At 37.9% G+C, this 72,089-nt stretch overlaps 1 protein-coding gene across 2 annotated transcripts; it reads right to left on the bottom strand.

Moving 5' to 3' along the window:
• Window positions 1-13,005: 13,005 nt before the first annotated feature.
• OLFM1 (olfactomedin 1) lies at window positions 13,006-69,745 on the bottom strand. Of its 2 annotated transcripts, none has more exons than XM_074294072.1 (6): window positions 69,303-69,745; window positions 50,747-50,896; window positions 41,422-41,577; window positions 39,166-39,385; window positions 26,134-26,240; window positions 13,006-14,682 (listed from the first exon to the last, which is right to left on the bottom strand). In XM_074294072.1, exons 1-6 carry the CDS (start codon window positions 69,396-69,398, stop codon window positions 14,008-14,010), a joined length of 1,404 nt encoding a protein of 467 aa, XP_074150173.1. In that variant the 5' UTR covers window positions 69,399-69,745; the 3' UTR covers window positions 13,006-14,007. The 2 variants fall into 2 exon arrangements, with proteins under 2 accessions (XP_074150173.1, XP_074150172.1); XM_074294071.1 differs by lacking the exon at window positions 69,303-69,745 and adding an exon at window positions 53,487-54,517.
• Window positions 69,746-72,089: the final 2,344 nt, after the last annotated feature.

The following is a 72,089-nucleotide window of genomic DNA, read 5'->3' as shown; positions in this document are numbered from 1 at the left end:
AAAAGTAATATTTCCAAGGAACTGGTGTTACCATATTGTCCCATTTTCTAAGAAACTTCAGAAGCTCCATGTGGAATCTGAGATAAAATACAACCTAACCCCACTTCCACCTCCTGCCCCAATTCAATACTTAAGGTTCTTTACAATCTGATTCCAATCAATGTTTCTGGATTGATTTCCTATTGCTTCCTACTCACCCTGACCAAATTGGGTTATTCTGCATCGCAGAACTCCTAACTCTCTTCACAGATTGGTTCGAGGGCTACATCATACAGAAGCAGGCCTTTCTTGATTCTCCTGATTCCCCTCACTGCCTCTTCTCCTCATTTTCCTCAGTTACTTGTTTTTCTTGTGAGTGTATTTTATATTTTCTCATTTGTGTCCATGTAGGTTTCCCCAATAATATATAAGTTCCTTAAGGGCAGAGTCGATTTTGGTTTTACATCTTCAATACCTACTATTATAGTACCTGGCATGTAGTAGGAACATTATAAATGTTTTTTGCATTGTACTGAAGTAGGTACTCTCAGATGAGTGGGCATGGTGTACTTGGCATCTTTGTACCCAGAGAGATTACAGACCTCGGTTTCACTTCTCTGGGGAGGGAGTCTCTTCTGGATCTTATTCTACTTGGAGAGAGGGATTTTCAGATATACCACAAAAAGATCTGCTCTGAAAAGAGAGTATTTTAGGGCCCTCCAGTGATGGAAAATGAAGTTACTCTGAAAGAGGGAAAACTTTAATAGTTAAAGGAGTTTCCACTGAGAGGGAGACCCTCAGGGATTTCTCTGTATGTTTTACCTGAAGCAGGAGGAACTTCAAGGCTCAGAGATTCTACAGACATGGCACACATAATGTTCTTCTCTACACCCTATGGAATCCAGGTAAAGGGGCAGTTTATCTTCCAGATGATCCCAGGCATCAGGCAGCTGGTAATTGGGTCTTTGGACAGTGATCCATCTGTTCCTTCTCATCCCCTTAACAATCAATGTGACCTAAGTAGTAGAATCCCAAGGAATTGCTTTGATTCTATTGTCAAAAAGTGGGTTATTCTAAACACCAACCCAGAAGCCTAGACTTTTCCTGCTTTTATTTGTTTCCTATAGGCTGAGATGATCTAAAGACACTCTTAGTTTTCCTGTCCTTGCCCTGACTCCCTGACTTTAGTACCACATAGGTCTCACAGGTTGTGAAACTGGAAGAAATATTTGGTTTGATCCAATTTTTGTTTAATTTATTTTACCGATAAGGAAACTAATGCTCATAAAAGGTGAATTATTTCCCCAAGGACACACCCATTTTAAAACAGGAGAACCAGCCTTTGAATCCAGTTCCCCTGACTATACCCATAGTGCTCTTTTCATTATTCTATGCTGACATCTTGAATTTATATTTTTAAAACCTCATCTGGAATCCTCCAGCAAATGTATTTTTGGAAATGAGGCTTCCCAGAATAAGCACAGATAGAACCCCTTCTCCAGAGTCAGAACCCTGCAAAAATGATGAGTTCCACTGCAATTTTAAAACCTCAGCGCAGCTATTGAGATTCACACGCATGGCCTCAAGTTGCTGAGCTGCAATAAAGTTTAATTGAATGCCTCCTTTCAGAGAGGACCTTCCCGAGTTAATGTCAGTTCCTCTGAATGACCCGATGAAGCCGTAGTTTTTCTCTTTTATTATGGCATGCCACAGCCAATTTAGGGGGGAAAGGAGATGGCTCTAAGTGAGGGAAATGGGCTCCCATGCTGATAAGAAAGCCTTTAACGTTTAATTAAAGGAGACAGTGCCCAAGTAAAAAGGTAATTGGTAAATGGTAAATTTCAGAACTTGGCACATAGACAGCCCCCTTTTTGCAGTGTCTCTTTTGTCTGGGGGGTAGTCATAAGGTCTACAAACACAGATTTGGGCAGAGAACAAAAGAAAATTGTTTTTAGTCTATCTTGATACTGAACACTAATGTCCTTGAAGTAAGGGGACTCTGGAGAAAGAGATAGAAACAAAAGGAGAGGAGGAATAACCTGTGAATTCAATGAACAGAATTGGAGCACTGAGCCACATACAGCCACAACATCATTCTTATTTTCAAGCCGTTAGCAGGAGGAAAGCGATCAATAAGGAAATTGCTATTTCTTTTCACAGCCTCGGTGACTAGCAGCTGTTGCTGTGGACCTTCCTTTGGGGTTTGGCACAGGAAGGAAGAATAAGGCCCAGGAGAGGTGAAGCTTTAGGCTGCCTGTCTTTAGGGAAATCCTTAGAGAAGTTGCTGAGATACCTTACAGTAAACTTCAAAGAATCATAAAGTTTCCAGTTGAAAGGAATCTAGAAGGGAAACCAGGTAGTCCAACTCATTTATTTTGGAGAGGAAAAAAATGAGTACCTAAATCTTTCTAGTGATAGGGAATAAAGTAAGCAACAGAAGAACTGAGATATGAACCCTTTCTTTCTGATTTCCATTGTAGTTCTTTTCCTACTATCTTACATATTACCCATCAAATTGCTGTCTCTGTTAAGAAAGAATAATCAAATCATGGTTATACTTTACTTTATACCATGTTTTTTCTTTCTTTTTATTTTTTTACAAGATAAATTGGGGAGGCAGTAAGTACTAACAATGGAATCAAGAAAGACTTCATAGAGGGGATTTCATATGAACTGAGCCTTGAAGATAGCTAGGAAGACTAAAAGGTAAAGGCATGGAGGAAGTACATTTCAAGCACAAGGAACAGTGTATTAAAGCAAAGAAGATAGAGACAAAGTAAGGAATTCATTAAATAGCAAATAGGCCAATTTGGCTTTAATACAAAATAATATGAAATAGATATGGGATTAAAGTTCAATCTTGAAGAGCTTTGAAGATGAGGAATGTATATTTTATCCTAAAAGCAATAGGGAACTATTTGTCTGGAGCTGTGGTGATAAGGGGAAAAATTATATAGTCAGATCCATGCTTTAGGAAAATTACTTTGGTGGCTATATGGAAGATGGAGAAAAAGAAAAAGAGAGAGAAACTAGAATTGACAAGTCTAGTTGGAAGGTTTTAAAACTATCCAGGCAAAAGGAGATTAGAATCTAAATTAGAGGGGAGGGGGTGATCATATGAGTGAAGAAAAGGGGATGGAGGTAGTATCAAGATTCTTCTTAGCTGAATGGACCTGAAAGGGTAAAGGGAAATGGAACTTCAAGGATGACTCTAGAACACTATAGAACCTTCTCAGTGAGACCTATAGTCATTAAGAAGTTATCAACCTAGTAATCTACATAGGAACAAACAAGTCGATGAAGAATAAATATTGTCTAGCTTGTGACAGGCAGTTGTATTGGCAGGATGTTGAATTAATCCATCACTACACTTCTCTTGGACAAGCATGGCAGACAATGAATTGAATAGTAGGTGGAGACAACCTGGATTGTTTTGGGAAAATTGAGCAGTGTTCTCACTGATCCCAGTTGCTTCCTATTGCCAAAGCTCAACACAAGTGCTCTTTCTGTAGTCCTATTTTGTCACAAATCAAGGAGCATCACAATTTCAGAAGAATAAAAATTTAGATGTCTTAAAGAACAATGAAATGTCTGTAGAGTTTACCAGCAATGACATGTACAGGAAGTGCCATAAAAGCTCTCATTATATATATATATATATATATATCCAGATAAAGAGGAGATCCAGTCAAGAATGAATGAAAATAAACGAACAACAGAGTTTTGCACTGGTATTAACAAAATATTAAAAATGCAGAGTAAAACCTCTACTACAGTGGATAGATTCTGTATGGAATACTTAGGAAAAGATATGGATCTTTTCCAATGGTATAGGAGATAACAGTGGTATAGGAGAAAGAATGGGTGGATTGCTTGTCTTCTGCAAGAAGTGGAAGAAATATTTACACCAATGAGATCATAGAGCAATTGAAGTACAGAATCATTATTATGGAATAAGATGTAAAAAAATTATGAAATGAACTTTTTTCCATTTGGAATTCTGCCTTCAAAAAGTGACAAAAATATTTGTGTCTGGGTGAAAGTGATCTAAGAGATTCCATTTCTAGGAACACATTGGAAGGAAGTTAAAAGACAGAAAGAAAGCTACTATATATAAACAAATAATACTACCATTTTAAAGTGCTATAGCGAAAAACTGGAAGTAAACAGATGCTTATTAGTTGAGGAATCATCAAACAAATTGTGGTGTGAAGGTAATAGAGTAACTGTAAGAAATGATGAATGTAAAAAATTCATAAAAGGCATAGGAAGACATAAGATGATATTGGGTAAAGTAAGAATAATATAAGCAATAACTATAACATTGGAATTGTATAGGAAAAAAATTTAACACCATGTGATTATTATGACTAAATATTGATGCTGTTTGAGCGGTCTAGATTAGTGGCTAGAGTTTCGGGGTCCCTTCTTCAATCTGACCACAGAGAAAAATTAGAAAACACAACTTCCCTTTTCTCTTTGTAAAGAAGTGAAATACTACACAGATTCTTTAAAAGTTGATTGAGTTTACTGAAATGCTTTTCTTTCTTTTCTTAATCTTTGTTACAATGGATTTTTCTTTTTGGTTAAAGGTGAGGGATATGTTTAGAAATGAGGGTGATGTACAAATATATATATATATATATATAAAATCAGTAAAAATAAGATTTCAAAAATTAAATGCCCACTTTCTTCTCTGGGTCAGCATAATAGTATTTTAAATCACTAACCTAAGTTAGGTCCTACATTAAAGAATGTCACCTCACAAAATCTTAGAATATGCTTAGGACCTCAAGATAAAAATTTATTTAATAACTTCTCTGCAACATGCATACAGTTTTTAATTCCACAGCTTTCAGATCCATAGTAAAATATCTTGCTTATTCATGTATCTTTGGGGTTTGTTGTTATTTAGTTATTCAATTTTGTATGATTCTTTTTGACTCCATGGGCCATAGGGTTTTCTTGGTAAGAGTAATAGTTTGAGCAACTCAACATAAACTGACTCTCTTTTCAAAAGGGAAGATTTAATTTAAGACACTCAAGAAGACAAACAGGTGAACCTGTTCTACTGCTCCTAAAGAAGAATATCATATTATATTCCTTCCCCAAATTAGTATCATAAAGCAACACAATTCAGTTTAAATAAGCAGTATTTTTAAGGCTGCAAGAAGTAACAACTGCCCTGTTGGGAATTGGGATCTGAGGAAAACCTAAGGCTCTGGATCATGGCATTGCCTCATGCCACCAGCCAGAACAACAAGTGAGGCAACTTGAGAGATCTTTGTAGACAAGAGCTCAGAATGAGATTTTGTAAAGTCTACTGGTCCTCAAGGGTTGTTTCAGACCAAAGAAATACCTAGTATGACCCAAGGTCTCTTTGAGCACAGTAGCAGGGCAGTAAGCTGATGCCAAAGAACCTCAAAGCAGTTTGTGAGCAGGCAGCTGAATATAATGATCATAGTTCCACATGAGTCAAACCCCAGCTCTCCATGGACAGGGTTTTAAAATATATATTAATCTTTTTGTATCTAACATGAATCCAAAGGAAAACCATCTGAGAACAAGAGAAGCAACATTAATCCTTATTTAAACATTTCCCACAAATCATGGAAATGTGAACAAAAGGACCAAAGAGTAAGCAAAATGGCGGTGGGGATGCTCTGCTCTCTACCACTCATCCTTACATATTTGGAAGGGAAGTGAGCTGTAGCAGGATATGAGGGAACCTAGCTCATTGGATCAAACTTCAGAGCACCATGGATTCCAGGTAAGGTACCATATGCATCCATCTGATGCCATAGGTCAATTGTTGTATGGATGCTGGCTATAAGGATCTGGCATAATTACAAGGGTAGCATTTAGAAGACCTAAGATATGAACTCATTTCCTCTGACTCCAAATCCAGAGGTTCATCTATTTCACCAGCCTACCTCTTCTTTTACCAAAGTGATACATAAATACAAGATTGTGGCTAGCAATGGAAGTCTTAGGTTTGTGGCCAAATCTAAGACCACAATTAAAAGGGTCTTGGTCAGGATTGGGAGGGTCTTAGGGTCAGAAATGAAGAAGGTCTTGGTAAAAATTAGCATGTCTGTAGTCAGGGTTATTATCATGCTTGCAAAGAGCCCTTGGGCAGGACTGGGAGCTATGTACCATCAGGATTGGGAGTTCTTGACCAATTAAATTAAACAAGCATTTATTAAATACCTACTCTGTGCCACATATTGCAGGTGTAAAGAATATAAAGACAAAAGACAAAGTAATTCTTCTCTTCAAGGAAATTACTTTCATGGGTACTGACAACAAAATGTATGCACAGATAAGGATGTAAAAGGTATATATGAATTAATATGCAAAAATTAAGCAGTTAGGTTATCTAGGTAGAAAAGGTGTCTGTGGCTTGGGTTGGGGAGGTCTTTGTTGTCAGTAAAAGTATTAATGGGTTGAACTGGGGAATTTCCATTAAGGTGAGGTATTTGTGTTCAGAGTTGGGGAATGTTTCGGTGAAGGTTGCAGATTAGTGGGAATGGGATTGCAGGTATTTGCCCTAAAGTTGGGGGGGGGGTAATTTTTACTAGGTTTAGGAGTAAGTACGGAGTAGGGAGAGAGTTATATACAAAATCTATGTTAGGGATTGAAGCAACTAGGTAAAATAATAGGTAGAGTGCTGGCTCTGATGTCAGGAGGACATGTGTTCAAATGTGGCTTCAGACACTTACTATATGACCTTGGACAAGTCACTTAACCCTATTTGCCTCAGTTTCCTCATCTGTAAAATGAGCTGGATAAGGAAATGGCAAATCATTCCAGTTTCTTTGCCAAGAAAACCCCAAATGGGGTCACAGAGTTAGAAACAACTTAAAAAATGATTAAACAACAAAAAAATACAAGGATCAAAAGGAATCATTAGTTCCTTTTTTTCCTACTTCAAGCTACAGAATTAATTTCTCACATCAGACTCCTTTTCCTGTCCTGTTCCCAGAGATTTAAAAGACAATCTTAGGCAAGGATATTATCCTGATAAGAGTATGTAGACAAGTGACCTGAGCTCAAATGAGGTAACATACGTAAAAAGCTTTGCAAACTTTAAAACACTAGATAAATGCTAGATATTAGTAGTAGATTCAACATATACTAGCTATGAGACAGGTAAATTTTTTAACCTCTTTAAGGCTCAGTCTTAACATCTATGAAATAGGTATAACAATATCTTCACAGCTAACATGAAAGTTATTTAGAGGGAAATGCTTTGTAAATCTGAATGTACTAGAGAGAAGGGAGTTATTATTCCATACTAAATCAGTATTAGTTTTGTAATCTATTTGCTATGATTTGGTTTCCCAATGATGAGAAGATTCTGAGCCACTTGAGAATGAGATACATTTCCCACCCAGCAAGGTATGACCCAGCAACACTGACTCATCAGTATCTTATTGTTGGAAGAACAGTTTTTGACACCAGCAGCTCTGACATACTATTCTAATGGCCTTGTTCTCTTTGCTCATCTGGGAAAGAAAAGGCAGATGATTCACTAGTCTGTACACAGAAATATAAAGGACACACTTCATCCAGAGTTCTACAATTCACAGAACAGGAAAGGCAGAGGAGACTTTATATAATACCTTTCATCCCTTTGGCCTCATTTGTGAGCTGGAGACAGAAGATGGCTAGAACTGTGTTTTTTTTTTTTTTTTTTTTTGTTTTGTTTTTTTTTTCTAAGTATAGATATCTAGTAAAAAAAAGCAATAATAAAAACAGTTAACATTTCCATAACACTTTAAAGTTTGTGAAGCACTTTATAAATATTATCTCATTTTATCTTCACAAGAACCTTGGAAGATAAGTACTATTATCAATCCCATTTTACAGATGAGGAAACTGAGGCAAGCAGATTAATGATTTGGTCAGGGCTACCCTGATGGTGTCTGAAGCTGAAATTAAACTTGTGACTGTAGGTCCAGCACTCTCCACAGCAAAATGAAAGATACACACACACACACACACACACACACACACACACACACACACACACACAGAAAGAGACAAAAAAAGAAATAGAAAGAAAGATAGAAACATAGAAAAAGATAAGAGACAGAAACAGACACAGAGGGGAGAAAAGAGGGAGGAGAAAAGAAAAAGAGAGCTTCAGGAGTGGTTGCAACTCAGTACTACTGATTGGGTTATCCTGGGACAGAATTTAAACACTCAGTATCCCAAGAAATTCCCTAAGACTACATTGCAGAACATTTCTTGATTTGTTTAGGGAGAAGGAATTTTCCTCACTGGGATTCCTTATACATCAGCGCAAAAAAGAAATGATGCATTAGATAAAAGGTTTGTTCTTGCTATGGCAAAATCTTTTTTGTTCTACATTGATTTTGCAGAAGAGGAGGCATAAAAAGTTATTTAGTGTCTTTTAAATTTTATAAGTTTCCTCATTGTTCAAATTCTCAAAGATTTTGTGAATAAATTTCTTTTTATCTTATCACATATTGGATGATTTCATAAATCTTGCTAGCCTTTTTAGACTAGAGTCCTCCTTATTTGGGTTTCTCTTCACATGGAAATCAATCAACAAACATTTACTAAGCACTTATTACATCAAGCACTGTGAAGACACTCCTCTGTCCTTTGATCATCTTTGCATTTATCTTTCTTCTGGAGCCTTTCTACTTTGATAATTGTCCTAAGTTGTCTTCTGCACCCTTTTTACTAGAAGATATTTGCATGCATTAAAATCATATCCTAATGACAGGAAAAACATTTCTGAAATCCAAATGGAGGCTTTCATTGTGTGTTCTAGACTTAAAATTCTGGCTTTAGACAGTCTAGAAAGTTGAACTTTGATTTGGGGGCAAATTTTTAAACAAGATAATTAATTGACTCAACTTTTCTATTTGATCAGCCAGTCTCTTGGCTCTTGAAATCTTGGAGACATAGGAGTAGGCAAATTTCTTCATGTAATTTCTCCAATATATTCTCCAACAACATAATGGATTTTTTGCCCCTAAAAATCCTTACACAAATTTCCATCCTGTACTTATCACACCATTATTTAGTCTTTTCGGTTTAACAGTTTCTTATTTATTGGTTTTGACTGTGTAAAGGAAAAAAATTCTTTCAGAATCAGCATATAATTACTCACATACAATGCTTGCCTCCTGGTGTCTCCTTAGACTGTTCCCTATCATGCTGGGTTCCAAATGAGAGGCCTTAGAGACATGCCTTATGACTTCTTAAAACTCAGGATTTGATTTTAATAACCAGAGTCCACAGCAGGTCTTTCTGGTAAAGGAAGCTTATGTGCTGGTCTCCTTTTGGAATAATTTGTAAACAGAAACATATAGAAATGTCCATGGAGCACCAAAGTTTTAATTGGAGCTTCAGCACACAGTGCAGCAGCATTGTTATTCTCTAATGTGGAGCTTTTCACTAATGAGGCACTAATTAAGGGGTTAGGAGACTTTTTCCTTTTGGTTCCCCCTCCTCCCCCCTCTTCCTCTTAATATCATCTGCTTTAGACTCTCTGAGTTCACTGCTGGAAGCATTAATGTAGGTCAGGCTAGGAATTGAGCGAAAGTGCAAGGCATCTTTGAAGCTTTTGTCTAATGAGCTTGGATGGGCATCCATTTTGTGCTACCAAGAAAAACACAAAAGTAAAAGCAAGAGAGTGATATGGAAATAAGCATTGGAGAAAGGAAATTTGGAAAGGAGGTCCAAAAAAGAGAGAAATATTGATACACAAATAAAAGAGAAAAAACAGTCTAGACAGGCAGCAAAGTTGAGGAAATTGTCCAGGATATGAAGAAATGGTGGTGTAAGAGTTTTGGGATTTCCAAGGGAAGAATGTTTTTGAAAGTTAATTATTTGTTTTTAAATTTTAATTTTTTTCATTTTTTCTGTCTCTTTCCCAAAAAAGTCATTTTCACCAGTCTTATTCAGGAAAATATAATAGCCACAAATCAATTAATGAATCAGCAAACTTTACTAAATTCCTATTACACTGGATGTGTGTGGGGGGAGGGTACAAATAAAAGTGTCTTTATTCTCAAGGATCCCAAGTAGTTCTCAGCAATAAGGCTATATGCCTCTCTCTGTGAATAACCTTTCTTTTCTCTAGGGGAAAGGCTTGCTCAGCCATTTTGTCCAAACCATATTTCAGAAATTCACAGGTTTCTCTTTAGTTTCTAACCCTTTCTTCATATTTTCCACAGGATGAGCAGCTAATGCCTCCTTTCTTTGTAGAAGCTCTCAAACACATTATGAGAGTCTCTGCCATGGAATCAGATGAGGCAATCCATCTGCTTTCAATGATTCCTAGTCCTGATTGGTTTGGATATTTAGCAGCAGTAATTCATGCTGCCAGAGCTAAATAAGTGTCCTCAGAATTCATCTTACTGAAGTGGGATCAACTGGAGTTGGCATGGATCTCTCTAGTTTCTCTGTTCCATCCTCATGACCATCACTTCAGCTTAAATTCTTGTCACTGCTTACCAGTACATGTTAACTGGTTTCCCAGCCTCCAATCGATCAATTCTCTAATCTATCCTTTAGCTTTAAATTCAAACAGAAATGGGGGTCCCTACCATATATAAGGATCCCCACAAGCTGTACATTTACTTAATTTTAAAATGTATTATTATGTTTTATTTTATTTAATTTATTTCATTAATTACTTCCCAGTTGCATTTTAATCTGGTTTGGGCCACATTCAGACCTGTTGTGGGGCCACATGTGGTCTGTGGCCTATATGTTTAACCTTTCTACTTTACACAACTGCCTCATCTCATCATTCTAGTCAAAACCCTTTTATGACATCCTACTGTCTATGAAATAATATATAAACTTCCTGAAAATTGGACCCTATTGTTTAATTCTGATCTACCTTTTTAGACTTATCCCACACCACCCATTCCATTCCCTTATGTTGACCTTCCTTTTCTGTCTCATTGTCTTTGCTCACATTTTCTCTTATGCCTGGATGAACTCTACTATCTCATCTATAAAACCTTTTATGACTTCTTCTTCCTTCTATAAGTGATCTCTCATCTTCCTCAATTTTTCTTTCACATACTTATCTGTAACATTTGTCTTGTGTTATGAATGTCTGTCTATATGTTCAAGTTAAATTGCAAGCTCTCTGAAAGAAAGGTCTATGTGTATTTATGTTTTTGTCAGAAACACCTAGCACAAGTCTTCATACATACTTAATAAATGTTTATTTGAATTTGGACTGTAATTCTTTTGCTACAGACTTTTTTGTTACTTTAAAAAACTCTGTCAAACAAAGATAACCATATGGTGAATCTAACTACAGAAATCCCTGGATATAGGTTAGCACGGTTCTTTTTGGTGCTTAAGGACAGAACTAGGAATAGTGAAATCAGGCAACTGTTTAAAGTAAATGAATCAAACAAGGGCCACATGTGGTTCACAATTCTCCTAAGTGTGGTTCAAACCATATTAAAACGTAATTGAGAAATAATTAACAAAATAAAACAAAACATAATATTACATTTTAAAACCATTTGTAGATTGCAGGGATCGTTATGTATGGCTGTGGTCTACATTTCTATTTGAATTTGATGCTATAAATATTAAGGATGGGTCAGAGAGATGGCAAACTGGAGGCAGGGAATCTAGTTACAACACATACTGGTGAGCAAAGGCAACAAGCTGAAGTGGTGATCATGGTGATGAAAAGGAGAAGAGAAACTAGGAATTAGTGAAAGTTAGAGTGAGGTGGATTTCAGCTAAATATAAAGAAAACCTTCCAAATGAGACCTGTCCACAAAGAGGGAGTTCTCTACCTTTCTGAGTAACATCACTGGAAGCTGGAGGAGGAATACTTTTCCCAGATGTTCTAAAAAATTTGTGTTTTTGGTTGGATTATGTGATTTTGGAGGGTCCCTAGATTCTCTGATTGTAGATGATGAGAGAGGAATATAAATTGCTCAGGTTGACATAATATGATCCATTGGCACAGACTTCAGGTGGATTCAGGTGGCATTGAGCAGTAGGGAACTTTCGCCAAATCTTCTGATGCTTGTAGCTGCTGAGCCATTCTTTTCTAAGTGATTGATTAGGGGAAGTATAGACAAAACTACCTTCTGGCAGATCAGTAATTATATAAAAAAAGAAAAAGACTTAGAAATGCTTTAAAAGTCATGGCAGCATCAAAAAAGGAGAAAGACACTTACAGCCTAGCTTCAGTAAGCCCAGATGTGAGGAGTTAAGGGTGGAGAGGAAGAGGCAGAGGGTCAATTGACTTTTCTAAGATCACAGAATCTGAGAGTGATGTCATCAAGTCTGGATTCCTACTGTAGTCCATATAATATAGTCATGACATTTGGTAAGAGTTGGCATGAATGCATTTGGCTCATTGAAAAGCTCTAAATGGTCCTCAAGTATCTTAAATAGTGACAAGGGAGAAGTTCCCAAAATGATATTTCCTCGGTTGCCTGGAAAGAATTAAAAAATGCTTGTTGATTGATTGAATGAATGGAGGATTATTCAAAAACAATTTTTCCCTAAGAGGGGGCAAGGAAGAGCAATGATAGTGATGATCAAAGCTCACATTTATATTGCCTCAAGGTTAACAAAACACTTTTCTAACAATGTCTGAGGGATGGGTAATACAGTGCCAGTATTATTGCTCTCATTTTTGAGATGAACGAAGCCTAGGCTCAGAGAGGCCAAATAATTTGCCCATGGTAACATAGCAAGCAAATGACATAAACAAAATTTGAACCAAAGGCTCCTGACTTTAAGCTCAGATAATGGTCTGAGCCTTTGTACTCTTTCCTGAGAAGAGAGGATAAAAGTCTCAGGATTCAATGTTGCAATCTACTGTAGATGGGACAGCTAGTCTAGCCTCCTTCCTTGGGACTGGGGTCAGCTTTTCCCCAAAGTCCCACATAACCTTTTTGGTAGGAAAACGGTGACAACCGGTTTCATATAGATTCTGGAAGATGGCTTACTTTCGAATCCCTCCCCTCAGTAATTACAACAAGGAAAACCAGAACATCTCCTAATATTTTATTGTTTCTTAGTTAACTATGGGTAGTACAAAGCTTTCCTCTTTTAGAAAAAAAATGTAGCTTCCTTCACAATGTTGCACTCTCAAAACTTCTTCCTAGAAACTCCAGGTTCCTGAAAGCCTCTCATCAATGGCTATACTTTTTAGATACTGTAACAAGGAGAGAATCATTTCTTTCAATTATTAGCAACATGAACTCAGTTAATTGTGTATAAGGGTAAACACTGATTTTTTTTCTTTTTAGAAACAAAACCATCATTTATTAACCCAAACTACAGCATTGCATTTACAACATTCATTGCATAAACTGAACAGACAAAGTTGCCACCTCTGGTAAGTAACAGACATACATTATACAATATATTTGCTGAATACATAATTTCAAACAATATGGGTACAACAACTGTTCAGAATACATACTCCAACCATTGGGTTTAATAAGTACTAAGACAAAGATCCAGTAGCTACCTTGGGTCTCAGCACAGTTAATCTAAGAGACAAAAACACAGTCGAGAGACAGTAGCTGCAATGGAATGCAAGGAAAACTAACCCATGTTAGTCTCACCAGACACCTGTTTTGGCCCCTGGGGTTCTCTCTCACTTAGACACAAAAATCACATCCATCAAAGTTGACCATGATCTAAGAAAAAGTCCATGCAATCCAGACAGAGGGACTGTTCTCTAAAGAGAATTATCCAACAGTCATTGCCTTCCAACAGTATAAGAGTTGGCTAGAAGGGCACGAGGGAGACGGGGAAACATTTTGAGCGCAGTTCCAGCTGCAAATGTGTGGTTTTCTTCTGAAGTCTATGGCGGGCCCGTATTCTAGAAACACAGAGGTAACGTCTCTAACGTCATATCAATCCACATTGCTGATGATTCTTTAAAATTATTATTACTTATTAGTTATAATTATTTTGGCAGTTGTTTGATAGGAGTTTTCTTGTGGGTTAGAACTTTGCCCTGAAACTAATGATCTGAGGGCCCTATAACTCATCAGACCGGATGACATGGAAGAGGGTGACATTGTAAAGGGTCTGATGCCCGTTGTTCCAGGCATAGAGGGCCCGGTCTTTGGGGTTGTAATCCAACATGGAAATGTGGGAGTATTTGTTCTGGAAGGGGATATCAATGTACTCATAGGTGGAGGCATTGGTCTGGTAGGCGTAGTGGACCTTGGTGCCCCCTGAGTAGCCATTGGTGACGTAGAGGGTGCCACAGATGATGAAGGCCTCGCCAGCACTGCGCTTGGGGTAGCTGGTGTTCCAGGTCTGCAGGATCTGCAGGGTGTTGGGGTCCAACTTGCTTATCACTATGTTCCCCGCGTTCTGGTTGGTGGCGTAGACAGCCCACAGTCCATTCTCATCCACCATGAGGTCAATGTCTGAATGTCCTCCCCAGGCATAATGGTACATGTTGTTGTAGCCAGCATAATCCAGGCTTCGGGTCTTGAGGATTAATTCTGTTTTCAGGTCAAACCTGATGATGATGTGACTTTGGAATTTATTGAAATAAATAGACCCATTGTAGACCACCTGCCCTGTCCCTGACCAAGGGTGAGGGAGGCGATGGGAGGTGAAATTGTCTGTATTCATAAAATCAATCATGGATTTGTACTCTCGGACAAACCGATTGTTGTGATAGCCATCCATGTACCAAACCTGGGTGAATAATAGACACCATTAGCATGACAAGAGACAAAGAGGACACACGAACACAAACACTGAGCACAGATTTCCTCCCCAAGCAGGAGCCAGAGAAATTGATTTATAAATCAGACAACCAAATATTATCAAAAAATAGGACAGGGAGAAAATAATTGGGACTAAGTGACTTGCTTGTACTTCCTTCAATCTCATGTCAGTCTTCTCAGATGAAATAGGAGTGACAACCCAAAGCTCTCCATGATATGGTACCCAAATCGCTTTCTCGATTTATTTCATGTTATTCCCTTACATATCCTTTCTGTTTTAATCAAATTGGTCTGCTCATCATTTCCCATCTCTCACATTCCATCTTTTGTCTCTCTGCCTTTTTAAAGATGGTTCTTCATGTCTGGGGTATATTCCCTTCTCAAACCCACCTACTAGGATCCTTAGTTTCCTTCAAACAACAGCTCTGGTAACACTTTCTACACAAGGCTTTTCTTGATCCCTCGATCCCAGTTAGTATGCCTTTCTTCTTGAAATTATCTTCTATAACTCAGTATGAACCTTGTATTAATTTTCCCCATATAGGTTCTATCTCCCCACTCTTAACCCTGGTAGAATATTAGCTCCTCAGGGGCATGGATTATTTCATTCTGACTCTAATACTTTCTCTTGGCCAAAATGGATAATTGAGTGTAATTCAATCTTTCTAAGTTAACTCGAAGTGAACCTTATGGCTTAGAAAAACCAGGAAGTCTAGATAATAGTTTACTGGCCAGTAGTCAGATTTTGGCGCATTTTTATATAGACAATCTGTGTAATTCATATAGTCAAAGAGTTAAAAAGAAATTCAAAGTAGTTCAAAAAAGCTGACTTGTGAGATTTCATATATGTGTATGTATACATATATATGCATTTGCAATATATGTTCATATTCATATATACTGCTAGTAGGCAAAGATCCAATACATTTGGGACTTGAAACCTAAAACCCATTTGACAATGAAGAAAATTAAAAACACAGCTCGAGCTCAGGCTAATCACCTCCTGACAGCTGCATAGTTATGTGGTAACCTGTTATCAATGTCATTGGGAAGGACAATTCTGCCCATTCCAACAGGGCTTTTTGTGTGGTGTCCTCTGCTTACTGCCAGCCCTATCACAGCACTTTTATTAAATTATACCGTCTGCTGTGTGGAACTTCATTAATTTGGCATTTAGTATTATATGAATGCAATCATTCATTGTCACACCCAAGCCATGGGAAAGTTCACATCAGTAGAAAACTAAAGCTTCTTCAAAACCTTTCAAGCTGATGGGAACTGACTGGGATGGTAAAATTCTTGATACCATTTGGATTGTTGTGGAAGAGAGTTCAGATTATGGCTTTAATACAAGTTGACTGGGAAAATGTCTAGACTTTTCACAAAATGCTTAAGTCATTTTCAACCAATATGGGAGTAAATTACAAAGCAATGCAGTTAGGGGAGAAAAATCTGCCAGGCTAATGGCATTCTGTATGCATCTGTCTAGCAATAAGACAGCTGCTTTATCCATTAGGAGCTATGTTAGCTGCAGGAGAGATTAGGAATGCAGCAACTTTCAAGTTCAACACTGTATATATGTTAACTATTAAAAAATAAACAGGAAAACCCCTCAACAACTCCTAACCTTGTACTAAGGACATTCATTCAGGTGCTTATGGATAGATTTGCTTTAAAATTTTTTAATAAACATTTTCCCGAGTTTGAATCAACTGCTTTGATCATCACTGTAATAGCAAGATAGGGAGAGCAAGAGAGACCAATCTGAGGCCCCTTAAGCATTTGCAATAATGGGTAATGCTCTGAAGATTGTATCCAGCAAAATCTGCAAAGTGCAAATTTCATTTTTGTCCCCTGTGACCTTGCAAAATGTGGTTCCAAGTCTTGGCATTTCTTTTGCTTATACCATTTAACCCATGCCTATAGACTTAAGTACCATCCTGGACCCAATGTTTGCCTCTAATCCTTGCCATTAGACTCCTCTGATTTACTGCTAGGACCCACTTCTCGTATCCGCCTAGATCACTAGCCATTTCTGCATGCTGTCTAGTTTCTAGGTTCCATTAGTTTGGCCCACCTATTAGCAAGCAAGCTCTGGTAATGATACAAGGAAAATAGAGTGTGTCAGAACCCTCCCTACAATATTTGCTGTGTAGTGTGATTTAGTATACAATGGATTTTCTTGGATTCCATCCAAAGTGATTAGTTACTAAAATATCCCAAATCTGGCTCTAAGGCAGTTTCATTTATAAAGATATGCTTATCCTGGTCTCTGTCTTCACTCTGGGCAACTGTATCTCCTCTATATATACAAATTCTGTTCATCCTTCAAGGCTCAGCTCAAATCCTATTTTCTCCATGGAACTTTTGATTAATCAATGAGCAATCATCTATTAAGGACCTATGCATGGCAGCTGCTTTGCTGACCTTGAGGATACTAATATCTAGGGAAAAAAGTCCCTGTCTTCAAAGAGCTTATTCCTTCAGCCTTTATTGAGCTGATTCCTACTTGAGCTCTGATCTCCTACAGTACATGCAATCAATATCACAACTACACTATGGTATTCCATTATAGATTCCTTTGGATTGTTCATTGTCATGTTATATTGTACACCTTGGGTTCTGCTGGCACCTTCTCTGTATAAAACACTAGCCAAACTAGAAAAGACATTCATTCCAGCAGGAATCTGCCAAAATAGATGGCTATTCAGGTTTTCAGTTTTAAGGTATGTTGGGTTTGTTTTGTTTTTAATTTTCATAAAGACTTTACAACCTTACTAAAGAAACCATTTCTGTTTTCTGCCTAGACCTTATAGAAGAATGAGCACATGGAAAGTGTCCAGTAAAACACTGATTAGTTTTATTTAAATTATTTACTTAAACTGCAGGAAGGACTGCAGAACAGGCCAAAAGACCAAGATACTGATGAACGCATTTTGAGTTTCCCTATGGGCAGCTAGGTAGCGCTGTGGATACAACATTAGAGCTGAAGTTAGGAAATCTTGAGTTCAAATCCAGTCTCAGACACTTACTAAACTGTATGACTCTGGATAAGTCATTTTACCTGTGCCTCCTTTAGTTTTCTTAACTGTAAAATGGAAATCATAGTAGAACCTCACTTACAGGGCATTGTGAGGATAAAATGAGTTAATATTCATAAAGCACTTAGAACAGTGTCCTAGAACATAGTAGGTGTTTAATGGATGCGTATTCCCTTTTCCCCTTCTTATACAGTAGTAGATCTGTGATAGCGATATCCTTGTAAAGCACACTTACAGAAGGATCCCATAGGGTTCTAGGAAGGGGAACTGGAAGGGTCTTTAAAAACTCCTCTTTTCTATATATTTAGGAACTAAAGGTTGTAGAGGCAAGGGTCTTACCCAAGGTCATCCAGTGCATTATTGGGAACTTGAAGACTGAAAGCCAAGTCTCAGCTCCATAGTACATCTAGGCTGGCATGAATAGTGTGAGTTTTTACCATGGCCAGAAAGGACAAATGCACAGATACAGCTGAGATGACACAAGATGTGATTAGAGTATTTAGGAGGCTGGTGTTTTTGTGCTAGGCTCAGGGGAATCACCATGTTTCAGAGAATGGTTTCAATTTTACATGTTTTTCAGTCACTGATGGGTGATTGAAATTCACTGAATAATCATGCTCCTGGAGCCTCACAATCAAGGATACCAATCTCTTCCATATAGATTGATCTTATTAATTCTCACATTTTCTCAATGGAATGGAATAAAATAAGTTTTCCTAGATCAAGTGATTTATCCAAGGTCACTCAGTTAACAGGTAAAATGGGACTTAAATTCAGTGGTCTGATATCCATTCCCAGACTCCTGGGTAGACATTCAGTTACTACCAGATAGATATATGGACTCCACTTAAGAAATGAATGTCACTTGTTCAGACTTACCCCATAATGATCTAAAACTCCTTTAAATACAATATAGCAATCAATGTAATATCTTCATGGGTTTATATGGCACCTTGGATGATGGAGGTGCTATATCTGGCCTTGTTAGTACCTTCAACCAATTACTCCCTTTTCACTCATAGTCTCAAAAGGCACAGAAGGCAGTCTAATTTTTTTTGGGGGGGGAGAAGGAATGTAAACAAGGCATTTTGTTCATGAATATCAAGCATATGGATAGTATATTCATAGTCATATTCATCAGAACACATCTGTACCGAATACGAGTAAAATGACTCAAGCCTCGGATTAGTCATCATTACACAGAACACTGATGGATTTTGTTTCTTTTTTTAAAGAAAAGCCAGGATTTGGAAAGAAGAGCAGGCTTGACCTTCTCTGGTCCAAAAATCCCAAGGAAAGCTATTATCTTTGTGTTCAAGGCAATACACAAAAAGCTGGCCCAAATACAGAAATATGCTAATCCTCACAAAGGCATGCCTGCTTAAGTTGGGCAGGATGGTTCCTCCTTAAACTCAGGAGAACCATTAGAAGGCCAATGAGTATAAAAATATTTGAAAGAGGACAATTAATAGTTCGAATGTCAATCTGAGTTGCAGTAAGTGGAACAAACAAAATAATGAATCTATGGGTGGATGATCCAAACAGATAGAGAAAGGTCTTGAGATCAGTTGGTTTAGAAGGGATGGGGGGGTAGGTAGAGGAAGGTTATGTATATGATTCATTCAAATGAGAACTATAAATTACCTTAGGGGTTCTAAGTATCCTTAAAGGCTTCTTGGATCTGAGCAGGAGCCATATGATTATTCCTAGGGAATGGCAGCTAGATGATATAGTGGATAGGATGCCAGAGTTGGAGTCAGAAAGATCTGAGTCTGAATCCAGCTTCAGACACTAACTAGTTGTGTGACACTGGGTAAGCTACTTACCCTGTCTTAGTCCCAGTTTCCCCATCATAAAATGGGATAATAATAGCATCTATTTCATACGGTCCTTGTAAGGATCCAATGAGGTCTCATATGTAAAGAGTTTTACAAATCTTAAAGTGCTAACTACTAGTGTACATGAAAATAGTAAATGGAGTGTTGGTCATAGAATCAGGAAGTTCAAATGTGGCTTCAGATACTTTCTAGCTATGTGATTCTGAGCAAATCACTTTAACTTTTGTCCACCTCAATTTCCTCATATGTAAAATGAGAAACCTCTGAGGGTTTTTATGAGGATAAAACAATACGATATTTATAAAACATTTTGCAAACTTTAGAGTTTAGTTAAATACTAACTCTTATTGTTGTGGTTATTATTAATTGTCAGATTTCCAAGTGAGATCATAAGACTGATCAGGAGAATGAATCAGAGGAAGGTAAACAGTGACAGTGACAGCCTTGAAAAGCACACCCAAAAATTCATGCAGAGGGATAACACAGGGTTCATGGAGTATGAACCAAAAAGGCCTTGATGGTCATTTAATTCAACCCTTCCATTTGACAGGTGCTTAAAGAGACTTACCCAAGCTGGTGACAACTTTAGCACTAACAGCCAGCTCTTTCCCCTCTACAGTAGGTGTTTTTTTTAACTATCCCACAAACATTCAGGTGCATCACACTATATAAAGTTTATCCTCATTTTCACTGTCACATTTGTGACATACCACAAGCATAAAAATCCATGTTATTCACATGGACAACCAAGGATTTTCAGCACTTTTGTTATTGTTCCCAGGCAGTCTGGGAATAGTGGTGCATAGGTTACTTGTTTCTCCTTACAGACCAAAGATGTTCACTAACCAAGTAGCTCAATGGAGCTACCTTTTGTTTTAGTCAAAAACAAAAACTCCAAATATATCAACCCCAGAAAAAAAGACTTTTTTCACACATCCCTTGAGTGCCATGGTAGCAGAAATTCTACTCCCTACTGCTTTCTTATTTCGGACTCAATATTTCTATATGCATTATTATCCAAGTATATTTAATTATAATTTCATTTAGCCTCATATCAGTCAGTTACTCTGTGGCAATATTCACCATCCTTGTGATTTCCTTGACCAAAACATCCCTCTGTGAACACCCACTTCCTTAAATCTGTTGTCTTCCCCTACCAGAATAAACTCATTGAGGTCAGGGATTGTTATCCTTGTGCATTTGTATCTCCAGTGCTTAGCATACTACCTGGTACAACAGCAAGAGCTTAATAAATGTCTTTCACTCACATTTCTTCACAACTATGATGTTTTCCTTTGGATAAAAGGATATTCTATCACTCATGTTGAAAGAGGAAGCCAAAAGAGAAGGAAATCTATATTCCTATTCTCTCCATTCAAATAAGAATTTCCTCTTTTTCATTTCATTATTTCAAAGGAAGACTCAATAAAGACTCCATTAAAATCAAAGGGCACCTTCTTTCCATATAGGAAACTAGACTTTATATATTTCAAATTTTACTCAAGTTCCATATGGTCTGGCTGATTGAGAACACAGTTTCCCCCTTTTAATTATCACTATTATCTTCATCTGTTTTTCAATTGGAAGAGTATATTTTAAAGGTCAGAAAGAGAAGATATAGGCATCTGTTGCCATTTGATTCTGACATCACCAGATAAAGCCACATTTTATAAACTTCACCCAAGATGCAGAAAAAGATGCTATTTAAGGGACTTTTCTAAGTAACAAGTCGGGTTTGATTTTATTTTTGTTTAAGCAAACACTTGTCCTACATTGTCTTTGGAGTTTAATAGTTAACATCAAAGAAGCTCTGCTGTTTGGAAAAAAAATGTCTTCATAACATAATCATAAATCTAGAGCTAGAAATGACCTTAAAGATCATTTTGTCTAACCCACTTATTTTGGAAGTGAGGAAACAGGCTCAGAGAGGTTATGTGCTTTACCAAAGATTATACTAGTAAGCGGAAAAATGATATTTTAATTTAGGTCCTTCAAAATTCAAGTTTGGGACTTTCTCTATGGTACCATTCAATTGAACTGGGGTGGAAAGCAAAATTCTCACAGTCTTCCCCACAGGTTAAGTTGGAATAGTTTAACAGTTAAATAGCCTCATTATCCTGCTTGTTAAAGGAAGGGAAGAAAAACATGGCACAATGGGGCAGCTAGGTGGCGCAGTGGATAGAGCACCAGCCTTGAATTCAGGAGGACCAGAGTTCAAATCTGGTCTCAGACACTTAACACTTCCTAGCTGTGTGACACTGGGCAAGTCACTTACCCCAGCCTCAGGGAAAAAAAAAATGGCACAAGAAGATCCCTATAATTGTAGATTGAGATTGTAAGGGAATAGCCTATTAGAAAAAGATGTGGTTGTTACATGGTCCTTATAAAAGTTCAAGTAATTCAGATAAGTCTAAGGAACACTTTTTAGTTTTAAAATGAGATATTATATCCCTTATTTGCTGTAAGGTGTTAGTAATCTCATCTCTTTCTTCAAAAATAAACATCCTGGTTTCATCACTTTCTATAGACAATCAGAATTCTGAACTCCACAGTATCTGGTGGTGGGAAAGACTGAAACAATTTTTGGGAATCTATGATGAATGCTCAGGAATCTATTAACAGTGCTGAGAGTCAAATCAGAAAAGATAAGAAAGATAATTTGAAGAACTGGGAAAATGGAGAGATAAAGTAAGAAGGCAGATTTATTTTTAACAGGAGGAAGAATTCACCCCCAAATTAGAATTGTCCTGCAATGTAACAAGTTTACTTTAGTAAGTCAGGAGCTTCTCTGTTTCTGAAAGAATTCAAGAAGATAAACTATCAAGAATGCTCCAGTGGGTGAGGATCTGTGTTCTGGGATAGAAAGTTGGACTGGCTGGTCTCTAAAGTCCCTTCCCACTATAAACTTCTATGATCTAGTCTCCAAAGGACTCTAGCATGAAAAGTTGTTCTAATGATTAAAGACTAAAGCACTCTTATGAAGCTAGTTGAATACTTAGAAATGCTTTTAGGATTCAAACACTTCCAGTTGCAAGTTTTTCTGCCACAAGGCCAAATCAGAGGTAAGAAATGAACAAGTTCCTCTGGAGGATAGGCCTATTCAATCTCTGCATGCATACCATTTTGCTCAGCTCCCTTTCCCCTTGGACAAAAGCCTTAGCAAATTATCAGCTGGTTCCACTTAGTCAGTCCCCCACCCCCTTTCATCTATTTGTTTCTGACAAAGTCTCAGCAAATGAACAAAGTTGTGTTTCATTCCATCACACCCCAGAACCTAGATTGATTTTCATCTAGTTATTGGCTTCCTGTATCTTCATGATCAAAATTGGATGGGGAAAACAGAAAAGATTAAAGCAAAACAGAATAGGAACAAACATATCTCTCTAGGCAGTAGGTGATTGTTCCAGATCGATAGAGGGGTACTGTTGGTTTTGTCAAATGACAAAATATGAGATACTCATGTGACTGCTGGGTAAATCAAGAATAATTACCACAAAGTCAGTACTATCTTTTGTTCAACAAAAAGTAAGACAGTAGAGAATGATTAATTCACTAATATTTCAAACCAAATATTAATGGTTACTCATGATTTTTATTTGGTTCTAAGAACTAGTTGAAGGCATTCAGCCAAATCCCTCTAAAATCCAAGAACTTCTTTTCTCTGTGATGGCTATAAAGTTATTATGTGGATGTTCAATATCTAATGCTTAAATGAATCCATCATCTTGACAGATTTCTTTTGTAAGACTTTTACATTTTTGGTTCTAAGCAAAGGTCTCTGACTTTTAGCAGCTTCCTCATTACATTTGAATCTTGGTCTTTTGACTCCAAATTCACTCCTTTTCCTATTGTACCAGAGACCAAATGTATTTGTAATACTTTACAATATAAGAATGTTTAGATGAAATTAATTAAAAAGTAAAGGCTACAAAGTGGGAGGGACAATTTAATCATGGATTACTGGATATTAATAATCACTGGATATTAATGCTTCTTTCTGGAGAGGACAAATGTTATGGTTTTCCATGAAGAATGTATACTTCAGGAAGACAAGGACTGGTTCATTTTTATTTCTGTATTCCCAGAACCTACTGACCCACAGTAGAAGATTTTAAAATGTTTGAACTCAAGTTTCATGACAGTGTGATGAACATTTAGGACCATCACTTATTTGGACATAATGAGATAATCCCTTTTTTGTGTACAGTTAAGATCACTGAAGCTGTTCATTTTTATGGAAATTATGAAATCAAGAGAAATGCGACATACTTCCAGGAAAACATGGTAACTACTCTTCCTTTATCCATCCTCTTCTATAAAGGAGAAACTGCCAGAATTGTTATCACATAATTTCTTATGCCAACAACTCTAAATAGTGAAAACCATGAATGGAGAGCTAGATAGAAGTGGATAAAACAGAGCAGTAGCATATCATGGGCATGGTAAGATGGGATTTTAGGAGCCATTTGTATCCATTAAGATCTTTCAGAGAGGGTCTAATCTATCTATCAAAGCAAGCATCTCCTTCATGTAAGAGTAATGATATAAGTTGTCCATTTCTCCTACTTCTTCATGAGCTTCCCAGAGAAAACATAGGTTAGTTAAGGAATTTCACCAGGTTTGTTTTTTTTTTTTTGGTAAATTGTTTGTGCTTATCAGATTAGTGCATTGGACAGAATAATTAGAAATAAGACCATGGTTCATGTCCCAAATAGTTTGTGAAATTCACACAGAACTGTAGGCTTGAATTTGTTCTTTAAGATGTTTTTGTTTTAAATGATAATGACTTGCATGAATTCCAGAGGGTGATAACAGACAAATGGCAATTTTAAAAAATCATAAAAGAAGCAACTATAGATAGGTAAAAGGCAGGGTGAGAAATGGCCAAGGGAAAGACTATAAAAGGATGTTTGCAAAATATCTACCATCCTTATTCTATGGGAATAAGGCAAAATACTCTATTTACATTGTTCATTTAGTCAACAGTCCTTCATCTCATCAATTCCCAAAGGAGCCCCAAACAAATAAGCAAGGGGCCAGCCAATCAAGACAAATATGGAACTTATTTCTTCTCCCTTTTCCGAGTTTTTCTCTAGGGGAAAAACTGTACAAAAAAGAATAATATCTCTTCTAAATAAAAAAGGACATGAGTTTATATCTAACCATGAGAGGAATAACAAATGAAAGACAAATGAGATGCCATTAAAACAGAGAAGTCTAATGGATCTTTCCCCCTCCTAAATTAAAAATAGAATGAAAAACTTAACAGGGGATATATTTTGACCTAGAATAAAAAAGTCTTAAAGGTGAAACTGCTAAGACAGGAAAAGGAAGCTATAGGAAGATAAGTCCATTCCAGAGTGACTTTGTACAATGTCTCTTTTTATGTATAGGTTCGTTTCTTTGCTAGACAGGAATCTGGTTTCTTCAAATTCTCCAAGGGTCCAAATTAGCTTTTATCTCTGAGAAGTTATTGGGAGCAGCCTGAAATATATTTTTTTGTTTATCCAATTTGATCTCAAGATGGTCAATTAAGTTTAGAATCTTTAGAATGGACAAGACTTTGAGAGACTACTTAATTCAATATTCTTCATCTTCTCTTACCCAATACCCATTCCATGATTCACCCATTCACTCTTCATGTTTCTTCATAACCTTTTCACTCCCTCCCACCATCACACTCTGAGAAAATCTTCAAATTTGGGAAAAAAAGTTTTGCTTTCTAAAAGAGTAACAGTAACATATGTCTATTTCCTTCACCTTAGAAATGAACATGAATGTTCTATCCTATCCATATATCTAAAAAGCTGGAACAGTTGGATAGAGAAAAAAAATGATGAGGGGGAGGACAAGGTGTTTATGGGGAGCTAAAAGTGTCTAGGAAGAAAGGAGGAGCCATGTTGATAGTTTGCTTATGGAATCATCCCTAGTTAGATGGTTCCCATTCTTACAACTATACTGGCATTTTCCTATCAACAATGCACAAGAAATGCTTACCCAGTCCTTCTTCCACCTTTAGACTATACTTAACTCAGGCTATTAGAACTGGATACCTTTTTCTTAAAATGGAGGAAATTACCAATTTTATTAGGTCCCATGGTCTTGGGTATTTTTTCTTAGCTAATCAGTTGTTCTAAATGTCAGTCCTCCTTAATTGATTCCTACCCAATCCATCCTGGCAAACAGCTTTCTTTGGCTGACCATTAGAGACTCTCACCAGGAGGGAAGACTAATATTCCCATTAAAGTGTCCCAAAAACATTTTAGTCAATAGTAAGTGTCCTTTCCATGACCATACAAGACTGCTCTTTTCAGAGGCCCCCATGGAGCTGTTTATTAGATTCTCATTAAATTGAATTTGTTTTCAAAATAGACATAATAACTAGATTCAAGCACTAGAAATTTGGAGCTTGAAGGAGAGTTTCATCAGTTTCAAAGACCACAAATTGTACAAATCCATAGCTACAAACCTTAGCCAGTTCTGTTTTCATAGCTCCAAGATGGGATAATGAAGTGAGGTGGGGAGAGATAATAAACTTACCCTGTTATCACCTTCTGGTGCTAGTGGGTCTGTCATCCAGGATCCAAACCTTGATCCAGAAGTTTTTATGGTCACTGGGTCACTGATCCCTGTTAATTTGCCACAAGCTGTAAAATAGTATAATGCAGAGGAACAACAAGGTGGATTAGCAACTGGGGGGGCAAATGACCTCACTCAAAGTCAATTTAAAAACTGTGATATTCCCACAATAGGCTTGTACTATTAAGAGTGGAAAGGGATGGAGACAACATTTCTTTCTCTCAGAGGCAGGAGAGGAAGCTCTGCTTTTATTTCCTGTCATTAATTTGTGAATGGCTGCTGAAAATTTGTTCATGCCCTTGTTTTTAATGGCAACATCCCTTATCATAGTGGCTCAAAGAAACCATATCCTCCCCAAACCAGGAGTGCTGCATTACCAGTGAATGGTAAATAAAGCCAGATGATGTTGCAGGACAGTCAGCTTGGTACAGAACAGAGATAGCTACATATCAATCTTCCAGAACCCTACTGTATCCCTGCTGAACTGCTTTACATAGAAGAAGGAAGGTTGAGATGACCATTTCAACACCATTCAAGTTTTTAAACAATGGATAAAGAAGTACATCCTCCTCCCAAAGAGCAATAATTTTCTTACACACATATACACACCCCACAGACCAAATGTTTCATTAAGTTAGGACACATAACTCTTTAAATATCCTTATTGATTAAAATCACTTATTAAGACAAGGCTGTGAATTCATGGACATGCCAGAAATGCTATTCCTAGCATTGAGTGGAGGAGTGGGAGGTAAAAAGAGGCAGTACTGCCTGGAACACAAGACTGAGTGTGGAGAACTGCTATGTCTATTCCAGGCTGTGCTGTGGGACCTCAGAGTGCTCATTCAGCCTCTACTTTGCCCCAATTAAGCCCCAATAGAGAAGATAAGAAAGCCTTCTTGGGATCATGAAGCCCAGCTAGGAATATAATGGGATGAAGATGCCATTGGTTCTCAAAGGTATCCATGGCGTTCATTAAACTTGCTTTCAAAGTGGACATACTAACTAGACTCAAGTGATGAGAATTTGTAGCTTAGGGTTGGTGAGAGAAATTCATAAATCAGCTTCAAAAAACAAAATAAATCACAAATCATGCAAATCTGTACCTACAAACCTTAGCAAGTTCTGCTTTCATAGCCCCAAGTTAGTATAAGGAAGTAAGAGAGAGAGAAAGAATATACTTACCTTGTCCATGCCACCATGGCACCAGTGGCAATGGACAATGGCAGCTGGAACTGCCAGCACAGATTGAAAACCCACCATTAATTTAATTCCACATTTGGTAAAATTAAATAGTAACAACAAAAACCCATCTTGATTTATAGAGCCAGAAGGGACATTAGAATGCAGAATGGCAGAACTGATGGGATATTACAATGTAGAAATGTCAAGACAGAGTTTAGAGCTAGAAAGCACCTTAGAGACCACCTAGTCTAATCCCATAATTTACCAGATAGGGAAATGAAGACTAAGAAGAATGAAATGACTTTCCCAGATCACATGGTACATTAGGTGCAAACTGGGGCCTCTGTATTTAACAAAATTGTATTTAAGGTAGGAAACCTTATAGAGTTCCGTTGAGATGTGAGCTTTTCCATGGGAAAATTCTATGGAAATCTCTCTTATTGGAAAATGACCTTTCCTTCTTCATCCTCATCTAGAAAGCACATTGAGTATCCTCTGATATACTTAAGTATGACGTAAAATATCATATGATATCTGTGCTGGTACTGTATCCCTGAATTTCATCCAGGGAAACATGCAAGGCTTGAATCAGGAATTGAATCAGGCTGAATTCAGGAAAGAATACTATGCTTGGAATCAGAAAATATTTGGATTCAAATCCTACCCTTAACAACTATATGAGACGAATGATTTCATTTCATTTCTGTAAGCCTGGGCTTCCTTATGTGTACAATAAGGATAATAAAAGCTGGAATACCTACCTTACAGGGCTTTTGTCAGGATCAAATTAGATATTATGAAAGAAAATAAGCATTTTTAAATACTTATTATGTGCTTTACTGTACTGCTTTACAAATGGTATCTCAAAGCCATGGAGAAAACTGAGGCAGATAGAAGGCTAAATTCTGTCCCCAAGTTTTTAATGTTGAATTTGAATTCAGATTTTCCAGATTCCAGGCTCAGTATTCCAGATTCCACTTCACTGTTAAAGACTCTGCAGATTTTAAAGTGCCATATACATATCAACTCTAATGATTTAGTTGGATTTTGCATTCTCCCCAGTGCTTAGGACAGGTCTCTGTATTCTGTAAGTGCTCAATAAGTGTATGTTAGATAAATGAATGAATATTTTATATTGTTCAACAAGACTTTGTTTTTTGTCTTATTAGGTCACAGATTTGTTGGGAGGGGCACATGACTCCATTCTGCAATAAAAGTCTCTTCAGTCATGTGCTCTTAAATGCAAACTCATCTGGAGGACAAAGGGATATAGGCTGAATAGGCTGCTTCTGGACAGTCCCCTCTACTTTCTGAAGTTCTAGGGTACTTGATTTAGAACTGGAGGAGATCACAGGAGTTCTAGTTTAATTCTGTCCTCCTCCAACATTTTACAAACATCTTATTTTGATTAATAGGTTAACTCAGAACTGTCTGACTGTTCATACTAATCCTCAAAATTCTAATAGCTAATAAAAATGGTTTTGAAGCATATGGGAAGATTATTTTAGATTTTTTAAAAAGTGCATGATACTTTAAAAAAAGAAAGGTGGAATGGGGAAGAAAAATGTAAATCAATCACACAATACAGAAGTCAAGCCTAGAAAAAAATCTTAGCAAGAATCTTATCCAAGTTTGTCCCTTCGTTTTACAGAGGAGAAAACTCTGAAGTCCAAAGAGATTAAATAACTTGCCAGATCCAGACAGATCAGGATTTAAACTCTGGGCCCTTTGAGAGTGCCCAAGTAGCATTCTCCCCTTCCACAGTACCATACTGTGCAAACTCAGTGAGAACCAGGGACCATAGGAAGGGACCTGATATTGGATTCTTTCTACTAGAGGAAACCCATCCTTCCTTCTCCCCCATAACTCCCCACCAAAGGATGTTTTTCTGGCTTTAGCCTTCAGTCTGAACCTGAATACAAATGGTCCATGTCAACACTGTGTTATTAACAGAAGCTCTTATTAGTGTATAAACATATAGTATACAGAGTTCAAGGAAGATCAAGGATTTGTGGGAAAATTGTAAATTACACCTCACCCAACTGCCATTTAGTTTATACAATTCTTTTAAAGCTTCTCTCACATGCTAAGCCATATCCACTGACCAACAAAAAGGGTACAAAACACGCTTCATTTCTTACACTGCTTAGAACAAGATTTCTAGTATAGCTTTCCTCCCGCCTTCATGGGAAAGAGAAGAGGATGTTTCTATTAAGTAGTCTCTTATGAAACTTCACAAGAGTTTGAAGCTCAGGGCCCTAAACCAAGACTTACTACAATTACTTCTTGCATTTCAAGTTATAGAGACAGATTATTGATAAAGTGGCATCTAGAAAGGAGTTGATTTAGGGCACAATCAGAATCAACACTTTTACCTAAATACAAATCACTTTTTTTTTTTTTAAATTGAGTCATCTCTCCAAGCTGTTTTCTCATGGCTAAAGAGTCAAGAAATAAATAAAATTGCCATATAATGTGGCATAATGGAAAGAACACTGCATTAGGCCTAGAAGACCTGATTTCAAATATTAGCTCTGTTGCTTATTCTTTTGATGATTTTAGACCAAATACTCAGACTCTGAACTTCCTCATCTGTAAAATAGCATCTCTCTCCATCCTTTTCCTCCTCCCACCCTTTCTCTCTCACACCTCTCCCTTCCATAACAGCTGGTGGGAAATTGTCAAAGATATAGTCACAAGTGCTATTTTGGGAACTGTCCTTGGTACCTGGTCACTTGATAGTATATTCAGGAGACTAGGTCATTGCTGATCTTTCCCTATTCCAACCTAAAGGAAAGAGAAAAGTGTGTGTGTGTGTGTGTGTGTGTGTGTGTGTGTGTGTGTGTGTGTGTGTGCACGTGCACACACACACACACTACCTTCCAGCTTGAGATCCTATGATCCATGATTGATTCACATATTTCTCCCCATGTCCAATCTTCATTTTGAAAAATAAATATAGCTTTTAAAAAACTGACTCTTTCCTAACCTACTTCATTGTAGTTTTAATCAGTATCAGGGATGATTGTTTAAATATTGTTAAGAACAGAGTTATAAATTATTCTGCTTAATAAATCAGATGTTTCATCACTGATCTCTTCAATAGCTCTGGATAAGATGTAAGAGATCCTGCTAAGGAAAGAAATTATGATCTCATTTGATTCTGAGGCTCATGTCTATCCACAGCAACTTATATCAATTTAGCTGAACAATTTCTTCCACATTTTCATGGTAGACTATCTGCAAAAAGGATAGGTATTTGGAGGGGTGAAAAAGGAAGAATTATCTAAATAAATGGAAGTGATACTTTGAATTTGGATATAACTAATAAAGGACTGGTAATCTCAGGAGAGAGTCTAGTTTTAGGACCATCTCAGATTATTTCTTTCTCCACTAAGCCTTTTGAGGTGACAGAGCTACATTTAGTATTTTGAGAGAGGAGGAGGACAGATATTTTGGAAATCACAGGAGTCAAACACTACATTCTGTCTATATGAGTCATTTCCTCTCATTCTTATTAACCTTGGGAAGATCCCAAGGCCATATGGGCAAGCCAGCATCTGCTGAATAACAGAAAAAAGGGAATTCGTATGAACCATAAGAATATGGGGCTACAAACTATGTTCTTATAGACTGATTTAATTTCACTCAAAGGATCAGATCCTATAAACTTTGCTTAGGGAAGGCTATTCAGGGAGATATCAGCATTGACCTAAAAATGGTTAAATCCTTAAATATTTCTCTTTCAAAGAAACTTTTTTTTATTGGCTACATTATATTCTCCTTATATGTTGCTAAGAAAATAAATCTAATCATGAATCTCCAAAGGGTTCACTTATTTGATATCCTCAGGAAAAAAATAACCTGCTTATTTTTTTTACTACATTCTGTTTCTTTAGTATAATCTCATCCTGATACTTTTCCCCATCTAAACACAAATCCTTGAACTTCCAGCCATCTCAATTTCCTTAATCCCTAGAGTAAATAGAGCCTGTCAGTGAAAAATCATTCTCTCCCCACATTTTTCAGTATTTCTATTTCTATTCTCTATTTTTCTCTATCTCTCTGTTTCTGTCTCTGTCTCTCATCTGTCTGTTTCTGTCTCTCTCTCTAATTAACTAGTAAGGAGACACTCAAAGAACTATTTCCCAATACTATGTGGGGAGCTGTCCTTGATGTCTGGTCACCTTATAGCATTGTCAAGGATCAGGCCACTACTAGTGTTTTTCTATTCCACCCTACCCCAAAGTGAAAGAAAAAGAAAAAGCAGATTTGCTCTAGGATAACCTTTTTCTTGACTTCATACCTTTGTTCATGCAGTTCTATATGCCTAGAATGCCTTCTTACTTTACCTCTGTCAGTTGAAATCATACCTATTCTTCAGGTACTGCTCAAATAAGACCTCTTACACAGTATCTTGTTAATCCTTTTAGCCAGAAGTTATCTTTTCAAGTAAACACAAGGACTCATGGCAGTGATCACACAGTGACCTGTATGTTTATCATATGCATATTCTTGGAGATGTCATTTGCCATAAGATGTCAGGCTCTTTGAAGGTAAAACTATATTTTGCATTCATTTCCATATTTTTCTACACCATCTAACATAATACCTCGAATATAACAGTTGCTCAATAAATATTTGCTGAGTAATGGAAATCTTCCCCCACTACAAAGAAAAAAGTATTATAGTTTAAACAAAAGTCAGCATAATAGCAATACAGAATTTCAATGTTTTCAAAATTCTTTTATCTCCTTATATATTCCAGGAATTATGTCAAAGTATGTATGTATACATGCATGTGTGCATGTGTGTAAGAAAGAGAGAAAAAAAGAGAGAGAAAAGCACTTACATCATAGCACTGAAGCAGGAGAAAGGAATATGAGAGGGTTAAAGAAGGGTTAGAGACAGTCTAAAAAAGGGACAGATGAGACTTCAATCTTAGACAAAAAACCCCAATCTCAGCAGAAAGAGGGCTGCTTCCAATCATTATATTTTGTCTTTTGCTACTTTCCTTACCTGTCCAATTCTGAACTCACTCTAATAGATGAGGAGAAAGAGGCAGCCCAGGGCAGCAGAAGTGAAGTTAACAACATCCTGGTTGCCAAAGGTTGGGAAATCTTTGTAAAGGGCTTTCCTTGAGCATGATTTTTGAATGGCTTCATATAGAGATGATCTGAATATAAAATGAGTAGATAGTCACCCAGGGACCTTGGAATATCCTGAATCGAAGCACATTGACTTTTGAATTTCGCCATTTAGGCTCCATTGTCCTTTTTTCTTGGAAATAGTCACATAAAATCATAAATATGTCAGTGTAAATAAGTTTTCCAGAAGCTTTTCTACCATTCAGGAGACGCTGTGCTAGTAGAAAAACATTTGAAGTTGAGGAGTGTGTGACAGATGAAAAAGAAGGTAGTCAACGTAAGTGAATGGTGAGAAATTCAAGACAAAAATCACTAATCCCCAATTTTTCCAAAGGCTCATTGTGTTCTATTAGCCTTACCTAGACCACTTCCTTTGATCACCTGGAACATTTTGTATTTTCTTGAAAACTACTAATTCATAAGTAAATAAAGGTAAACCTCACATGTTCAATTTCACTATCCTATCACATAGCTATAAGCACAAAATTTTCAGTGCTGAGCTGGCTATTTATTTTTGGCTTTCAATCCAAACTGTATTTCAGCTAGTCTTCTAGAATTATCAAAAGTTGTTTTTAAGTCTCTGTACAACAGAGATGCAAAGATAAACTTGGATATTTGGATCAGAAAGTCTCCCTCTTTTGTCTTCACTAGTCCAGACAAAAAGATATTTAAGTTATATTTTCACTATGATAATATATTTAGATCTGTAAGAGACCTTAGAGATATCATCCCATTTCCTCATTTACACAAAGGGGAACTGACACCCAAAGAGACTGAAATGAATTGCCTAAGAAGCACATAGGGAGTAAACTGCAGAGGCAGGATTCAAATCTAGGTCCCATGACTTCAAATCCAAAATTATTAGTAGTGTATTTTTCTTTCACTACATTGAACATAGAAAAAAGGTATCTTCATTCAACTATCACAGAGCAGAGGGGTCTACATGGAAAATTCTTATACTGGATATGAAGCTAAGCTAAATGACCCTCAAGGCTTCTGTCTTTTCTAAGATTTTAGCATTCTAAAATGAAGATTCAAAGATATTATAATCTTCACATAGCAATGGTTGTAAATGCTATTCACAATAGGAATGGTGAAAATCAGAGGAAAAGAAATACACTGAAGTTAGTAATTTTGTATAGTGGCCCCTCAAGGAATATTGGGAGTTGATTTTAACCACAATCCAGATATTTTTGAAAAAAGAATTGAAGGTAGTCATGATGGAATAGAATTGCCTGGCTATGAAAGACTAGAAAGAAGATGCTTGAGGTCTAAATCAATAGGCTGAATCATAGGTCTACCTATGATTTACTTTATTTCCCCAAAGGAGGTCTGATGAAAATAATCCCTCACCTAGCTTACCTAGATCACAGGACTATCTTACTTGACCACACCTCCTTAGGAAAAATTGACAATAGCTACTTTTGGACTTTCCTTTCAATCTTTTGTATTCCTTTTGAGTTTGAGGGATACTATCATGTAGGAAAGTTAAGGAAGAAATCCAGAGACTTCAGGATTTTTTAGTTTTCTTCTAGTGCTAAATTTCATGATCCTTTATGATTCTATGTCTTCAGTAGGGTAAGAAATGTTCAGGACCTAAGATCATCATCAAAGGATGTATAGCTGAAGAAAAACCTTAAAGGTGAATTGATTCAATTCCTCCCCTCATTTTACAGATGAAAAAACAAAAACAAAAATCAACAACCTCCAGAGAGGCTGAGTTACTTTTCCAAGATCTCACAATTAGTAAGTAGTAGATCAGGTTTCAAATATCTACATTCTGATTCCAAATCCTATCTTCTAGCCACAATATTATAGATCCTGATCTCTTATTATACAAAAATCCCATAAAAACAATAGCAAAATCAGAACAAAGGAACCTGATAAAGTCAAAGGCGATGGTTAGAACTTAGGATTCAAGGGGTGGATTTTTATACCAGTATATACCATGATTTTCTCTTTATCCTATGTAGTTAACCAGTCATGCCAAAATGAACTGGATTAGTTCTCAAAGGCTTCCTCAAAGGCTTTTTACTGTTAACTGAATAACCTTGATAGAGCTAAAGTTCCTTCTTGTTTACTTGGAGGGCAATGCAGTACATTAAGAGTTCTAGATCTGCAATCAAGGTATTCCAGCTCTGTGACTTACTGCCTGTGTGACCTGAGGCAAGGTTTCCCTGGGTCTTTACCAAATGAGATAACATATATACAATAACTAGCAAATCTTTAAACTCTCTATAAATAATATTAGGAAAGAAGGAAAGAAAAAATGAAGAATAAAATAAACATTTATTAAGCATCCACTATATGCCAGGCACTGTAGTAAGTCCTTTACAAACATTATTTTACTTAATTTTCATACCAACCTTAGAGGTAGATGCTATTTAGCCACATTTTAAAGTTGGGGAAACTGAAGTAAACAGATTACATAACCTGCCCAAGATCACACAGCTAGTAAGTATATAAGATATTTATTATTGTTGGCTTTTCTTCTTATTATTATTTTGTAAAATGAGTAGACTGAATTTGAAACTCTCTGAAATCCTTCCCAGATCTAAATCTATGATCCAAATAAAGTATCAAATACATCAATTTATGTGCCCATCTCTCAAAAGGTAAACTCTATTTCCTTTGCAGCCCTCTTTCACCTTTCTACTTGGAGACCTACAAAACTATTTGAAGATAACCCTTCCTTCTAAGAATGAATACTGGGGATGATGTTAAGGCAAAGTATACTTTGCTGCTATCATATGGTTGGGAAAGATGCCAGTTTCATAAATTGAAGGAATGATCAATTTAAAAACCCATAAACAGTTCTCAAATTAGCAAGTATTTCGTAGTTAAAGAATCTCTTGAATTTAGACCTGAAGTTTTTGATTAGGACATTTGATTGCTGACATAAAGATATCCATTACTAATCTTTATAACAAGACCTGAAATTTTGTGAATTCTTTTCCTATCCCTTATAGGATTCCTACCTTTCATCATTTCAAGGACACTGGATCTCAGAGAGCAACTCCCTTCTGATTATAACCTCTGTGACTAAATGTCTTTGAAACTAAACAGTCTTTGAGAGCTGTTTACGGACCCTGTTTATAGAGAGATGTTGCAGCTAATACTCCAGGTTCAGAGGTATGGAGTCCTTGGGACAAGCATAGTTTCCCTTTCTGTTCAATATGCTAAAATTTTAGAGTAATAACAGGGTAAAGATAAGAAAATAGATTCCTTTCAAAAAAGAAATTTAAGATGTTAAGTCTGACCTCTTACTTCCAAAGCTATTGCAAATGACAGTTTCCAATTTGAGTCTGTGGTTTAGCTTATTAGCTGAAGTCTAAAACTCACTGGATAGAGGGCCATCTTAAAAAATAGAAACAGAAAAACAAATTCAACTAGCTACTATTGATTTTTTTCATATATGTATATATAGTAGAGTCCAGAAGTGTCAGCAAAATCAACCTAAAGAGAAGTTGAAGAAAAAAGAAATCCAAAAGAGACCTAGTTATGAGTAAGTTGGCTCCACTGCAGTGAATCTCTTTCTTGATTATATTACATCAGGGAAGGGAGCACAATGCTCCTAGATTAAGAAATGTACAGTCAGACATCACCTCAGCTAATTCTGGAGGCATTTAGATGAGTCAAATGGAAAGGAGGTGGCAGCAAATAGCTTTGCAAATAACCTATTCACTAAGCACAGGCTATAATGCTGGGCCACTTACAATACTCATTTCCTTTGTCATGCTCCCTTAGTGCACTTCCCAGGATTCCTAACTTATTTGCAAAACTAATATGAGTATTCCATATTATTATCATTTGTAATTTGTTTGATACTTGAATTCTGAGCCTAATGAACTATAAAAATGGGATGCAAGAGAACAAAAAACAAGAAAAAAATCTTCCCAGCCCCAGAGAGTGGATGACCATCAGAGATGCTATTGATCAAATTTCAATTCTAGATGTTATATCTGAACGATGTCTGGGTTCCTAGCACTGGGTTTAGCCAATTGTGTGTCCTTAAATAGATTAGATTATTTCATCTCTTTTAGCCTCAGATTTCCCTTTTTTCAAAGAAAGTACTACTAAGTGCTGTTGTTGTATGAAGATCGAGGCATTATTATGTTATCACAAGACATCAGCATTTACTAGCTTCTTCCATCATTTCAAAAGCTACCATTTTAAAGCTATTCCCCAATTTAGCCATTCAAAAATTAACAGGATCCTATATTTAGAGCTGGAGGGGATCTCAAAGGTCATTTATCCCACCCACCTCATTTTAAAGATTAGTAAATTGAGATAAAGAGAAGTCATACGACTTGCCCATGATAGCAGAGCTGGGATTTGGAACTAGGTCCTCACCCTCCAAATTCATTGCTCTTCCCCCTATTTCTTGCATGTTTCATCAGCTTTCCTAGAATAACCTAACTCACAGGTTTGTGCAATCTATGATTGTCAGAAGCAGTTTTTAATTCATAGGAAGTCTTAAGAGAGATTTTTCCCTGAGATTGTTAAATGTACATATACACACATATTTCTATAGCCTGAAGGGTTAAATAACGCTATAGGGGCCATTTCATTTCTTCCCCCCACAAAAAAGCAGTCTTTTCAGCAATCCAAGGGTAAGCACGTGGGAGTCCCAAGATCTTAAACTACAAAATATATTCACACGAATGTCTAAAAATAGGTCCCCGCACAGATGGAATAAGCATGCATCATCCTGAGAGGGACATTTTCCCAACTTGGAAAAGTCCTTACATTTTCACCATCTGTAACTTTGATTCTGCTATTCTCTATTTGTGTTGGTCATTGTGTTTTTAGGTCATTTGAGGGTTCTATGTTCCCCAAATTTGACTTCTCCATAGTTAAGATAGCAAAAAGTATAAAACCACCTCTTGTGGGGAAAAAAGGAACTAAATCCTTAATTCTCAAGGGTTAAGAAAGAGGCAGAATTGTAGGCTTAAAGAGTGATTTCTGTAAATACTATCTTGAAGGAGGTTAAGAAGGCATTAAGAAATGCCTTGAAGAAGGCATTTCACATGGATACATGAATTCAGAATAGTAATCTCTTTCTCCAGCAGAAGTCCAAAGATTGTACCCCAGGTATAACCCACAATGAATAACCCAAATGAAAGAACCTATAGAATCATAGGAACTTAGGCTTGATCTTTGAGGTCACTTAGTCCAACCCCTTTATTTTACTGATAGGGAAAGTGTACTGTTTAGAGAATCACTTGTCCAAAGTTACCCAGTTATTTAATAATATAGCTGGAAATAGAATCCACGTTTCCTGACTTCTAGGCCAGGGCTTTTTTTCTGCACTACACCAAAGATATTTTCTGTAACTCTTGCATTGATTTTTCTTTCAAAGATGAAATGATACTTTGTAGATGATTAAAAACTAGAACTAATTTTAAAGGGAAAAACTGCATATCTTATGATCTGTTCAATGCCAGCAAACTGAAAATATTGTGGCTTTTCTATCAAAAGTATCTTCAGCCTTTAGCATGTGGGCTTTTAAAAATGAATTAAAGGGATATAGAAACAAGTGCCTGCTCATGAAACAATATTTTCTTCACCTTTACTTTCTTCACTATTGAATGTAAGTTCTCTCCCAGTAAACTAGTACCAAGAAAACAGTGTCCAGAGATATACTAAAATTAAATGTTCCCTCTGGGTATATTTAGCCACTAGGTGGGGTATGTGGGTGAGAATAGGGTAAGTGATTGTATTAGAAGATTAAGAAGGCAGTTAAAATCCTGAAGGAAATTTCATTACAAAGGGTACCCCTACCCTCCACACACATAGGGCAAGAAAAATGAACTAGCACCTTATCAAGATTATCTCTTAAGTAGGACATATCTAATCTTTAAGAAGATTTCCCTAAGAAACCCATTGGAGTTTTATATGTGCTACTTAAAGGTGATTTCAGCAGTTAACTTGTCAAGATGACATTAAAGCACTCAACTGGAAAGTCAATAATCCAAGTGGATGTACAATTGGAAGGAAGAATGAAATTCAGTCCACTAATTTTGGGAATACTTCTTGGAAACAATAGAAAGGGATAGAAAATCTTTTCCCCCCCTATATATTGCTGCTAGTCCCATCTAAATTTTCTTAGATGGTTCATCACTTCCTGCAAATAAACTTCTTATTTTTCTAAAATAAAATTGAATGTTCCCTGTCATACTTTATAACCAAATGATGCTTAATTCATTCTCCTTGAGAAAAATGACAAAAGTTGGTTTTCAAGTTGGCAAAAGTAGAGTCAGTAAGTAGTGTGCCTCACTTCCTTTATGTTAATTTTATACTTTATAGGCCCATCTTCTTTATCCATAGAATGCTCAAATAACATGCAGCATGTAATTGATTCCCTTTTACTTCTTTCTAAAAGATATATAACTAACTAGATTCTAAATTAGATTTTGTACATTAAGTCTAGTGTACAACTAGACTTAACCAAACCAAAACTCAATGAGTGGTTACCATATTTCTCTCTCTGGGGAAGATGGCCTTGGGAGATACCTTGGTTTGTATAGTGATAGGAATATAATATGGCTTGGCTAAAGCCAGAAGGGAGCTATCCATTTCAGCACTACTATCTCTACCTGTGCAATTTGCTATGCACGGGTGGGGATGAACCTGTCCCACCACGGGGTTCTGAGCCTACCTAATTTTTGCATGCATGCACGGAGCCTTTCTTCAAGATTTGACACTCTGCTCTGAAGTTCATCGTAGTCATAGGCGCCAATCTCCTCTTGCAGCTCGTTAAGCACTGACGTCAGATTCTGGACCTCCTCTTTAAACTGCAATACCAATTTGGCATCGGCTTTGTACTCTTCCAACACTGGTATCAAAGGCCTAAGTTCATCCATTTTCGTTTTTATTGCCTGCAAGGTCAAAATAAGCTTGGTTCAGTGCGATGCGTGCAAAAATTTGTAACACCCTGACTTGTCCTGGCTTTTCCCTATGTGAGTGCAAATGTGAATATTCCCCATTTTATTTTATTTTATTTTTGGTCCAAATGATGAATTAGAAAGAGTATATTAAAACAGTCTACAGAACACCAACATATTTGGGAAAGGTCTTTATTGTCAGTTTTGAATGCAACATCTTAGGGTTACATGCTTTAGATCACATACACAAAGTTCTTTTTTTTTTTCTTTTTCAAAAAAAATGCATTGACAAGGGTTCAAACTATTCATGAAATGCATCTACAGTCACATGCAAAAGGAAGATCTCAGTTGGATTCAAGATTCCTTAATGATATGGTGCTAATTATTTGAAAATAATAATAAAATGCATGGTGCAAAAAGCTCTCTGGCTCTCTTTCATGGTTACATGGGAGTGAACTGCTTCTTCAGTCACTGCGGCATTGAAAAAACTCTTAAGTTAGCCCTGTAAGCAAGAAAATGAAATACTGTTGAGGAACTAGCCCACTAGCCTGCCTTTTTTTTTAAAAAAAAAACACAGATAGCCATTAATAAACAAATATTCTTATAGTAATAACAGAAGAAATTCACATTTAAATGCTGAAGTTAGCAGAAACAGCCTGCTATCACAGTTATTTAGAATGTCCTCACAACACTTAGGCTCAGATTGCTAAAAGCTATTTATGCATGCTAAAAAGGCAGTGGCAGTTATCTCTCTTCCCCATGACCCACCATCACAATAGCCTTGTGGCCCCAAGAGTTTAAAATAAAAAAAGATCATGTTCTGAGACAGCAGCTAAGTAGAAGATTGTTTTCTCTGACCATATTTGCTATAAATAAACATGCATTTAATGAGCCTGATCCTATGCTTCAGAAGAAAGTACTCTTCTCTTTTGGCAGGTGCATAAACTCTCACTGGTCAATCAGGTCAATAGAGTTCCATCTTTCTTCCAGTCTAAATCAATAACATGAGAGAGACCTCAAAAAAGTTCATTCACCTCCAAAAAGAACTTACTCATTTCTCAGCAGGATCAAGCTCAATACTGTTTAATTGCTACATGGGTTTATCATTCAATTATCTGATCATTCCATCTATTTAACATGCATGCAGCTTTCTAGAGAGGCATTTTTTGCTTCATGCAGGGATTGCATTAAGAAAAAGAAGTGCAAGAAGAATAGCAACAAATAGATGTTAGGGAGGAAAGGAAAGACAGAAACAGAAAGGACGCACAAGCAATATGCAATCAAGAGTGACTGTCAAAAGAAAGCTATCCTTCTAAATGTGGACTCTTTTATTTAAATTAAAGTACATATATACCTTTTATTTGAGGTATATATGTATTTCCCATTTTAAATAATGTTGAAAGTTGTATAGCTAGGAAGGGCTGGAAAACAACTCCCAATCCTGAGCTATCTGGTGATAAGATACCACTTACCTATGAACACAGGAGCTTTCCCAATTGCCTTGTGGAATAATAATTCCTCTCTGCTTTGTACAAAGCTACAATATATCCTGGCAAGCTTACATTAAGTCAGGCATCAAAATCCATACTATATTATAGCCATTTCTGAGTGGGACCATTTATTAAAATAATCCCTTAAGCTCCCTTCTTTATGGGGAGCTCTTTATGAAAATAAGTCACCTAAAGACGAATGATAACAAAAGATAAAGTTCTTTCACTGAACTACAATACCTCCATGAGTAGAACAGCTCAGTCACAAGGAACTTGCCAGTTTCCAACTGGATTTTATTCAGGTGATCATCAGATGAATATGTATTAAGGATTTCTGTTCAATAATACCCTTTTCATTATTTTCCCATGTGGACCAAAGAGGAAAAGTTCAAAACCTGAGCCTTCTCTACCTTAACCCTTTCTGAGTCATTTTCTCTTATCCCTTCCTCCCCATAGCATTGCCTATTTCTAGATGAAAGAGGAAAAAGCAAGACAGAAAGAACAAGCAGAGCTCTGAGAAAGAGAGTTGGAAACACACACCTTAAACTGCCTAGCCAGATGTTGCTTGTGACTCTCCTCCACTTGCTTGAATTTGGACTCCAACCCTTTCATCTGGTTTTCCATCTTCTCCACATACTGTAAATCTCTCTGGGTTCGCCTGTCCAATACCTCTATTGATTGAGACATGTTTTGCACCTGTCAAAAAGGCAAAAGGTCCAATAAAAGAGCTGTAATGGTGGCCGGGAAGCATCACTGGCTTTATAATATATGACAATGACCTTTTCCACTCAGTCAACAAACTAAGAGTATAAGCAGCACATGCATTATTTACTAGTTAATCATACAGATCTGATATTATTATGACCAGGAACTGGAAAACACCACAAATTAGTTTTGTAAACATTTTGGTTTGTCATGCTTGGAAAATAATCTGACAATCAGGAATGCAAATAGACCTAATAGTCAAGTATAAAATACATAAGCCTCCATTTCCTCTTTGATTAGTCTGCTGCATGCAATACATTTGTGTTTGCTCATTTATTTATTTATTCTGTAAAAGAGAATCCAGTTTGGCAAACATAAATCTCTAACAAAGATGAATAGTATTATGGGGTATGTTTTCTTCCTGTACAAATCCTGTTTATCTTTTAATGTACACCGAGTATTTCACCGCAGACATTGATTGCTTAAGTGCAGGTGAAGAAACAAGGAAAAGGATGATGTCTTCACTGTTTATGAATTAGGATTCTTCACCACCACCACTCCTTTATCCTTTCCCCAACCCATATACACATCATGCATAGTATCCATCATGGAACACAGAATCATAGGCACATGACTACTCTGCAAACAGGCACACTTGCAATATAAAGCCAAGAATCCATCACCCGGGCAAATGAGGAATTGGTATATTATACCTTATAGGCAGATCCAAATCTAGCCTAGCCTCAAGATGGAACTTTAATATTAAACAGGATTCCAGAGAGCTTAAAAGAAAAACAGTTTTCCTGCAGCCACTTGCTAACACATTTATTTTCAGGAAACTGGCATATGTGTGAGATTTTCTTCCAGGCTGTATGAAATCAGAATCAAGTCTGGTATTGCTAAACCAGTGGTTGGGTCATTCTGCCAAAATCTCATCCAATTACTAAGAAAGATGCCTTCATAATGGCAAGCCATTTGCCAAATGCTTGATTATGATCTGCACCGCTTTTAAAGGGGTCAAAATTCCTTTTGCCTTAGGTCTCTTACACATGGCCAATGACTGTCTTTACAGTTTCCTTGTCCCTATCTCCTATTCTTTGCTTCATCACATGAAAAACAAATATACTCTTGGCTGAAAGCAAGCAAGCAAATATCTCTAGGTCAATGGCAAATGCATGGCCTTTTCTGGACAAGGAAATCTGTCTTTCAAACTTGGGTATTATTAATCAAATTTTATTTATATTGCTTTGGAATGACCAAAGGGGTTTTGCAGATTTCTTTTTGTTTTTTTCTCTCCCAGTTTTCCCAGTTATACACACATACATAGGGGGAGAGGGCAAGAGGGAGCAGTAAGTTCCATGTCCCCTTTTCAACTGACCTATTCAAGGATGATAAATTATTCCAAGATCTCCATTGAGAAAAATTGCCCTACAGGTAATGTGGCATAGTTGGAAAAAACTTTGTATTAGAATACACAGGTTTAAGTTCTTATTATTCTATTGACTAACATTTAATTGTAGATAAGTGATATTCTTTGAACTTCACTTTATCTGTAAAATGAGGCAGTTCAATTAGATGATTTCTAAGATTCCCTTCAAGATCTAGCATATTATTACATTGAGTGAACCTCCAATACATCTTTCAATCCCCAATTTAAATGCCATCTTACTTATAAGCTTTCTTTGATTTCCCTCAGCTAGGAAGGATCACTTATTTCTTTGAGTTCATGTAGAATGTTTGTCCCTCATATAGCACTCATCTCATACTACAGTATATTGAAATTATTTCTGTCTTCTCTGTATTAAATTAAATCCCTTGAGGACCAAAATGGTATTTATCCCGAGCTTCATATAATAGTTTACACACAATAGGTGTTTGTTAGATGATTGGAATCCTAGAATGAAAGTAAATGACTACTTCGGGGAAAATTTTCTCTCTATTCCTCATCTTGGAGAAAATAAATAAAAATGGCATATCAAACTAAAATTTACCCATTGGATAATGCAACATTCATCTCAGGTATATAAGCATAATGGCTAAAAGCTTGTGTTTGGGAGTGGACTAACTGTAGGCAAAGCTCATGGGCAAATCATAAGTGCAAATCTGCCTCATCATTTAAGATTTCTGTCAGGAGACTAGAAAGGAGAAATGGGATTTTACTCTCACTAGAGAAGAGATTCTTTGTCTTAAAATTGCCAGTAGCTCAACTGCATTAAGAAAGGATAAGTATTTCACAGAAATTTTTCCTGTCCTCCAACCCTCAAGATTTTCCATTTTTAGCCAATTTGAAGTATATTTATAAGCATATATATATGAAGGATCTATGTCTCATCAGTTTGTGAAATTCCCAGAGTGACAGCTTTCCATACATATAAAAAGCAATTGATCTATGACTTAAGGGGTGGATCCTAGAAAATTGACTCGGGATCAAGTTAATTGCGCCCCTCCCCCTTAATATATCTAGAATCAGGTGAGATTTGATCCAATCACTCTGTTCCATCACACTAATTTTTAAATTATATTGGACAATTATATTTTATAAATTATAATGGAATTTTTCTGCCCCTTTGGAATTCCCACCACACTCATTATCCATATCATTCAAACTAAACTGATTGGAAACAGAGTGGGTAGAGCAATGAACTTGATAGTGAAGAATATATAAATTCAAATCCTGCTTTGGATGAAGACTATCTTTCTGGGCCCTGGGCAAGCCACTTAATCTCACTCAGCCTTAGTCTTCTCCTCTCTAAAACAGGGCTGACAAAGTCCTACCCAAGAGAATATTGAAAAAAAAAAACAAATGAAATAATAAACCATCTTGCATACTTTAAACCCTTTACAAATGCCAGGTGTTACTTCTCTATCAAACCCAATTAGACTGTGAGCTCCATGAAGACAGGGACATAGGAATGGTTTTTCATATTGTTTTCTCCTACATCACTGAGTACCATGCCAGTGGCTTAGTAGAGGAATCATAAATGTGTAACAACAAGCCTATTGTGCCCTTCTAAAAGCTTACAAATAATCCTTCCTGTTTATATAATGCTATAAAAATTTTAAAGCACTTTCATCTTCCATTGTGTCACCTGATTCCCACAATGACCCAAAAAGCTGGATAAGGTAATCATCATTGAATCTGTTTTATGGCTGGGAAGACAGAAACTCGGAGTTAAAGGACTTACCTCTCATTAATGGTACTGGTGGGCTGAAAACCCAAAGCCTCCTGACTCTGGTCCAGTACTTTGCCACTATAATATTCTATCTCTATATTGTTAATTAGAGAGTGGTAGCATGCTATACATCATTCGGAGATCAAGAAGGGTTTTTGCGTTAAGACTTTCCTTTCCCCCCACCTGTATTATTTATTATTAAATTTCATTTACATGCTAGAGGAAAAAAGCTGAGTCACAGAGATTATCAGGTTTTGGATTAAACATATGCTTAGATAATCTGCACTGAGGAAATGTATGGTTGACTGTTGGCAGTTAATATTTCCAGAAGCCAATTAAAGATAGGGAGGATAAGGGCAGAAAGGGTACATATTTCCCCTCCCCCAAATGAGAGCACCAAACTCAGCTGACAAAGAGCATCCACCTATTCCCTCTATTTGTTTGTAGCTTTTGCCCCAGAAAGAAGAAAATGCAGAAATGAGTAAAATGCCAGGTAGAAAGAGAGGAGACCAAATAAAACATTTTGTTTCTTTTTGCTAACTATAAATATTTACAAGAAAAAATAAAGACTCCTTTTGAAAAATTAAAAATCTCAATGAGCAAAACTCAAAAGAAACAGGTTATGTCCCTCAAAAATAAATAGTATACTAGAGGAAAAATTTGAACTGATTTTCTTTTTTGGAAGAGGAAATGGAATACTTGGTTAGAGTGCTAGATTAGGAAGACCTGTGTTCTTCCTCAGACATTTACGTATGCATGACCCTTAGCAAGCACTCAATTTCCTCTTTTGTAGAATAAGAAGGATGAACTAAATAGCCTCTAGCATCTTTTCCAGCTCCAGATTTATGTTTCTATGATCTGGGGAGGTTTAGGAGGCAAAAGTATTACAAGTTGCAGGCTTCTGATCAGCCTCATTAAAACCTAGCCTCCAACATCTTCCCAAGATCCAAAGCTCATCCCCGTGCCTCAAGCTCATGGGAATTTACAATCTTCAGATGTTTCTAACTGTCTTCCTGAAAAATGAACACTGAATTTGGAATCTGATGATCTAAGTTCAAATCTCAGCTCTGTTAGTTAAAATTTGGGTAACACTGGACAATCAATCAACACAAGTATTTATTAAGCTGGTCCTATTGCTAAGCACCAGAGATAAGAAAAAGTGACTAGCCTAAAGGAGTTTACATTCTAAGGCAAAAGATGATATATACAGAAATACATGTAACAAAGTATATTCAGAGAGAGAGAGAGCTCTCAAGTGACTTTTGAAGAGAAGGCACCAGCAGCTGGAGGAAGAAGGATTAGGCAGTTGTGTTCTCCACTGTAAAAGGTTGGTTAAGATGATCTCTAGGGTTCCAGCTTTCAATCATATGAAATCTCGTTCCTCTAGAAACATGGAAAGAGGAAGCAAAGTTCTCCCTTAATCATTACTCATTTCTCTCCAGAATTAAACTCTCTTGGGAATTAATAGTCCCCTTACCAGCTACTACAGTACTGACATACAGAACTCATTTGCCCTCACAAAAACCCTTTGGTGCCATCTCATTATATATTTATGTATATAATGAAAATGAGCTCTTTGGGATATTGAGGGAAGGAGATTTGCCATCATTTGTAGAGTCCTTCTCTCTTAAATGTCCCCCTTTCTTTGCTGATACAGTCACCATCTTAATTTAAGTACTTATCACCTGTTTCCTAGACTACTGCAATAGCCTCCTAATTGGTCTCTCTGCTTCCAGTTATTCCAGGCTCCAATCTACTCTCCACACTGCTCTCAAAGTGACTTTTCTTAAAAGGGCAGATCTGACTATACTATTCTTCTGCTCAGACTCCAGTGATTTCCTATTGCCTGTTGAATAGAACAGAAAGTTTTCTAGTTTTTAAAGCCTTTCACAACTTGATACCAACCTAATCCCCCTCCCCCATCATTATACCTCAATCTTCTTCTTCCATTATATATAGTTCAACCAAACTAATTTTCTTCCCATTCCTCATTGGATACACCATCTCTCACCTCCATGCCCTTCTACTGACTATCCCCTTTGCCTGGAAAGAAATGGTAAAATCACTTACCTTCTTCAAGATTCATGTCAAGCCCCACATTCTATATGAATAAAATCTTTCATGACATCCCAAGCTGCTAGTGCCCTCCTTTCCCAAACTATCTTGTATTTTTAAATAGTACAGTACATTTAAAATGTTGAAAGTATGCTATATTTTAAATAATATTAGACATAACTGCTATTTATTTTAAATGTACTTGTAGATATATGTAGTGAATCTTTCCTGACTCTCCATACAATTTAAGCTCTTGAGGGCAGGAACTATTTAATTTTTCTTCCTTTGTTACTGCTACTTAGTACAGGGCCTGGCACATTGTAGGTGTTTTAAAAAACTTCTTGATTTGACCACTTGCTGACCAAGTTAGATTCTAAACCTAATATGATTCCTCTTCACTCTAATGCCTCATACAGTGGAGGTACTCAAGAAATGTGCTCATTAGTTTGTTGTTGATAATTCTAAAAAATAATATCATTTCTTCAGAATAAAAAATGCCTATAAAAGTGAAAGGAGTGAGAGAAAGGATTGAACTTTCAGTCAGTTTACAAAAATTGATTTGCAAACACCAAACTAATGGATGCTAGGCAATCATCCAGGTCCAAATGCCTTTTAAGCACCTTAAAGTCTGAAGAAACTATGATGGATCTGACTAAGATGTTACCTTGTGAATAGATTTACACAAACAGAACAGGTTTTTGAAAGGTTAAATTTCTTCTGCAAATAAAAATCATGTCACTTGTCTACTCTCCAAAACACCTCAGTATAGGAGCTTCTTTCCCTCATATCATTCCTCCTCATCCCACTCTACGACCACATCTTGTTTTCACCAGGTTCTCTTAATAGACCATGTTAGTCTCTGCATACCAAGCTGTTAGTACAGACATTGACAGGTAAAGTCTGTGCTAGTTATACTTGTGCATATACATGCCGATCCCCTGTCCTCCCCCAGGCAATTTAAGCTACTTGAGGCTAGAAACCATTTCATTGTTGTCTTTGTATCTCAAGAACAATGCCTTACACATGGGAGACACTTAATAAAGATTTGTTAGGTTGAATTGAATTGGACTTGTTTTCAACATAGCAAGATGAATAAATTGTATTAAGTCATCCACATTCTTTCTCCTAGCATCCTTTGTGACAAAAGATATAAAATAGTTAGTGGTTAGCATACAGAATTTGACTTTGAAACAGTCAAAATTAATTAGGGATGAAGTCATGACCTTGGTCTTCTTAATGACATTTTTTGCCAATGAGAAAACCAGCGAGATTCTGATTCCCTCCTTCATTTAAAAGTTGGCAGGTGTATTTGAATTTGAATTATCTCATATTCCACATTCTCTAAACCAAAACTCTATTAACTGGCAATTACACATGAAATACAGCATGTCATATTCAAAATGATGTCCCAAGGTCCAGACATCCCTTCTGAATAGCTGGAAAAAAAAAAAAAAACTTCACTGATGATCCCATTTAATGCAAAATATATTATATTTTATTCTAAATTTTTAAAAAGAGCTTGTTTTTATCAAAGAGCAATAAAAAGTAAGATTAGTATCTAACAGCTATATAATGCTTATTATGTGCCAGACATTTGGCTAAACACTTTACAATTATTATTCCATCTTATCCTGGGAGGTAGATGCTATTATTACCCGTTTTATAGATGAGGAAACCAAGGCAAATAGAAATTAAGTTGCTTGTCCAGTGTAATATAGTTAATAAGTTTTTGAATTGAGATTTGAACTCAGACCTTTCTAACTCCAAATCCAGTACTTTGTCTGCTGTCCCAGCAAGTATAACATCTATCAACCTTTCACTTACTCTTTAACCACTCAGGGGAAAAATTTACTCTGCCCAATTGAACAGCAGGCAACTACTTTAATTAATAGAATCCTTGTCTATTAGAACTAGAAGGGATTTCAGAGATCACCTTCCCTCCATTTTGCAGATAAAGAAACTAAGGATCAAAAAGGTCATGAGAGAGTCATTAGCTGAGCCTTTCTCAATATTTCACATTTATCAAGTAATGCTAACTCAGAACTCCTAGCTCCTTGGGAGAAGATGAGTTTTCTCTATTTTAATTTTTATATCTCAACTAGCTAGTGTCTTGCATATAATAAATGCTTGAAGGAATTTAACTGAATGAAATAGAATGGAATTAAATTCACACTTCAATCCTACTGATTCTTCATTATTCATTTCATTATTCATCCACTGGGAGGATTTGCCTAAAATGAGTAAGTTAGACTAGATGATCTCTAAGATTTCTCTAGATCAAAAAAATTATGTGATTCTATCAAAAGTAAGTGAACATCTATGTTACAGTAGGAAGGACATTAGATTTGGAGTCAGAAAGACTAGTTGTGAATCCCTTCTGGCCTTATGTTACCATGATCAAGTCTGTTAACTGTTCTGGGCTTTAGGTCACTTTTCTGTAAATTTTAAGGAAGTGATCTGTGAGATTCCGTCCAGTTCCACATTCTATGCTCCTATGCATAGGCTCCTCAGGAATTACAATCGAAATTTGCCCCATAGACTTTTCTACTCTTTTTCTTTACTTTCAATCTTAGTTGTTTCTCCCATGCTACCATATTTCTTTCTCAAAATCCTTATTCTTTCCAAGCAGATCTCAGCTATACTAAAATTACCAACATTTAGTTATGAGCAGCTATTATTCCTTAATATTGCCCAGTGCAATTACCCATTTCAAAGCCAATGTTCATTAATCTAAAGGAATTTATATTACATATACAAGTTGGAATAGTGTATTTGGCAAGAAAGGGAACTTTCTGATACCTTGTTAAAACTTATCACATAAGAAAATCCCCTTTTTTTCTGCTAGCTGTGACCTCCTTCAGACTTAGAAAAAATATCTAACCCATTTTAGATGTTTCACATGTGAAGGAAGAGGTCTAATGGAAATCTCCAAGTAAAGGGCCTGAGCCATCTTTGAAATGTATTGGCTTATACAGGTCGAATGCTTCTCTTGTGTCATGATATCACATTGAGAGGATGAAGAGAAACATTCAGCTCAAGCAGGAAGCATACGATCCTGGCAGTTGTTATATCAAATATCCCTTTTTCTTTAGGACAATAGGGCGGCGGTGGTGATTGTGATGGTGGTAAGACCAAATCATCTCAGTTAAAAGATTGATGATTTTTAAATGGTCACATCAGGGTCACTGTGTAAATTCATGCTGCTGTTCCTTAGAATACTGGTGATAAGAGTCCAATTTCAGTTCTCCAGAGTGATATATTAATAACCACAGACTAAGTGATTCCTAAGCCCCAGAGTTTTTCTGGAATCACTTAATACTCCACTTTACCAAGAAGACATAATCAGTGGTAAACATCCAGCCTAGTCCATCACCCAGGCTCAGCCTTTCGACAGCAAGGAAAATTACATATCCTAAAGATCCCAATTAGGTTAAATCAGAATGTCAGCACATTCAGAGAAAACAGGATTTCTTCAGTGAAATGATTTTCCTTTGCCTACATTTGATCTCACAGTTTGTATTTTAATGAGAATCTTTTGATCTCCTTTATACTGTATATTATGAAAAACTAATCAAATGGATGTCAGAGTGAAAGGGAAAAACCACAAATTCCTACTTCCTCACCCTGCTGGGATGGGGATATTTTACTCCATCATCTTAATAGTGATCAAACTTGAAGAAAACAAGCCCTTTATTTCTCTTAAGGTTACCCACTTGAAACTGACCAACACAAGTCTGATGAAAATTCATCACATCAGGTAACATCATGTCATTTGTTCGTTCATTCATTCATTCATTCATTCATTAGATCAACAGAAAGCTACCAGAATGAGAATGAGTATTATGCCCCAGGGGCTTTGGATCCAGTTTTCTGTACTCCAACAAAGATGCACACAGTCATGCTTACCTCTCATGCCCCCTCCCCCAGCTTACCTTTTCTAATAGCTGCCTCAGCTGTTTTGTCCTGGCATCACGGGAGCACATAGTCTGCTGGGGGGCCACCACCGTACATATACAACGTCCCTCACTGTCCTGGGCTGAGCTGTACACTTGCCAGCTTTCCTCTGGGTTGGTAGGCAACACCTGGGCACCAGTAGGTCAGGACATGGAACATGGGTAGAAAGGAAGAAAAAAGAAGAGAAAATCTAGTGAACTACAACAAAAATGTATCCCTTCAACTTAAAGGGAAATAAAAAGAACCCTCCCCTTTCTTTACTGTTACCCCAGATGCTATTCCAATAGAATGGAAACAAAGAAATAAGAATGCAAATTTTTAAATCTATATTGGATCCTAGGAAACACAATAAAGCAAAATTTCATTTTTTCAAAATGCAAGTTTAGCTGAGAAAGTTTTATAAAATGCAGATTTTTCTACCTGATCTGTTATGACAAGAGGGCGTGTGTGTGTGTGTGTGTGTGTGTGTGTGTGTGTGTGTGTGTGTGTGTTATTTGTGGTAGAAGGAGGGAATCATAGCACAGAGATGGGGAGCAAAGAAAATGTAATATGTGGTTGACATTCAGAAAGCACATCATTCAGAAATCAAAACTTGTGTCCCCTCCCATTGCAAAATCTAGGAGGGGATACCTGGTTATTAGGGACACCGGCACCATTTTTTCTTGACACTTAAATGGATGGAATGCAATTGCAGTAATAGCAGAGTACCCAGCATCCCATTAGTTGAGCTGTAATCAATGAGAACCTTAGTGCTACTCCAAGGTCCTGAAGCAAGGTAATTACTGCTTTGGAGAAAACACTTAGCATTTGACTTTTTCCCCTCTTTCCTTTCTCCCTCTCTTTTCTTCCCCTTCTAACCTGCAAATTGTTCTGTGGGTTTTTAACAAGTTGGACAGAATTTTCCATAATACTATCCCAAACCATGCCAGTGTGACTGTCAGCTAGCAACCTAGAAACTCACAGGAAATAGAGACAACCTTTCAGACTCAGGCAGTTTTTCCTGTAAGGGAGGAGAGACAGACTGTTTAAGCTAGAACCCCAAGCAGCTCTCAGATCACACCTTGCAGTTCTCAGGGTAAGTGATTATAGCTTGCCCAGAATTTTACTCTACTATTATGGGAGCATGCATAAGGATGGATTTCCACGACTCACGTCATCTGGGGATTAAATTGTAGTTTTCATCCTAAAAATCTGTATCACCAATGCATGTACTTTTAGTCATTCTTAACTCAAGCAGCTATAAAACTAAGGGGATAAGATACTCGTTAAAGGAAACAATGTGATTCTTCTTGAAGCAAGTAAGATACTTAAATGTAGCATCTTTCTTAGGAAGAAAAGCACTAAGCTCCAAGCCAAGGCTATTAACTCTTCAACATGGAAACACTAAGCAATGAAGAAGGGTGCCCTTCAGCTTCTCCTTTCAAAGAAATAGGGGGGTCGTTTCCTTCCAAAGAGGAAGTGAAGAAAGGGACTACTTAAGGCAGACCCATTTTCAAGTAGTTCAAGACTTAAAAAAAAAAAAAAATCTACCTCCAGTTTTACTTCCCCATTAGCCTTCTTATTCCTCCCCACAATTGCCCTGAAAGACCTCTAAAGATCCGTTCTAGATCTGACATTTTCTACATGCAAATATTTTCAGCTGAGGAAAATAAACCTTCATGTTATGATTTAATATTCATAAGAGCTTAGACGGTCAAAAGGCCGGGAATTGGGTCTTTCATTCTGGCCATGATTCCTGGGAATTTGAGGGACTGTCCCTCAGAGAGGGGCAGCTGCACCCTGCTTTTAATATACGAACCAAGGATTTCCATCTTTGCCATCTGCTCCCAGAAGCAGGGGTGGGCCATAAGTGTGTGTGGTGTGTGTGTGTGAGAGAGAGAGAGAGAGAGAGAGAGAGAGAGAGAGAGAGAGAGAGAGAGAGAGAGAGAGAGAGAGAGAGAGAGAGAGAGAGAGATGGGGGGAGATATTTTTCCCTGCTCTTTTCTCTCTAAGAAAGCTTTGAGGAGTCCTCCTGTCCCCCAAGCCCTTCTCATCCCGCCTTCCAGAAAGACCCCCACCACAACGGTTTTCCAACTTCTGTTGAACATGTTGTTATGCAACAGGAAAAAAAAAGACCCCCCAGCTGGAGCAATTAGACTCGAATGCAGAGCTGATACAAAAAGCAGTCAGATCACGGGATGCCCATCCTCTGGCCTTTATTATCTGCCCCCCCAGCTCCCCAAACCCCCTTCCCTCCCTAGCCCCTGCCCTTATCTTGTCCTTCCAGTTTCGGCGGCCCAGGCCCGACCTCTCTTCAAGGCAAAGCTGCAGCTCGACGCACAAAAGAAACCTATTTTAATGAGGACTCAAAGTCGATGGGATTTCACCTATACTGCCCAACTCCAGCTGAGGACCCTAGGCTAAGGCTTTGCGGAACGAAAAAGGCGCCAACCCAGTAGAAGCCTCCGAAGCACAGAGTCTAAAGAACATGGAATAACCAAGTGACTCGGAAAGTGAAGGAGCAGCGCCCCTCGGAGTGTCACCACACCCCCAAATGCGAGAATCACCCCACTCTTTCCTCGCCGATGCTCCGCTTCCACCCCTGCCCCAGCTCTCCTGCACTTTCACACCCTTCCCATCGTCTAGGAGCAGTCTCAGGGAAGGGAGACTCATGCAACGTGACGGCTCGCCCCTTCAGCCAGGAGGCCCCCGGAGGGTCGGGGCGATGGGGACACTTACACCGGTGCTCCTATCCAGCGTCCCCCCGCTGGCCGCGGTCAGCTTGGTGGTGTTGAGCCCCACCAGCGAAGGCAGGGTCTGAGACATCCAGTTGGTGATCATGGCCATGGTGCTCAGCACAACCCCAATCTTGAGCAGCGGCACCGACATCGCGGCTCCAGTCGCCTCCTCCAACCAGCCTTCATTCTGAAGAAATGGCTTGGAGCAGCGCGCGGCGCTCCGGCGCCTCCTCCGCCTGCCTCCGCTCCAGCGCCGCCGCTCGCCCCTCGGACATGGTGCCCAGCTCGGAGGATGCGCTGCCCTTGCTCCCCGCTCCGGCCCTTCGGGCTCACTCTCCCGCCTTCCCTCCCTCTTTCGCCCCCCTTTAGCCGAGAGCTTCTCCGCTCGGGCACCGCACCGCGGGAAGGAGAGAAGTGGAGTGAGGGCTCCTGGTTTTGTCCAGCGCGGGGGGTGGGGTGGGGGGAGAGGTGGGAGAGGCGCTCAAGCTGCGGAGACCGACCGGGAAGAGGCAGTGACTAACTGGGGCCGGGGAACGGGGAGGGAGGGGGGAGGAAGACAAGGGAGGGTGGGGTGCGGCTATAGAGCCGCCCGAAGAAGCCCTAGCCTGGAGTGAGGACCGGGGAAAGGACGGGGGCTGGAGGGATTCAAAGAAGGGAGGGGGCTTGGAAATATTCCCCCCCCCCCCCCTTTTTCAAGATCCCGCTCTCAGCCACCCAAACGTCTCCCAGGTGCTGGAAACTGGCATGCCTGAAACTGTCTAAGGGGCGGGCTGAAGAGGGGAGGAGAAGGAGTGGAGGGAGGATGGAAGGGAAGGAGAGGCGGGGACCTGGGGATTGGTGTAGAAAAACGCAATCTGATGTCAAAATGGGTGGATTTTTCCTCTCCTTTCTCCTCTCGTTCTTGCTCCCCCTTCCCTCTGGTGGTTGAAATGGAGACCTACAAGCTTCTGTCGCTGAACTGGTTGGAATTACAACCTAGGTTTTATCTGGGCCAGTGTCACTACCAGGTCTTGCTTCAATTTTTTTTTTCTTCTCTCTCTCTCTTTTTCCCTCCCTCTTGCTTTCCTTCCCCTCTGTTCTTCCCTCCCTCTCTGTTTTCTTTCTTTTCTTTGTCACTCTTGGCTCCTGTTCCCATCTCTTGTTTTTACCGTGGGCGGCAGACTGCGGTTACCCCCAGCTGATACCGCCCAATCACCAGCTGCTGCTTAAACACGAGAATCTCCCCCCCACACACAGGTATCCAGTCCTTCTTTTCGATAGATTTTTTTCAAGGGCAGAAAGAACTCAGGACAGGATCAGCTCCATTTCTGGCTGTTTGAAAGGGGTGGTGAGAGATGTAGCCACCAAGAAATGTTCCGAAAGCTGTTGCATCTCTCTCTCCACATGCTTTGGCTAGTTAGCCTCTCGCCCCCCTCTCGTTCTCCGCACGCCCTGCACGGGACGGGGTGCGGGGAAGGTTGCTGCAGAAGTTCCTCCTCAGCCAAAGCCAAGAAACTGCTTTAAAATCTGTACCCTCGCGCCACACCCTGCAGACCAGATCCAAGAATTTGATTTGGATTAACACCTTCTTTCCTATCCCAGCTCACCACCACCACCACACACTCAGATTGAGTCCAGCTAAGGGGGGGGGAAGCATTGTCTGTGACAGCCAGACCCCCAAGCCCTGTCTCTGCCACCAATTTGTCATTTGAACTTAGGAGTCACTTTTGCCCCCTGGGCCTCAGTTTCCACATCTGGAAAATGAGGGCATTGGAATTTATGGTTTCTAAGATCCCTTCTTATTTTGGGCTTCAGTGCCAGCCCTCTCAGTTCCTTTCTCCCTGTAGTCTGGCTGTTTGGATTGCAGGGGAACTCCAGGTAAGAAAGGGAATGTATTATTCTAAAAGGGTAAGAAACTTGGGGATCCAAAAGTCCCCAATCATCCCAATAAAATCAGCTTATTCATCCAAGTATGTGCATGGTATTGGGTATGTTTTTCATGGAGTCACCTTGTAAGGTGTACTGTAAAGAGTTTGGGGGTCACCTAAGCAGTAAAAACTGTTCTTTCCCTGATCTTTGAAATAAATGATAGATAGATAGATAGATAGATAGATAGATAGATGATATAGATGTGTGTGCCTGTATTCCTTTCTCTTCTCTGGCAATCTGAACCAGCTGCACTGATACCTTCAGAAATCCCCATGTTAATAGCATTGAAAAAATTTGCAAATGACCTCTAATCTGAGCTGAAAACTGATCTCTCTAAGCTCTTAGATCAAGGTTTTCCAGTCATGTTGGTAGTGAAGAGACCCTGATAACACTCCCTGGTTTATTTTCCTTTATACTCGGGTTACCATTAAAATACTCCAAGCCTCAAAAGGAGATTAAAGATTAATTCTGTGGCTGAATGTAGCTAATGCTCTCTACATATAGAAATCCCATGGTCTGGCTCTGGAGAAATCAATGGACCCTTAGGAACATGTAGCTCCATCTGCTCTTAAGAATTCAAGGCAAAGGAATAATCCTCCTTGGTGTCTCTATTACCCTTTCCCAACTTACCGCCAAATAAGCCTAGCACAATTGGATGACAGAACTCTGACACAAATAGGATTTTAATGAAATTTTTAAAATTACATTGGCACAATTCTCAGTATCTGCTTGCGGGTAGGGGGCTGGAGACTATCCACTCAGATAAACAAAACTAAGCAATTTCTTGTTTAATTATGAATGTGATTCTGGCAAACACAGTATGTTCAGGGTGGAGAGTTGAACTCCACTTGTGGGGGAATGGTGCCATCTTCCCGTATAAATTGGTATTGCAGTCTTTATTGTTACCCAATAGATTTCATCAGCTAAAGAAATACTTTATGGGATTTTAAGGGCAGGTAGTTCACTGAATCTCAGAGATACTCTTTCATCTTCTTTCATTGAAAGAAATATAAAAGGGGAATATAGGCCTGGATAATCACTTTTAACCTGTAGCTTCAGAAACTTCTGGTAACCACCCTGAATATTTTCGAATTTCCCTTGCAGAGTTTGGACATTTTTACACTCTCTTGATGCAGAACAATGATGCTTTAATTCTTTGTATCAATTTGGGTATTTCTCAGTTGGTATCAATCCAATAATGCAAAATAAACATTAATTGAGCGCCTAGTTTTCATTCATATACCTGAGGTATATGTATGTAAGAAGATATAGAAATAATATTTCTAATTTAGTTGTATAGAATTTATCATAGCATAATAGGCTTAAAGCTGGAAAAAGACTCTTAAGAAATTTTTGATAGAAGTGTTTATGATTTTTTATACAGGTCATGTCCCATGAGGATTTGCAATTGGTACTCTTGAGTGAAAAGGAGTCAACTTATTTAGCTATGCTTTTCAGTGCAGACACAAATTTTGAGAAGCATTCCACAAAATATCATTCAACCAAATAGAGCAAGAAAGAGATGCTTCAGACAGGATTTCTGTGTGGGATAGAAGGAGGTGATTGCCAAACTAGCTGTTCTTTTCTTAGCAGAGAGCAAGCTATATCAAGGTGTTTTCCTGAGATGGTTGAGATCTGTTCATCACCAAACTTGCTTCTCACTAAGTTTCAGTGTTGTTGTAATTTTGATTTAAAAAGTGTTTCCTCTCATATATTTTTGTCTCTCCTCTCCCTTTCTTCTTTCCCTCTTGTCTTCTCTGTACATAAAAACATATATATATGTTTATATATCTATATGTACATATATAATATACATGTAGATATACATACATGGGAATGATATTTCAATCAGAAAACCACCAACAGCTCAGTTTAGAACACAAATTGAATGTCAAAAAGCACCACCTTGGGACATTTGCTTTTAAAAGGAAGCCAGCCTGGAGAAGGTTCATTACCTCCAGGCCTAGGCTAATAGTTTCATTATTACAATGAAAAAGAATCAAATAGATAATCATTCATAACACCTCAAGGTAAGGTAGACTAATGCCCTTTAATGCAATTAGAAGTGTCAGCAGAGAAGCCAGCAGCAAATTCAATCTGTTTTGGAAGGATACAAAGTACCTTTAAAAGCAAAAGAGGGCTCTAAGCAAAATGAAGGGAGCCAGATTATGGGGTGTCAGCCACCATCCAGAACACCTAAAAGGAAATTTATATAGAAATCTCAAGCTTTTCTGCATTCAATAAGGTCCACCTGTTTTTTATTTTTAGCTCTAAGATACTCTTACTTCCACAAAACACAGTAAACCTAACAACCAAAGCCTGAAAGCCAATTCTATCATTAACAAAAAAGAAATAAAGAAAGAAAAGAAACAAAAAATAAGGGAAAAAGGAAAGAAGGAAAAACCTCAAATAAACAAAAGAACTCCCAATGAATAGCCTTGGAGATAGGATGAGGAGCCAAGGTCTGGAGAGTGTCAGGAAAAGAGAGATGGTCAGGGTGAAATAGGAAGAGGAAGGCTTTTCCTGGAAAAAAGATTACTTTCTTCCTACTTTGCCTAGCAAGAAACCATTTGCTCCACAGTCCTTTGATTCATTAACAGTTATAAATATTGTCCAAGTAGCTCCAACATTGCAGAGCAGCCAAGGAATATTGAGAGTTCTCTCTCCTCTGGATATGTAATTATTTTTCTGTTAATACAAAGTAATGGATGGGGTGGGTTTTATAAATGTTTTGACTTTGGCATTAACACAATTGAGAGAAAGACTGAGACATGTCAATTTACCATGAAATATTCTTACTCTTCTGTCTACCAAAAAGACAGAAATCAAACTGTTAGCAGCCTTGCATCCAACTCTCCAAAAGGGGTCAGAAAGAAAAGGAGATCATGGCTTTATAGACGGTCAGCCTTAGAGTCAGGAAGACTTAGGAGTCAAAATCCTGTTTCTGACACATTCTTATCATGTGACAATAGGCAAGTTACTTAGTTTCCTGGTGAACCAGAAAAATCTCAAAAACCTATTACCATTTGGCATGGGCAGAAATATGAAAACAAACATTCAGACATAATAAAAAACAAAGCTGCTATTCACCTAAGGGTACACAATGCATTGGAAATTCTGTACAAGAAAGATCAAGTCTCTTCAACTTTTTGAAATCTAAGGACCCTTTTTCTAACTTCTTTTCTCTATATTAACAGTAATCAGAGTCAGTAGTAATCAAAATGGTGACATATCACATTTTATAGAAATTTACTGTTTTCTACAAGTTTTCACACATTCATTTAATCTTCATAACAACCCTATGGAAGAAATAGGGCAGGGTTTCTCTTATTTTGCAGATGAAGAAATCAAGGCTGGTAGAGCAACCAGTGATTTGATGGGGTCTTTCCTCTGTGCCACATTGCCCCTCTGGGCATAGTTTTCATTTTGAGCCCCTAAAGTGAGAAGTGATTATTAACTTGTGATTTTAGAGTAAAAGATGATGTGATCATTGTTACATAACAAAGACTGAAAATGCTAGGTTTTCTAACTCTAGGTCCATATAAAACATTCCATTATTTGACAGCTCTGATTATTAAAGAATCTTCCTCATATTAACTTCATATCTATCTCTTTATAACTTTTATCTGGAGCCATATGGACTAAATATCTTCCTTCATTCCCACCATGACAGTTTTTCAATCCCTCATACTTGAAAAGAGCAATTGTGACACACTTCTACTCAGTATTTTCTTTTCTAAGCTAAACATCTACAATTCCTTCAATTCATCTTCCCATGGCATGATTTAGTCTATATCCTGGGTCTCCTACTCTCTGAATACATGCCAGTTTGTACATGTCCTTCCTATAATATGATACCTCTAACAAGAGAACATAATATTCCAGGTGGGATCTGAAGGGCACAGAATCGAGGAAGACCAACCGTACATCATTTGAACACTAATGTTATCTTCAGCTGCATTAATAGCATAATCATTTCTTTTTTTAGGAATTAGATCATACTGATTTTAGTGGGGTGCTGCACAGAATGCCTTTTGTCTTTTACTAATGAGGGAGGAGGGATAGGGGAGTGGGGAAAAATTAGTATGAATGGAAAGAGGCATGTGGAAATCAACACTAAAGTGGTGTGTGTGTATGGAGGCATGGTTAATTAAATAATTGATTCATATTAGAGCCAAAGTACAAATTGCACAATATTATAAACATACAGTAATATAAAAATACAAGTGTTCTTTAGACCTTTGGGTATCCTCGAGTGAGTACAAAGACAACAGCATATACATTTCCAAAAAAATGTTTTAAAGGACTTTGTGGCTTTAAGGTTCTGTTAGTTTCTATTTTAAAGACAAGCTTCCACAGCAACCTTCTATCCCCAGATACCCTGCTGTCTTAACTGCAACAAATTGCCTTCCTGCCTTGACTCACACAGATAGCTAAGTCTGGACCACCTTTCCCTACTCATCTGTTGAAGTCTTATTCATTCTTTAGAGCAAGGATGTCAAACTTAAAAAGAGGGTCACTAAACTGTGGGGAGGAGAGTTATTTAGAAAATCACATATTAACACTATTTGTGTTCTATTATATTTTATTTTATTTATTATTTCCCATTTACATATTAAATCTTTTTTCCCCCTATAACTCAGGATTTAAATACCACTCAAAATCACTGTAGACCATGTGTTTGATACCTGTACTTTAGAGGCAGGGGTATTTTGAGGTTCAAATGAGATAATGAATTTAAAGCCCTTTACGAACCTTAAAGCTACTTAAATGGAAGTTATTATTATTATTATTATTCTGTAGTCACAAGGCTTCCATTCTAGTGAAGATTTAATTCCCAAAACCTTCTACTGAACTCTTGTTGAGCTTAAGCTTTGTTTACAGAAAAATACAGCGTTGTGCTGGCAAATTTTTAATAAGTGGACTCTCCCCTACAAGATATGTTCATATACACTTTGTTCTGCATTGTTAGCATTTATTTAGTTTAGAAATCAACAAGATAATAAATCAAGCCTTGATTTGTAGCAGTTTTAAATTTCTGAAGTGTAAATGTAAATTTAACAATCTGCTTCCCTCAAACCTATTTAGAACTCACTCCAATATACTCTGTTTGGAGGCCAATTCAAATATCACCTCCATGAAGTCTTTTATGATCTGCTCTGCTGAGGATTCAAGTGAACAAATATTTTTTAAGCATGTACTATGGGCAAAGCATTGTGCTCGGTGCTGGAGATATACAGGAAAAAAAATCCAAAACCAAAAAACTGCCTTTTCCTTTCATGAGCTTCCATTCTACTGCAGTATACAAAAGAGAAATTGGACAAACTAATATGTGATTATTTCAGGAGGGAGAGGAACAATTGACCTGGAAGAAGGAAAGGCTCCTTAAACCACCTATGGATTCTAAGAGTTGGAGCGGAACACTTTATACCTCCCCCATGTACTTACCATGCATTATTTTTATATTTTCTATGTTTGTGTTTCATTCCCTCATGAGATTAAATGGGAGTGGGGGAGGGTATTGGATCCTATTCAAACTTTAGATCTCTTACAACACCTGTAACATTAAGAATGCTTTAGTAGGAACTTAATCATTGTTTCTTGGTTGATTGTTTGATAGATGCTTCACCAGGCTATAACTCCTTCATTCCCCTCCATCCCAAGTATTCAGCCAGATTTGGCCACAACTTTCTGAGAGAGAAAACCCCAATCTTATATTTCAGAGGGCAAGTGTAGTCAAATACTCAGAAGCCAGTTCCAGGAATACTAAACTCCTGGAAACAGAATACTTTAATCTAAACCATTTGCCCAGGAGAGTCCTCTGAGTCATGTTAGATTCTCTAAACATGCTAGAATCTCACACAGGCATCAGAATTGCTTCCAGAAGATATTTCTAGGGGTTCTATTTTTTTCTTCTGCTTCTCTATGATATATTCATATCACAAGTTTTTCCTTCTGTAAAGTGAAAGGGTTGGTCTAGATGCTCTCCAAAGGCAGTTTCCAATTGATATTCCATATTCTAAAGTGCCTTCCTTATCTAAGGTTCCATGTTCCAACTCAGACAACTTTTCAAAAGTTCCCTTTTGCCTCTTACATTCTATGTTCAAAAAATTCTTCTAACTCTGATATTCTCTGTTCCAAAGCTCTGAAAATCTATTTTCTAGTACAAAGTCTCTTCCAACATAAATCTTCTATGATTATACTTGATGAAAACGGACTATGAATCCAATTCTTTCCTGTTCACCGTGCTTTTAGTCCCAATTCCAATAGAACAGGTACCCACTGGAAGGATATTCTCTAAGGTCAAGTTTTCCCCAGAACTTTTAACTAGAGAGTCCATTTAGCCTGGAAACAATAATGAATTTTCTATTCTCCCTCATCTCTCATTAAATCTCTAATCTCTCAGCCTACTTTCTAGTTTATACAAAGATCAAAAAGGCCCCTGTGAATATATAGCTCAAATGTACACTTCAGCATGTTACAAGTGAATATTTTTTGTTAGATAAGTATATTGGTGGAGTACTATCTTTGAGACACTATTGATACAAAATCTCACTGTCACTAAGAAGTATGCATCAGGAGCTTATGCATCATGATATTTTCATGTGTTCATAGATTCTGTAAGAAATTCTTGTTTAGGCTAGCTCTTGACAGTCCTTACATTTGAATATCACTTTATAATTTACATAGCCCAGTATACCTAGCTATCCACATCTATCTATCTAAAATATGTGCAGATATATTTCATATATTTTCATCAAAGCCTCAAAACAAGCCTGTGACCGAACCTAAAACAAGGATTATTTTCCATTTTGCACATGAGATTCAATTAAGGATCAGGGAGAAAATTGTCTTCCCTAAGGTCAAAAGACCAATACTGGAAGGGAATAAAACTGTGTTCTCTTGATTCCCAGTTCAATCCTCTTTCTGATACCTCAAATGGCTCCTCAAGACTAAATAAATATGTCTTTCATCTACAAAGCACTAATAATGGCAATTAAAACAATTCCATTGCCAAATAAATTTCTTTAACAGTGGACTCATTATCTTCCTGTTATGTTTTGAATGTTATGCCAAATGCAGTAAATGAGATAATTGGAATTATGGGTATTTCAGAAAGTTTGGAGACACAGAGACAAAAGCTCTATTTAATTACAGAAACTACTGCTTACTGGGGTCATGGGAAACTGTGCTTTATCCAAAATCCCAAGCTCCTAAGAAGAGGCCAATCTAGTGAAGGGCCTGTAGATATAAATTTCATATTCAAGTTCAAGGAATTTGATACTGAGATGAAGGGTTAGTATAGATCTTTAAAGTCTCTTCTAGTTCTGAAGTGACATTATTTCTCCATTTGTGAAACTAAGATTTCAGAGTCACCCAGCTAATAAGTGATAGAGTTAGGCAAGAAACCAGGTGTCCTGATTCCCATCTCAATTTTCTTTCTACCACAACAGGCTACTGGGTCATTATCAAGTTTCAAGGTCAACCACAAGGAAAGGATTTGGATGTTCTGCAAGATATCCCAGGAAAACAGCTCTCAAAAGTATTTCTAAAAAGGTTAGATTTATTCAGTGTATATCAGCTGCCTCATTTTGGCTGGTTTTTAAGTGTGCTGAAGCTGTTTGCTTCCCTTTTGCTATCTCTGACCTCTTCTGCTCATTTCCCAGCATTTCAAACACAGGCTGTATTCCTCAAAGGCAAAATAACAAATAGAAAAAGGAACATTTTCATTTTTCATCTTCTCTTCTCTCTTTCTAGGTTCCCATTTCCCCCCACTACAATCCAAATCACATCATGTTGGGAAATAAATCCACCAGTTGTTATGACCTCATGGTTAGTGGTTTCAAAGTTGTGAACATCATTCAGGGCTGAAAATTGGCTTCTCTGACTGTCAAGGCAGCTTACATTTGCCACGGATCTAATTCAGTTTAGCTAGTAATTAGTTTTGTATTACTTTACACGGTGATGTTAATACTGATTACAAGGCCTGATAACTTTAGCAATAAATACAACCCAAGGCAGAAAATTACCTTTCTTTTTATTGGTGAAGGCTGAAGTTAGTGGAATGAGACACAAATTGCTTTATGAGATGAAGCAGCTGCCTCATGCCGCAGATTTACAATTTAATACCCCACTGTCGTAGCTTTGCAATAAGGGCTATCTACAGCTACTTAGTACTGTCCATCCATGAGTACTTCCTTAAACCTTTAGAATTAACAGCTTACTTAAGTTCAAAGACACCAAAATAACTATTAAAGGCTAAGCTATGGAGATCCTCCCACCTCAAATTGATCTATGAGTTATCTGGTTCTAAATGTTCACTTATATCTCATTTCACCATGAGCTTCCTCCTTTAGATATCACATTTACAGATCACCCACTGCACACAGCAACACTCTTAGCTTGTGGTCTGCATGGTTCATAGGAAATTCTCTGGCTTAGTTGATTTTGTTCAACTTAATTCAATTCAACAAATACTTCCTAAGCCTGACTCTGTTGTTCAACTATGCTAAGAAGTTAAGATAAAAAGATAAAGTGGAAGGTCCTCAAAGGGTTTACATTATACTTGGTGGAATGGGAAAGAGAGGTACAGTATATATCCATAACAGGTAGAGTATGATGGAGGAAAAGGAGAGATCCAAAAACAAAAACTCTAGAAAATTTTGAGGAAGGAAAGAATATTTTTAATTGGGAGAATCATGGAAGACTTCATGGAGGAGGTGGCATCTGAATTGAACCTCAAGAAGATAAATTCCTAAGGGCAAAAATAAAAATAAGACAGCAGATGTAAATGGGCATAAGCATGGGATAGCATGTTGAGTTAGAAGAACATTAGATTTGGTTGGAGGGCAAAGAGGTAGTAATTTAACATAAGGTAAAAAATGTAAATTGGAGTCAGATTATGAAGGCTCTTATGCAAAAAGCTAAGGAGAATACATTATATTCCAGTACAAATTTTGGGATTTTTTTTAAACATCACCTTCATTTCCAAATCTATCCTTTCCTTCTCCCTTTCTCTGAGTCATTTTTTGGGGGATAACAAAAACGGTTTCAAAAGGGGTATAGAGTATAACAACAAAATTAATCCATCAAGCAAGTCTGACAGCATGTGATAATCCCTCAGTTCAGTAAAGAAATAAAGGAAAGGCTTTTTCCTGTCTCAATCTAAGACAAACTTAGTCATCATAATTATACTTTTTGTTTGCATGTTTTTGCTTTGTTCAGGAGACTATTTTATGCAAAAGATAAACTGGCAAGAAATGAGCATTTACTATGGTCCCCTATAAGAGGCACAAAATGCATAATAGTAGTGTGCCTATTCTTCTGGATATTGTTGTTTGGCTCTACTTTATAGGGAAGGGGAAAAAGTAATAATGGCTCACGTTTTTATAACACTCTCCTTACAATAGTTCTGTGAGGTAAGTATGGAATTACTATTTCAGTTTTATGATTGAGAACAGTGAGAATCTGATAGAGGAAGTGACTTTCTCATGGCTTCTCAGGGAGTAGGTTTTTGAAGTATTACTTTAACCTTCATTTCCTTATTCTGAATAGCAGAGAAATATTTGAACCCAGAATTTTTTTACTCCAAAGCCAATATTTTTTGCTGCTATAGGAATATACAGGACATTGCACAAAGTGAGTAATTTGTAATACTTAGTAACTAATGGATTTCTTCAGAGTAACTTCTACTGTCCGAAGAATAGATAATAAAACCAGTAAGACTGCTTGAATACTGCAAGCATTTATCAATTAAAGACAAAATTGGTATGTTAAAAAGGATTGTCTTTATATTGGCCAGGCAGTTTATGCCCTAAAGAAAAGATGTGCCTGAGTGCAGGGGGTTCAGAGAGGTGTGGGAGTAATGGCCACTACTTCAAATATATGAAGTACTATCCTGTGGAAAAGAGATTAAATTTGTATTGCTTGGCCCCAGGAGGCAGAACTAGAAGAAATAGGGAGGCAACTCATGTGGAGAAGAAGCCAGCAATCTTACCAGACTGCCAAACAATTGCTGTTCACAGAGCAAGTAAGCCACCTTGGCTGAAGCAGCAAGAAATCCTGAGGGAAAGATGGAAGGCAGAGTAGACTAGGCAAATAAAAGTACCACCATTATCTTGATCACCACTTTCCCTCAGATCTTGATAGAGATATCCTAGAATCCTGAGCCCAGGACTCTTAGAATAGCATTATTAGCCATCAAAGTGGAAAGAAATCCCTATGGAGATGTAGTCTGGAAACTTCTTCCACAGGTACTGTAGCCACAACAATGAAGAACCAGAAAAGAAAGTTCTTACCATCAAAGTCCTTGGCACTGTCAAATGTGTCAACATCAGAAACTGATAGAATTTTATGAGGTGAAATTAAATTAAAACAGAGACACTGACATCTGCTTAGCTGCTGTACCTTAAGGACCACAGAACTTTTGCATCTGATTTTCAGCTAAAACCCTCCACATGTCTAGCCTCCTCATTAGCATGTGAGTTCCTTGAAGATAGGGATGCTATTACCTTTCTATTTGCCTCCTCAGTTCTTACCACAATACTTTGCTTTATTCATTGATTCATTCAAATGAGTAAAAGTTGCAGAAAGCTACATTTTGGTTCAATGTAAGAAAAAGCTTCTTATCAGTCATTTGTGTTTTAAAATGGAGCAGACTGACAGGAAGAAATGAATTCTTCATCATTGTATAATCTTCAAACAAAGACTGGATGATCATTTTGAAGAGATATTGTGGAGGTCATTCCTGTTCAGGTGCAGCTTGGACTAGAAATACCCTTAAATTTGGGGAGTTTATGATAATCAAATCTTGTACTTTGTACTTTGTTAAAATCTTAAATATGATTTTTTTTTTGCAAATAGACCACTATCTGTTAAGCACATTAAAAATGTTTGGTTTGAATTTGAAATTTCATTAATGTGGAAATTTCTGTTATAGAAATTCTCTCCACTGATACAGATCAGCAGCTCTTCTATAACTAACAGTTTTTGAGATATGCTTAGTAGCATTGATAAGACAAGTGTCCTGCAAAGGGCCATGCTGCCAGTATGTGTCAAAAGACTCTTTAACATAGGTCTTTTTAACTGCAAGGTCAGTTATTTATCTACTAGATAATGCTATCTCTCAATTTTAGGTCTACCTTGAAAAGGGAAAAGGAAAAAATGAGCATAACAGAATAGAAAACAAAAGGACAAAGCTTCAATCATTAGTAGTGCTTTGTCTTCACTTCCCAAATCTTAGCAAGTATCTTTCTTTTTCTTCTTCCCTCCTCCCTCCTCCCTCCCTTCTTCTTCTTCTTCTTCTTCTCTCTCTCTCTCTCTCTTTCTCTCTCTCTCTCTCTCTCTCTTTCTCTCTCTCTCTCTTTCTCTCTCTCTCTCTCTCTCTCTTCTCTCTCTCTCTCTCTCTCTCTCTCTCTCTCTCTCTCTCTCTCTCTCTCTCTCTCTCTCTCTCTCTCTCTCTCTCTCTCTCTTTCTCAGTATACAGCATGGGTTCCATAAGGGAAGCTCACACTGGGAGTGAGAAAAGAAAGGAAAGCTTCCCTTAGAAGAATATTCAAGGTAGTCTTCTAAATGAGCTAGAACAGGTGAGAGATTCAGGGATGGCAATCAAGGGTATATACCCTTTCTGAACCAACTTGGAGGTAGGCATATCTGAGTCTATTTTTCACTAGGGACTCAGCTTCTGAGATAATTGGAGAATTTAAGGATAGAAAGTCAACTGCTTCATCAGTACTTTTTTCTGCATAGAGAGATTATGGGACTGACAGAGTTAACATTCTGTAACTAAACTATAAAGACATGAGGACCATTTCCTTTAAAAATATGTGTCATTGCTATGAAATTATACTCATCCGAAACCTATCTTTCTGTAACTTTTACCTTATTCCCCCCCCCCCACACACCATTTATGCCCTTTGGGCCAATCATAATTCTAATACTTCTTCCAAATATCAATCCCTAAAACACAATTTTTTATTTCTGTGGGATAGGGTTTTGGGATGCCAGGGAACTTCTTGGTAAAATTTAGAAAGAAGGGAGGAAGGTAAGACATTTAGTTGTATATGGCAACCTTGTTCTGGGTGCCAGACTTGAAACTGCAGGGCAAAGGGAAACTAATCCACTCTTTGGATTTGGAACTGACCATGGTCCTGAACTCTTTAGTCGGTTATCCAGCTGACAACTTCAAATTCGGATTCCAATAGAAATCACTTCGGGGTCAGGGTACTGAAAAGAAAAATGTATTGGGGTGGGGTTGGAGAGGTTTCAAATGAATTTGGTAAGATTCAAGAGGGTGAAAAAGCACATTTTCTACCACAGAGGTACTTCCCTTAATTAAGGTTGAGTCTAAAGTTTTTCCTAGGAAAGAGAACATCTTGGAAAAGAATTTAGAAGTGTCACTATGGAAGAGGATAATGATGATAAGAAAGTCATTATGACAGGGTATGGCTCCAGTGAGTCCAGCACATTCTATCCTACTAGTTTCCCCTCAACTAGTTCCTCAGGGTAAGTCACAGCCAATCATCACCTGGGAGCAGAACAAGCTGAAACTAAAGGAGGAAGCAGCACAACTCTGCTCAGTGACTGCAGGGAGCGAAAATAATTAATGCTCACTCTCATTTCCTTTCAGGACAATTCTTTGTAAATGTGACCCTACTTGTAACCTGGGTTTATGTATGTGTTAAAGAGGGTGAGATAAAAAATGAAAAAGGGAAGAAATGGAGAGGGAGACAGAGGCAGAGACAGAGAGAGACAGTGAGTTGTCCATGTTGTAGAAATAAAACGACCCTTTGTGTTTGCACTTTTCATATTAACCCCTTATAATATTTCATCTTGTACCCAAACTAAATAGAGCTATTTGGCAGTCCAAGACATAAAATCTTCAACTCCCAGCGTGGCACAGACGGAAGCATTAAAGGACATTTAAATGTCACCCTAAATCAGTACAACTATGAAAGGTTCTTTGGTTGTTTTATTTACACACACGTGCTTGGTATATATTCACACACACACACACACACACACACACACACACACACACACCCCTCCATTTCTTATCTATTACATGCACCTATTGGGGACATAACAACAGATAATGAACACAGTTTATACACTAGAGATATATACATTTAGATATCTTCAAGTAATTATAATGGTCGACTTGGAATGACACACATTGATAATCACACAGCATATACACATACTTAATATTGCATGTGTGCCCATCCATACAAAGCCCCGAATATTGTACCAATAGCAGACCTTCTCTTCATTATCCGCAGCCCTTTCTAGTCTTGTGTTTTAATAAGCAGAGACAATTCTCCACAGCCTTTGTCCTCACAGTCATTCATACACTACAAGGGGAATGGAATCCATAGCCAAACGATAGGGGATAAGAGCGTGTTGGTAGAAGGGGATGGTAGCCGCGGTGTGTGTGTGTATGTTTGTGTTGGGTATGAGGGTTAGTTCTCCGTGTCTCCGGAAATGCTAAGGCTAGGGTTGGTGAAAGCCCTGCCCTCTTCCTCGGTTTGCCTGCCTTATGCCTGGCATGAGAACTTTTAATTGGGGAGGTGGGTGCTATGAACATCCCCTCCCAGCTCTCGCCAGCGGATAATGGAGAATCCCGTTAGCCACCTGGGCAGGGCATCAGCCCCTGGGCAACCTGCCCTCGGTCTTCAAATGCCTGGGTCCCGGCCCCCGCCCGCTGTTCGCTCCTTGCTTGGGGCTCGAGGAGGAAGCGGCACGCTGGCTGACCTCTAAAGCGGGCTCGGGATCCAGGGAAGGGGGAAGGGAGGGGACATGGACTGGGGCGCAGGGGATCGGTAGCCAGCAGGTACCTGCTCCCCGACTTTCTCCGGCTTCCCGAGGGGCCGGGCGGCTCTATTAGGAAAATGGCGTTGGAGAGACCTACTTGAGTGAGTTCAGTGCCCATCAGGATGAGGAAGAAGAGACTCAGAAGCTTGCTTGCCGGTCGCATCTCTCGCTCCCAGCTCCAACCTCCGGGCATACGGATCCCCGGTCCTTTGGCGGCTGCGTGAAGTAGCTCTCCTCGGCGTTGCTGGCTTTTCTATGATTTTCCCTCTCTTCCTCCCTCAGTCCCTGTATTGTGCCTTTCAGTACCCGGAGAAGGCAGAGCTAGGAATCTGCTTTGCAAAGCCTCCACTTTGCATATTTATTATATCCCCAGTTTCTCCCCTCGCCAGTCTCCCGAGCTAGGGCTGGCTGGTTTTTTCCCCCTTCTTCCCTCTCCTAATGGCTCCCCTGATCGCGAGGCATTTGCGAAGAGGGATGCACTGGAGCACGAAATGATGGGCTCTGTCTGCTATGCCAAAAGTTTGCTTGGAAAAGGGGGGAGGGGGCGGGGTGGCGCAGGGAGGGCACACACAAAGCGCGCGCGCACACACACGCGCGCGCGAACACACACACACACCACACCACACACACGCACACACATACACATACACACCCGGGAGGTAGCAGCTGGAAGGGATGGAGGCTGAAACAGGATGTGACATCAGAAAGGCGGGGGAAATTTAACTCAACTCATCCAGGCAGCGAAACAAGGCAAGACATTGAAGGAAGAGAAAAATCAGCATCGTTATTGTCTTCGCTGCGGGTGGGAGCAGGTATATGCGGGACAAACCTGGAAACTCTGAGGGTGAGAAGAGACAACACTTGGCTGGGCAAATAGCTTCAGGCTGTCACTACCTGAAATCAGGAAGTTTAGGGACAAGGGAGAGGCAGGGGAACTTAGTGATGCGTGGGCTGGAGCTCTGCAGACGGTATGACTTATGGAACAAGACTTAGATTTCCCCTGGTGACTTCCCATTGATACTCTTAGAAGTGATTGGGACAGATCAGGTCAAATCACAAAGGATGTCAGGACTGCAAGGAGACCTGAGAGAACATCTTGTCCAATCAGCTAATAATTCTAAGGGGATCAAATGAGATCTCCTATATAAAGTTATTTGTAATCTTAAAACTATATAAAGGGTAGCTGTCTGACAGCAGGAGAGGAAAGCATCTGTCCAAACTCACACAAGAACTTTCTTATGTTACTGAGACTAGCCCTCAGGTTTCCTGTTGTGCAGTTCAGTAAATGATCTTTTAACCACAAAATACTAGCAAGAGCTTCCTAAGTGTCTGATGAATGATAGTAAAAATGACTGACATTTATATAGCACTCTAAGGTTTGCAAAGCACTTTGTGTGCATATAAAATCGAATCTTTACATAGTACCTACTATATGCCAGGTACTTTTTATGAATATAATCTCATTTGATCCTCACAACAATCCACAAGGTAGATGCTATTATAATCACCATAGGCAGCTAAGTGGCACATTGGAAGACTTAATGTCTTCAGTTCAAATCTGGCCTCAGATACTTATTAGCTGTGATCCTGGACAAATCATCTAATCCAGTTTGCCTCAGTTTCCTCATCTGTAAAATGGGCTAAAGAAGGAAATGGTAAGCCACTTCAGGATCATTACCAAGAAAATCCCAAATGGAGTCATAGTCAGACACAACTGAACAATAACAATTGAAATGGTACAGAAAAGGAAACTGAAGCAAACAGTTAGTGACTTGCCTATGGTCGTATAGCAAGTAAGTATCTGAGACTGGATTTGAACTCGGTCTTTCTGACTCCAAGTCCAATACTCTATCCATTGTGTCACTTATCTTTCCCATATTTTCATTTGAGCTTCACAATAATTATGAGGTAAATGTTCTGAGTATTTTCATTCCCCTTCCCATCCCCATTAGAGATGCAAAACTGAATTTAAGTGTCCTTTCTAGGTTTATACCTAGGTCCAGAGCAGGCTTTAAACTTACTGAATCCAATGCTAATGTTCTATCTAGTGATGCACAATGGAAGATTGATAATGATAATTATTTGATGGATTGGTGAAGGATTAAATATCAGAATATAGAGCTCTAGGGATGACTCATTCAACTTGACTTTGTGGGTACAGCTTACCCCCATACCCACCCATCTCTGTGCACTTAATGTGATGCTTCCAACTCAAGAGTTGAATTCTTCTTCCAATAAAATCAGAGTTCAGAGACAACTTTGGAACCACTGGGGCAATTGTTTTCTAAGGAGTAGCAGCTGAGCTCTGAAGATGTTGATTTAGGATAATGCACATTGGAGATCATTTATATGACTATGGCTAAGAATCCAGGCTCAACTCAATAATGTTTCAAAAATAAGTCCAAGTTTACTTACAATGATCTTGAAATACTTTCCAGAAGGGGACCTTGAGCATTCTATAAAACACATAAAATATCGTTCTTCCTTGAGTTGGGATTCATTTGCCTGGGCTGAAATCTGTCCTCTCCAGTGACCAGGGAGTGTTCTGAGTCTCTTGCCTCCTTTTTGAATATCTAGTAATTCATTACTTCCGTTCTTTAACATAATTGCCTTTCATTAGGAATGCCACCTCTTTCTTCATCCCCTTCAAGAGCTGTCTTGGTCCTACTCATAACATTTTTAAGGACATGGGAAACTGAACACTACCCAAAGCAGGGTAGACACACAAAAATCGTCTAACTCAATTCAACAAATAAGTAATGATAACTATAGAGTGCAAGATCTTTTTGTAGGTATGGTAGTGGATACAGAGGTGACTGGAATAATTCCTCTTCTCAAGGGGCTCATAGATTTGGATTAAAAAAAAGTTAAATGAAAAGAACCA

Source organism: Sminthopsis crassicaudata, chromosome 2, assembly GCF_048593235.1.
Source record: "Sminthopsis crassicaudata isolate SCR6 chromosome 2, ASM4859323v1, whole genome shotgun sequence".
NCBI classification, from domain to species: Eukaryota; Metazoa; Chordata; class Mammalia; order Dasyuromorphia; family Dasyuridae; genus Sminthopsis; species Sminthopsis crassicaudata.
Note: the sequence above shows the minus strand (reverse complement) of the source record. Positions and strands in the feature narration are given on the sequence as shown.

What these genes read in the sequence shown, in the direction of transcription:
- OLFM1 (XM_074294071.1), bottom strand. Translation starts at nt 53,636, where the DNA reads ATGTCGGTGCCGCTGCTCAAGATTGGGGTTGTGCTGAGCACCATGGCC. An exon ending in ATCTGGCTAGGCAGTTTAAG is followed by an intron (nt 39,386 to 41,421) that starts GTGTGTGTTTCC and finishes TTGACCTTGCAG; the next exon opens with GCAATAAAAACGAAAATGGA. An exon ending in TGCATGCATGCAAAAATTAG is followed by an intron (nt 26,241 to 39,165) that starts GTAGGCTCAGAA and finishes ACTATTTTACAG; the next exon opens with CTTGTGGCAAATTAACAGGG.